The sequence below is a fragment of the Loxodonta africana genome, chromosome 7 (genome assembly GCF_030014295.1).
Source record: "Loxodonta africana isolate mLoxAfr1 chromosome 7, mLoxAfr1.hap2, whole genome shotgun sequence".
Lineage (NCBI taxonomy): Eukaryota > Metazoa > Chordata > Mammalia > Proboscidea > Elephantidae > Loxodonta > Loxodonta africana.
Window position 1 is genome coordinate 24,007,951 of NC_087348.1, and position 72,089 is coordinate 24,080,039.

General features: G+C 36.7%; 3 protein-coding genes and 2 pseudogenes across 3 annotated transcripts; all 5 read left to right on the forward strand.

The window, feature by feature from the left end:
• Positions 1–6,143: 6,143 nt before the first annotated feature.
• LOC100653904 (olfactory receptor 5T9-like) lies at positions 6,144–7,632 on the forward strand. The gene has a single exon (XM_010602207.3). It carries the CDS (start codon positions 6,356–6,358, stop codon positions 7,298–7,300), a length of 945 nt encoding a protein of 314 aa, XP_010600509.2. The 5' UTR covers positions 6,144–6,355; the 3' UTR covers positions 7,301–7,632.
• Positions 7,633–27,244: 19,612 nt separating this feature from the next.
• On the forward strand, positions 27,245–28,301 carry LOC100661970 (olfactory receptor 8J2-like). Its single transcript, XM_003422984.3, has one exon. It carries the CDS (start codon positions 27,245–27,247, stop codon positions 28,190–28,192), a length of 948 nt encoding a protein of 315 aa, XP_003423032.2. The 3' UTR covers positions 28,193–28,301.
• Positions 28,302–31,335: 3,034 nt separating this feature from the next.
• On the forward strand, positions 31,336–47,562 carry LOC100654188 (olfactory receptor 5T7-like; annotated as a pseudogene).
• A 14,938-nt stretch (positions 47,563–62,500) lies between these two features.
• LOC135231647 (olfactory receptor 8J2-like) lies at positions 62,501–64,237 on the forward strand. Its single transcript, XM_064288064.1, has one exon. It carries the CDS (start codon positions 62,913–62,915, stop codon positions 63,618–63,620), a length of 708 nt encoding a protein of 235 aa, XP_064144134.1. The 5' UTR covers positions 62,501–62,912; the 3' UTR covers positions 63,621–64,237.
• Positions 64,238–70,618: 6,381 nt separating this feature from the next.
• Positions 70,619–72,089, forward strand: part of LOC100661404 (olfactory receptor 8J2-like) — a 1,669-nt pseudogene continuing 198 nt past the window's right edge.

Sequence of the window (72,089 nt, forward strand, 5' to 3'; positions counted from 1 at the left end):
CAGCTAGTGCTATTCCTTCTGGATACCCTAGAGGAGAATGTTTTCTGGCATTTTCAGCCTCTAGAGGCTGAAAATCTTCCTTGGCTACTAGCCCTTACAGTCATCTATTATATCACTCTCTCCTCTCATTCTATCTCCTTCTCAGATTCTCCTACATGTCTTTTTGCCTTCTAATAACTCTTGTGATTACATTGGGCCACCTGGATAATCCTTGAATACATTATATCAGAAAATCCCTTTTGCCATGTACATAATACGTTCACAGTTTCTGGGAATTAGGATTTGGACATCTTTGAGTGTTCATGAAATTGTCTTTCACATCACATTGGAAAATTTTGTGAAGTTAGACAATGTAAAATCTTGCATCTGTCTCATTTAATAGAGATCAATACAATAGTCCCATTAAAATGTACACAATATATACCTGTTTTACATGATTAAGCTACAAAATTTGTTCTATACAAACTATACACAGTGACCTCTTTGAATTAAGGATGAATGATAAAATATTTGGCTCAAAGATTGCAGAGAGTGTGTGCCCATATACACATACACTCACATATCATTTCTTACACTTCACTGAGAAATTCGGAATCAAGTCGTATCTGTCAAACACACATTTTAAATGAAGTAAGGTATGCAAAGCAATTTATCTATCAACTCCGGCCTGCTTTTCTCTAAGTTCACCCCATTGGGCATTAACGCCTCCAAACATACGGGTAATTCCTCTCTGTGTGCTGACGTGGTGCCACGGCATCTTGTGCCTGAGCAGCCATAGGAAATGCATGGATGCGGTCAGGCAGGATAGGAGATACATGGCAGTCATGAAGCAAGTCCCCATCTGGGCAAACCTGTGAAGGTTGGGAAAGGCTTCAAACAGCTGCCACTGGAGGCCACATTTTGCACTGCAGGAGAGGCTAGAACTCTCCCCCAACTCTACCAAGGCAGGGCTATCCTGATGAGACAGCACCCCAAGTGAGTAAACGTTGGCTGGAGGGAGCGCACACTGAATTCCTCCAGAAGCCTGAGAATAAGAAAAGTCAATAAACTTCATTATACAACCTTACAACCTAAACCCATCTGATTGCAAGTCCTTGTTATTACGTTCGCTAGTGATTTCTTAAGAAATTTATTTGTTTTCAAGGCCTATGATCATGCATCTCATTATATTACATATATCCCAATTCTTTCTGGTTTTAAGGACTTTTCTGCTGCATCAATAACTAAAAAAGAGGAAGAGAGCAATGAACATTATTCAGCATTGTTTTAATTCAAAAAAAAAAAATCAAGGAATTGGAAGGTCTCATAATTTCTGTCTAACACATATTAGAGGTGTTCTTGTCCCTTAACGTCTAGATAAGCCTGAGGAGCCTCATCTCAGACATCTGCATATTCATAGGCAACAAAACCACTGCATTAACAACAATTTCTTAACAACCTATTCTAATCAAAAAAGCCGATTGAGCAATAATGGTCACATTCTTAAAGATTAAAAATAGCACACTTTCTAATACATATGTATTTCAAAGATCTGATAGAATTTTTTTACTGAATAATAACGGTTATTAATGTTTACCCAATCACAGGTATTATTGATTTAAGACCTGGACTCATGAGATTATGTATGTATGTATGTATGTATGTATGTATTGCTTCTTGGTCACCAATTAATCAACAGGGCTACAAAGAGACAAGTTCTTTCCTGCCGTGGTATTTTCTATCGTAAACATTTTTCTCATTGTTTGATCCTCTCTCATGATCATTCAATATTATATTATGTCTTCTCTATATAGCTAACATATTTTTGTATTTCTCATCAGCCGAATGATATGACTTTTAATGAACTCAAAATCTATGCCTTATTTACATCAAACACATCTTAATTTTAGCAACATAGAAATACCATGAATAGAGATAGATGCCTATAAACGCTTGTGGTATACTCTGGAATTGATATCACAGTTTCACTTCTTATATTTCACTAAACATATTATTTTTTGCAATATGAAATTGCCAGTATGAGGACACTGGGTCTCAGAGAAGTTAAGTGCTAACCCACTGTCAGAGCTATGATATAAGATTATGTCTAATATCTTAAAATTTATTATCCAATATTAAAGCATATTTTTCCCTAAGGCATCATTTTATATCAGACTCCAAAGAACTTTATTCAGTCAATAAATGTCAAGATTTGGTATATTATTCAAGAACAGTGTCCTTCTTTATCATTGAGTAAATCATTATGTTGCTATTTTGAACCAGAAGAGAATTGGGGAATATTCCCCTCTGGGCACCTCCTATGGGTTTCATTAACAGCCAAGCAAGTGGATATAAAAGATCTAAATAAAACATATTTCTGGTGTAGCTAAAGCTGCATTTGCTATTCTACAGGTAAGAGGAAATATCAGATCATTTGCAGAATATTTAGGAGATAGATCTTAGAGTATCAAGGTAGAATATGGTGTGAAGTCCCCAGTGTTTAAAACTTTATTTCTTCCCTATTGCATTGGTGATTATTATATATCTGTCAAAATCTGATTTATTCAAATTTCTACCCAGTAATTTAAAAGCCATACTTCCTAGAAAAGTACAGTGAAGGTATGAGCTATAAGCTTATAGAAGTAAATAAGAGACCCCAAATTGAATGTATGCTTTAATTTTCCTGATGGAAGAAAATAGTCCAGTTCAAATAAGAACAATCAGAAGAAAAGCCTAAATTTAATATGTCAATAGAAAGCTAGAATATTTGAATTATTCAAGTGTCTACAGGCTTATATTTGGGTATAAATAATGAGGGAGAAATAAATAATGGACTTTATTACGCTATATCTTAAATCTTGACGTCATGTCAGATTATTACTTCATTCATAATATTTCTCTGGTATTGATGACTTGAAAGATACCCAAACACTGCAAGAATGGTGTTTGGTTCTATTTATGATGGGGGGAAGTGGCAGTTGCAGAATTAAACCATAGTTTAACAGGAGGCAGTAGAAAACCAAAACCAAACCCATTGTCAATGAGTAGATTCGGACTCATAGTGACCCTATAGGACAGAGTTGAATTGCCCCATAGAGCTTCAAAAGAGTGACTGGTGGATTTGAACTGCTGACCTTTTGGTTAACAACCAAGGTCTTTAACCACTTCTCCAACAGGGTTCCAAGAGGTAATAGAGAAGGATGGAAAGTACACACACTTTGGGACCAGGGAGAGGTTGGATTGAATCTTGGTTCTGGTACTTGTAAGTTGTGCGGATTGCTATAAACACATTACAAAGTAACATGCAGAAAATTCCATTCTCACACCAAGTGCTCAACAAATGATAGCTGTTATTATTTCTCTCCTTTGCATTATAAGTCTTTCAACGTCGGGCCCAAGAGATATAGAGTTAACTCCTTTCTCTTAAAATGATGTATTTGGTAGTGACTTTACATTAATTTCTTAAAATTGAGTTTATTAAATTCTTTAGTAATCATAATCACTTTCTCTTTACAACTATGACCCCTGTCTAAATGTGCTAACATAGACTTAGTCATACTCAGTATAACTTTTCTTTTGACATATAGCAGAAAAGTGTTTCCAGAGAAGTTTAACTCAAGTGCTTAACATTTCTTTCTTTTTTTTTTTTTTTTTACCATTTTCTTTATAGAATGCCAAATTAAGCCCACTATAATGTAACAAATTTAGTTGCTGTAATCTGTGTGACTTTTATTCTTACCACTGGATCACACAATTCACAAAATTCCTACTCGCTAAAGAATAAGCTTACTTCACCTTTATGAAACTTTACTAATAAAAATTGTACCTCTTTTTTTTTATATATGAAAACGCAGAAGAACATGACTAATTCCACCTTTAGAGAACTTTTTAATCATAATATGATTCCTTTGATTTGATCCTGACAAAATGTTTGAGTGCATATTGATATTATTAGTACTTAAATCTCTGAGTACATACATATTTCAGTGTTTTCATTAAAATGTGAATTTTGTGGCCCAAATTTAATTTTTAAAATAAACACATATTATTACAAAATTTCAATTATATTTATCTGTTTCATTTATAACCCAAAATTGAAATATTTAAAGGAAATTGGTCTGCACGTGTGCATGTGTATGTGTGTTTGTGTATGTACACGTGTTCAAATTGTGTCTGAATAACTTGGTCATTAAACTTTTTTGTCAATTAAAAGAGGAGCAAACTTTAGAGAGAAAATCTAGCATCACACACTGCTTCTAATCATAGGCCTGGGTGACGAGCATGTATTTTCAGATTCTAAATCCTGTTATTTACCTTGTACCACTGTGAATTCAGGCACAGTGTTGAACTGATGTCAATAGTTGTATTAGAAATCACCTTTTTCCTTAGACTCCTAAAAATATTTTCTTTAAAATATGACACGTTGATTTCATTGGTTATTCATCAATGTTTGCATTTGATTTCTATTGAATGTTTTTATCTTATTTACATAAACACTTTTGTCTCAATATCCCGTTATTAATACCCTTGTTCACCTCTGGCCCACCCATGACATTTCTCAAACTAAGAAATCTGCTTAGGAATTTCTAGATCAGTGAAACAGCTTTTTTAATAAAACGATATATTTATAAACATTTTATGGTGCTATAGGCACTCAAAAATATTAAGATAATCATATAATAAATGACTTATGACTTCAAGTCTGTTTTGTCTTAAATTTTTATTTCCAGTACAAATAACTCAATCTAAAATAGATTGTCTACTCTGTCGAATTATTTGAGTATTTTTTACTGTAACTTTATCCTTTATAAAATTCTTAATGAAATTTTTTCTCTAAATACTGACAATTTTTTGAGCTAATTCTGATATCTTCCCAAGGATACTACAGATATTTGGATTTGTTCTCCTTTAGTCGCTCTAATCTAAATGGCTCTATCTCTTACTGAGGGACCCTTATCAAAGAGCTAAAACTGTAGCTTTATTTGGTTATTAATTTAAATAGTTCACAGATTATTATTTGTAGCAGATTATGTACCCACAAGACTGATTCAAAATTCCTAATCAATTATACAGTAACTTAAGATGAAGTGTGGAGAGAATCAGTAAAAATAAAAATTGTAATCAAATAGTTTTATAATATATGTCCTCCAACCAGGTAACTCTTTGATTTCTATTTGTTTAGCCATGGGACCATTCAGAAAATAATTTATTCTTTCTACAATTCATCATTTTCTTTCTTTTTAATCTTAAAACTTGTCTTCTATCTACATGAATGATTTTTTTAAATATTGTTTTATGAACTACTTTAATGGCTATTAATAGTTAAAAAAAAAACATACTTTGCTGTTATTTCACTAAGTCCACAATCAACACATAAACAAGCATAAAAACTTGAAAGGAATTTCCTCGTAAGAAAATACTTTGAAATCATGAATGTCGTGATTTCTTTTTTTTTTTTAAATCTTTCCAATAATTTCTTACATTTTCACCAGAAATACTTGAGGGGGTAGAAAAACACGTAGATTGCAAAAATACAAATAGTCAAGTATGTAGTCAAAAAAGGACAAGACAATATAGAATTTAAGAAAGATATTTGAATGAAACATAAGCTTTCATATACTTTTTTCTTTCAGTCATAGTGAATCTTTCCCCAAAAAGCACCTTGATGAAGTCTGTTCTGCAAAACCCAAGAACGACTAATGGAACTGGAGAATATCCAGAGAGTAGCTCATTAAATATTCCAATACCACTTACTGCTACTCCATTGTACCAACTCCACTCAAAACATTTTCTATTTTAAAAGGTTAAATTTCATTAAGTTATTTTTCTCTTTCAGTGTTTATCCCAATCATGAGAGATAAACATTAATATCCTCATTTTATGGGTGAGAAGATTGTAGCAAATAATTTCACACAATTGCTGAAGAGCTCTGATGTTCTACTCTAAGCCCTGTCTATTGATACACAATCTCAAGTATTTGCATGAAAGAAGAAAATTTCTTTGAGTAAATAATTGCCTTTAATAAATGACCTAGTCAACCCACTTGTTTAGGAAATGACATGATTTCAAAAATGTCTTTTAATAAATAACAGAATGTAATAAATAAACCAGTTATCCCAATTAATTTGAGAATGACATGATTTCAACCAAAGACTAAATGTCTTTATCTTCCTTTTGACTCTGCAGAGAGTGGTACTGACTATTCATTGTCTTGTCATTGTCTTAGGCGTCACTGCTGAGAAATCATGCATTTTTGAAAAATCAGTATGAGGATGGATTTAATATTCCTTTGAGTCACAATATTGTGCATCCCTGTCTTAGAAATACAAACTGTGATTACATAAATATTTTTAAGTCTGTTCCACGAAGTGTCAACATGAAAAATGAGACAGAAGTCAGCACATTTGTACTGAAGGGCTTCACAGACAATCATGAACTTCAGGTCATCTTATTTTTTCTATTTCTAACAATCTACCTCTTTACTGTGACAGGAAATTTAGGGTTGGTTGTATTGGTCATTGGGGATTCCCGGCTCCACAACCCCATGTACTATTTTCTGAGTGTGTTATCTTTCTTGGATGCCTGCTATTCCTCAGTGATAACCCCAAATATGTTAGTAGATTTTATGTCAAAGAATAAAGACATTTCATTCCTTGGATGTGCAACACAAATGTTTCTTGGTATTACTTTTGGGATCACAGAAAGTTTTCTATTGGCGGCAATGGCTTATGATCGCTATGTAGCAATCTACAACCCACTTCTCTATTCAGTTAACATGTCACACAGAGTCTATGTGTCACTCATCACTGCTTCATATGTTGGTGGTATTGCACATGCTACTTTACACACAGTGGCAACTTTTAGCCTCTCCTTCTGTGCAGCCAATGAAATCAGACATGTCTTTTGTGATATCCCTCCACTCCTTGCTATCTCCTGCTCTGACACTAAAATCAACCAGCTTCTACTCATCTACGATGTGGGTTCTGTTGAGATATTCACCATCCTGATTGTCCTGATCTCCTATGGTTTCATTTTATTGGCCATTCTGAGAATGCGATCTGCTGAAGGAAGGCGAAAAGTATTTTCCACCTGTGGCTCTCACCTAACTGGAGTGTCAATTTACCATGGAACAATCCTCTTCACGTATGTCAGGCCAAGTTCTAGCTTTTTTTTGGATCATGATGTGATAATGTCAATATTTTACACTGTTGTGATACCCATGCTAAATCCCATTATCTACAGTTTGAGGAACAAAGATGTAAAAGAAGCAATGAAAAAAGTGTTTGGAAGGAATCAGTTTATCAATAAAGTATACTTTTAGCACCAAAATGAAAAAAATTGAGTGATGGCTTATGCCTCCATATGAAGAAGATATGACAAAGATGAATTTTTTTTTTCAGTTTATTAATGTCTTTCTATTCTTCTTGAAAATTTTGAAGTAAAAATCATAGTCAAACCTCAACCTAGGCTATTTTGACTCCTACAGAAGAACTGGGCCATCAGTTTGCTTCTGATTATGTTCATACTGATACAGGTGTATACGTGCGGGTGCACATGAGTATATATACATACACATACACATACACATAATGGTTCTCATATATATACAGACACATATGTATATAATATTTTTATATTATTGTATATTTTGTTCTTTTGCTTATAAATATCAGTTGGGACATGGAAAAAACAAAACATACTTATTTAGTATGTTATCATTGTCATTATGTGCCATCGAGTCAGATCCCACTCATAGCGACCATATGTACAACAGAATGAAACACTGCCTGGTTGTGCACCATTCTCACAATCGATGTTATGTTTGAACCCATTGTTGCAGCCACTGTGTCAACCCATCTCTTTGAGGGTATTCCTCTTTTTCACTGACCTTCTACGAAGCATAACGTCCTTCCTCAGGGACTGATCCCTCTTGAGAGCATGTAGTACGTATGTCAGTTGAAGACCGTTCATGCTCGTCTTAATGGCCTACGATGGTTATGAGGATATCTGCAACCTCCTGCTTTACATGGTGGTAGTATCGCCACAGATCTGTCTTCTGCTTGTTGTTGTTGTTAGATGACATCAAGACATAGCAACCCAATGTGCAAGAAACGCTAACCCTCTACTTTACCTAGCATGGTGTCTTTCTCCAGGGACTGATCCCTCCTGATAATATGTCCAAAATTTTTGAGACTGAGCCTCACCATTCTTGCTTCTAAGGAGCATTCTGGTTGTACTTTTTCAAGACAAATTTGCTCATTCTTTTGGTAAGTCATGGTACATTCAGTATTCTTTGCTAACCACACATTTCAAAGATGTCAATTCTTCTATCTTCCTAATTCATCGTGCATCTTTTGCTCCCATAGGAGGCTATTGAAAACACAATGGCTTGCATCAGGTGCACCTTAGTCTTCAAGGCAACATCTTTGCTTTTTAACACTTTAAAGAGGTCTTTGGCAGCTGATTTGCCCAACTCAATGGATGTTTTGATTTCCTTATGAGTGTTGATTGTGAACCCAAGTAAAATGAAATCATTGGCAACTTCAGCCTTTTTTCCATTTATCATGATATTGCTTATTGGTCAGGTTGAGAGAATTTTGTTTTCTTTATGTTGAAGTGCAATCCATACCGAAGGCTGTGGTCTTTCATTTTCATCACTAAGTGCTTAAGGCTCTCTTCACTTTCAGCAAGTAAGGCTGTGCCATCTCCGTAATGAAAGTTGTTAATGAATCTTCCTAAATTTCTGATGATGCATTTTTCTTCTTATAGTCCAGGTTCTCAGATTATTTGCTCAGCACACAGACTGAATAAATATGGTGAAAGGATACAACCCTGAAGCACACCTTCCCGGACTTTAAACCATGCCCCTTGTTCTGTCCAAATGATTGCCTCTTTTTCTACGTACAGATTCCTCATGAGCACAATTAAGTCTTCCTATTTTTTGCAAAGTTATCCATAATTTCTTATGGATATGATCCACTAAGTAGAAGGCCTTTGCATACTCAATAAAACTTAGGTAAATATCATTCTGGTATTCTCTGATTTTAGCCAGGTTCCATCTGACATCAGCAATGATATCCCTGGTTCCATGTTCACATCTGAATACGGCTTGAATTTTTGGCGGTTCCCTGTCGATGTACTACTGCAGCTGCTTTTAATGATCTTTTGCAAGGTTTTACTTGAGTTTTACATTAATGGTAATGTTCGATAATCTCCACATTTGTTGGGATCACCTTTCTTTGAATAGGCATAAAATTGGGTCTCTTGTAGTCAATTGGCCAGGTAGCTGTCGTCCAAATTTCTTGTCATAAAAGAGTAAGCACATCCAGTGCTGCTTCTGTTAGTCGAAACATCAAAACTGGTATTCCGTCATGTCCTGATGACTTGTTTTTTGCCAATGACTTCAGTGCAGCTTGGACCTATTCCTTCAGTACCATCAGTTCTTGATCATATACTACCTCCTGAAGTGGTTGAACATTGACCAAGTGTATTTGGCATGTGGCTTTGCATATTCCTTCCATCTTCTTTTGATACTTACTGCATCGTTAATATTTTCTCCATACAATCCTTCAATATTGCAACTCGAGGCTTGAGTTTTTCAGTTATTTCAATTTGAGAAAAGCCAAGCATATTCTTCATTTTCGGTTTTCTAACTCCAGGTCTTTGCACATGTCATAATAATTCTTTACGTTTTTGGAGTCACCTTTTTAAATCTCCTGTTCAGCTCTTTCACGTCATCATTTCTTCCACTTGCTTTAGCTACTAAAAGTTCAAGGACAAGCTTCAGAGTCTCTTCTGACATCCATTTAGGTCTCTTCTTTCTCTCCTGTCTTTTTAATGATCTCTGTCTTTCTTCATGTATGATGCCCCTGATGTCATTCCATCAGTTGTCTAGCCTTAGGTCATTAGTGTTCAATGTATCAGATCTATCCTTGAGATGGTCTTTAACTCACATGGGATATACTCAAGATCATATTTCAGCTTTCATGGGCTTGTTGTAATTTTCTTCTGATTTAACTTGAACTTGCATAGGAACAATTGATGGTCTGTTCTGAAGTCTGTCCCTGGCCTTGTTCTGATTGATCACATTGAGCATTCCCATTGTCATTTTCCACACATGTACTTGATTTGATTCTTGTGTATTTCACTTTGGAAGGTCCGTGTGTATAGTCACTGTTTTTGTTGTTGGAAAAAGGTATTTGCAATGAAGAGATTGCTGGTCATGCAATATTCTGTCATGTGATATCCGGCATAATGTCTATACCCAGGGTCATATTTGCCAACTACAAATCCTTCTTCTTTGTTTCCAACTTTGGAATTCCAATCACCAATAATGTTCATTGCATCCTGATTGTATGTTCCATCAATTTCAAACTGCAGAAGCTGGTAAAAATCTTCCATTTCTTCATCTTTGGCCTTAGTGGTTATTGTGTAATTTGAATAATAGTCATATTAACTTGTCTTCCTTGTAGCCATATGGATATTATCCTATCACTGACAGCGGTGTACTTCAGGCTAGATCTTGAAATGTTCTTTTTGATGATGAATGCGATGTCATTCTTCTTTAAGTTGTCATACCCAGCATGGTAGGCCATATGATTGTCTGGTTCATAATGGCCAATACCAGTACATATCAGCTCACTAATGCCTAGGATATCAATCTTTATGGGTTCCACTTCACTTTTGATGATTTCCAATTTCCCTAGATTAATACTTCCTACATTCTAGGTTCCGATTATTAATGGATGTTTGCAGTAGTTTCATCTCCTTTTGGGTATTGCTGCATCCACAGATGAGGGTCCCAAAAGCTTGACTACATCCATGTCACTAAGGTCAACTTTACTTTGAGGAGGCAGCTCTTCCCCAGTTGTATTTTGAGTGCCTTCTGACCTGGGGGGTTCATCCTCCTGAACTATATCAGACAATGTTCCGCTATTATTCAGAAGGTTTTACTGGCTAATTCTTTTGAGAAGTAGTTTACTGGGCCCTTCCTCTTAGTCTGCCTTAGCCTGGAAGCTCAGCTGAAAACTGTCCACTATGAATGTCCCTGTTGGTATTTAAATACCTGTGGCATAGCTTCTAGTATCACAGTAACACTCAAGCCCCCACAGTTTGACAAAGAGACATACACATGGGGGAATATCTCAGTAGAACCCACAGCATAGAAGAATAGAAGCTGTTTGATGTGAGTGTCAGAACAGGAGATAGCAAGGAGTGGAGGGATACCACAAAAGACATGTCTAACTTCATTGGACACACAGATTTAGAGGCTAAAAGTCGCTACTGTGTTTAACGTAGCATGCAAAGTGCCACCACCATGTGAAACAGTCATGAGTGACACATAGACTGTTAAGTGGCACATTAATTGAATACAGAAATATGTTGTAGATTGCTATGTATTGATCATATGCCATTGCCACCAAGAAAACAATTTTGTGGTTCTAAAATTGACAACAAGCAGCATATTTGCAGCACATCCAAGGAATGAAATGGCTTTATCCTCTGACAGAAAATTAACCTACATTTTGGGGGGCAAAAGCTGAAAAACAGCAGGCAACCAAGAATGATATCACACTCAGAAATAGTGCACGTGGTTGTGGAGTCAGGAACCTATCATGACTAATAAAACCAGTCCCATATCTTCCACCAGAATAAAAATACAGACTACAAGAAATGATAAAAAGAGATAAAATTATAGCTCAAGGTCATCTGTGAAGACCAGCAATGTAAACACAGTGAATTTAGTGTTGCTCTCCAAAAGAATCTTGTATGGATCCTGTCATGATGACAGCACTGGCATTTCATTTGATATTTATAGAGTCTAAATAAAATTGGGTTCTTTTGTTGGTGTAAAGAATTAACACATTTGCTGCTAATTGAAAGGCCAGTGCATCAATTCTACTCAGAGAAATCTCAGAAGAAAGAACTGATAATCTACTATAGAAAATCAGCCTTTGAAAACCCTATGGAGCACAGTACTACTCTGACACACTTGGGATCTCCTTGAGCTGGAATCTACTAGGCAACTAGATAGCAACTGGTACTTACAATACTCTGTGAAACAGAGTGCACCCAATTACATCTTCAAGTTTGTTTCTGAGAGGGGCATAATAATATCCTAGGCAACGATGGGGCTAAAAACCAAAAATCAAATCCATTGCTGTCTGTTGAATCTAACCCTTAGTGACCCCGTATGACAGATAGAACTGCCCCATAGGGTTTCCATCTCTGTCACTACATTCTGCCTTTGGGCATGTCAGAAAAATAATAGTGTCTTTTGCTTAAATTCTCTGGATATTCTTGGTGATGTAATTTTCAGGCAACCCTTGATGACCTGCTCTTGTCTGTAGAGCAAGAATGTGATTTAATGAATGAAAGTATATTTTATACCAAATCTGGTCCTGTGAGAGCAATGATCTTCTTCACTATAGGGAAATGGAGAATTTATAGAGGAGGAAATCTTCTTCAAACAGGCATTCCTGTTAGCTAATCTTTAAGGAAATCAGAGCTGTTAGTGTTTATGACAGAGTTCATGATTGACGCAAATGTTTAAAACACTTGGCTGCTAATCGAAAGTTTAGAGAATGAAGTCCACCCAAGGTTCCTCAGAAGAAAGGCCTGGTGATCTACTTCTGAAAAATCAGCCACTGAAACTTTATGGAACACAGTTCTGCTCTGACACACATGGCGTTGCCATGAGACAGAGTCGACTAGACGATAAATGGTTGGCTGTGTTTATGACTAGTTGATTTCACTTCAAGAGGCTGTAGAGACTAAGCCAAAAAAAAAATAAATAAATAAAAACATTGGCTTCTAGTCAATTTCGAGTCATAGTGACCACAAAGGATCGAGTAGAACTGTCCCACAGGGTTTCCAAGGAGATGTTGGTGGATTTGAACTGCTGAATTTTAGCAGCCAAGCTCTTAACCACTGTGCCATCAGGGCTCCCTATAGAGGCTAAAACCAAAATATCAAATCTATTGCCATCCAGTCGATTTTGACTTGTAGAGACTCTGCAGGAGAGAGTAGAACTGTCCCATAGGGTTTCTAAGAAAGGCTGGTAGATTTGAACTGCCAATCTTTCAGTTAACAGCTGAGCTCTTAACCACTGTGCCACCAGGGCCCCCTATAGAGGCTATGAACAAGAAAACATAGATTCTATTTTTTTTTTTTAACAAAACATGTTCCATCAGTATGACTAAAAATATATCAGTTCATCAACTCTGATACAGTCACAAAGTCAGGAAACAAAAAGGACCAGGTATCCATCAGAACAATACTACAAACGCTAGGCTTCAGAAGAAAGAATTCCATGATAGCAGCTACCACATATTATTAAGTGGATTTAAGGGGTTAGGAATTTTGTCTGCATTGCTCTACTGTCTTAGTTATCTAGTGCTGCTGTAACAGAAATACTACAAGTGGATGAACTTAACAAAGAAACTTTTTTCTCACAGCCTAGTAGGATAAAAGGGCATCAGCTCCCGGGGAAAGCTTTCTCTCTCTGTCTGCTCTGGAGGAGGGTCCCTCTTGTCAGTCTTCCCCTGGACTAGAAGCTTCTCTACACAGGAACCCCTAGTCCAAAGAATGTGCTCTGCACCTGGTGTTTCTTTCTTGGTGGTATGAGCAGCTCAGCTCCCTGTGCCCTTTGTTTCTCAGCCATCAGGCCGCACACCCACATCTGACATACTGGAGCAAGTGTTCCAAAGCTCAGTAATTTCACCAATAAATACTCGGAGGCACCCCACTCCACCAAGAAGCCTCCTGAGCACAGGCACTCAGCTCTGTCAATCTGTGGGTCAGCTCCAACACCGTGTGGCACTGGACTTCTGGTTCTGTTGCTGCCAGTTCACTGTTGCTGCCAGTCCTCTGTTGCTGCTTTTCACCATCTGCACCTTCTCTGTTGTTAATAGTTCTCCTCACTTCCTTCTGAGTCTTCTATTCATTCACAATTTCAAAACCAGTTCCACATTTTAGGTATCTGTTAGAGCATCACCCCACTCTCTCGGTCACAAATTCTGTCTTAGTTATCTAGTGCTGGTATTACAGAAATACCACAAGTGAATGGCTTTAATACAGAGAAATTTATTTTCTCAAGTCTAGTAGGCTACGGTTCAAATTCAGAACATTAGCTCCAGGGGAATTCTTCCTCTCCCTGTTGGCTCTGTAAGAAGGTCCTCCTTGTCAATCTTTCCCTGGGCTAGGAATATCTCTGCACAGAAATCCCCATTCTGTGTCTGAAAGGACATGCCCTGCTCCTGATCCTTCTTTCTTGGTGGTGTAAGGTCCCCTCGCTCTGCTTGCTTCCCTTTCCATTTATCTCTTATAAAAGGTGGTGCAGGCCACCCTCCAGGGAAACTCTCTTTACACTGAATCAGGCATGTGACCTTAGTAAGGGTATTACAATCCCACCCTAATCCTCTTTACATAAAATTGCAATCACAAAATGCTGAACAACCACACAATACTGGGAATCATGGCCAAACTAATTTGACACATATTTTGGGGGGACACAATTCAATCCATGACATGTATGTACATAGCACTCTGAAAACTAAATAATTTAGTGTTGTTTTATAGATGAGAGAAAGAACTGAAGCCTAGCTAGACATAAACTTGACCAAGGTCACACAGATAGTTACTAGTCAAGCGAAGATTCACATCAGATTGGACCATATTAGAATCCTGTGGTGCCATGTCATTACTCTGGAATCATCGGCCCCAAAAGTAATACAAAAATAACATTCTCATATAAATGAATTAATTTTAAGATCATCTATCTTTAAGAGACATGAAATTGGAAAATGTATATATACCGAAAATGACTTCAAGAGAAAAATAAGTTTTAAAACAGTTTATATCTCTCCATAAGAAAAAAAAATTAATCACAAATTAAGCATATAAACAAATGCTGGTTGAAATTTCAATTTCTTTGTTTTAATAATTTCTAGGACTTTTAAATTTGTTCCTGTGTTTAGGTGCATGGAGTCAATTTTAACTCATAGTGACTCTGAGTACAATAGAAGGAAACACTGACCACTCCTGGTCCATCCTCACAATCATTGTTTTTTGTTTTTTGTTCTTTTGCTTGTTTTAATAATTTTTATTGTGCCTTAAGTGAAAGTTTACAAATCAAGTCAGTCTCTCACACAAAAACTTATGTACATTTTGCTACATACTCCTAATTACTCTCCCCCTAATGAAACAGCCCGCTCCCTCCCTCCACTCTCTCTTTTTGTGTCCATTTTGCCAGCTTCTAAGCCCCTCTACCCTCTCATCTCCCCTCTAGGCAGGAGATGCCAACATAGTCTCAATTGTCCACCTGACCCAAGAAGCTCACTCCTCACCAACATCCCTCCTCAACCCATCGTCCAGTCCAATCCATGTCTGAAGAGTTGGCTCCGGGAATGGTTCCTGTCGGGGACCAACAGAAGATCTGGGGGCCGTGACCATCAGCATACTTCTAGTCTCAGTCAGACCATTAAGTCTGGTCTTTTTATGAGAATTTGCAGTCTGCAACCCACTGCTCTTCTGCTCCCTCAGGGGTTCTTTGTTGTGTTCCCTGTAAGGGCCGTCATCAGTTGTAGCCGGGCACCATCTAGTTCTTCTGGTCTCAGACTAATGTAATCTCTGGTTTATGTGGCCCTTTCTGTCTCTTGGGCTCGTTATTACCTTGTGTCCTTGGTGTTCTTCGTTCTCCTTTGATCCAGGTGGGTTGAGACTCGTTGATGCATCTTAGATGTTCGATGGCTAGCAGTTAAGACTCCAGAAGCTACTTTTCAAAGTGGGATGCATGATGTTTTCTTAATAGATTTTATTATGCCAGTTGGCTTAGATGTCCCCTGAAACCATGGTCCCCAAACCCCTGCCCTTGCTACACTGGCCTTCAAAGCATTCCGTTTATTCAGGAAACTTCGTTGCTTTTGGTTTAGTCCAATTGTGCTCACTTCCCCTGATTGTGTATTGTATTTCCCTTCACCTAATGTAGTTCTTATCTACTATCTAATTAGTGAATTTCCCTCTCCCACCTTCCTCCCTCCCCCGTCTCGTAACCATAAAAGAATGTTTTCTTCTCAGTTTAAACTATTTCTCAAGTTCTTATAATAGTGGTCTTATACAATATTTGTCCTTTTGCAACTGACTCATTTCACTCGGCATAGTGCCTTCCAGGTTTCTCCATGTTATGAAGTGTTTCACAAAATTCTCACTGTTCTTTATCGATGCGTAGTATTCCATTATGTGAATATACCATAATTTATTTATCCATTCATTCACTGATGGGCACCTTGGTTGGTGCTAACATTTTTCTATTGTAAACAGTGCAGCGATAAACATAGGTGTGTATATATCTGTTTGTGTAAAGACTCTTATTTCTCTAGGATATATTCCAAAGAGTGGGATTGCTGAATCGTGTGGTAGTTCTATTTCTAGCTTTTTAAGGAAGTGCCAAATCGATTTCCAAAGTGGTTGTACCATTCTACATTCCCACCAGCAGTGTAGAAGTGTTCCAATCTCTCCACACCCTCTCCAACATTTATTCTTTGTGCTTTTTGTATTAATGCTGGCCTTATTGGAGTCAGATGAAATCTCATTGTAGTTTTGTTTTGCATTTCTTTAATGGCTAATGATCATCAGCATTTCCTCATGTATCTGTTAGCTACCTGAATGACTTCTTTAGTGAAGTGTCATTCATATCTTTTGCCCATTTTTTAATTGGGTTATTTGTCTTTCTGTAGTTGAGTTTTTGCAGTATCATGTAGATTTTAGAGATCAGGCACTGATCAGAAAGGTCATAGCTAAAAAGTTTCCCAGTCTGTAAGTAGTCTTTTTATTCTTTCGGTGAAGTATTTGGATGAGCATAGGTGTTTGATTTTTAGGAGCTCCCAGTTATCTAGTTTTTCTTCTGCATTCTGAATCATGTTTTATAGTGTTTATGCCATGTGTAAGGGCTACTAACATCATCTCTATTTTTTCTTCCATGATCTTTATCTTTTTAGATTTTGTATTTAGGTCTTTGATCCATTTTGAGTTTGTTTTTGTGCATGGTGTGAGGTATGGGTCTTGTTTCATTGTTTTACAGATGGATATCCAATTATGCCAGCACCATTTGTTAAAAAGACTGTCTTTTCCCCCATTTAACTGCTTTGGGGCCTTTGTCAAATATCAGCTGCTCATACGTGGATGGATTTATGTCTGGATTCTCAATTCTGTTCCATTGGTCTCTGTATCTATAGTTGTACTAGTACAAGGCTATTTTGAGTGCTGTGGCGGTATAATAGGTTCTAAAATCAGGTAAAGTAAGGCTCCTACTTTGTTCTTTTTCAGTAATCCCTTACTTATCCGGGGCCGCTTTCCCTTCCATAAGAAGTTGGTGATTTGTTTGTCCATCTCATTAAAGAATGTCTTTGTAATTTGGATTGAAATTGCATTAAATGTATAGATTGGTTTTGGTAGAATAGACATTTTTATAATGTTAAGACTCCCTATCCACAAGCAAGGTATGTTTTTCCACTTATGTAAGTCTCTTTTGGTTTCTTGCAGAAGTGTATTGTACTTTTCTTTGTATAGGTCTTTTACATCTCTGGTAAGATTTATTCCTAAGTATTTTATCTTCTTGGGGGCTACTGTAAATGGTATTGATTTGGTGATTTCCTCTTCAATGTTCTTTTTGTTGATGTAGAGGAATCCAACTGATTTTTGTATGTTTATCTTGTATCCCGATACTCTGCTGAACTCTACTCTTAGTTTCAGTAGTTTTCTGGAGAATTCCTTTGGTTTTTCTGTGTATAAGATCATGTCATCTGAAAATAGAGATACTTTTACTTCTTCCTTGCCAATCTGGATGGTCTTTATTCCTCTATCTAGCCAAATTGCTCTGGCTAGGACCTCCAACACAATGTTGAATAAGAATGGCCATGAAGGGCAGCCTTGTCTGGTTCCCGATCTCAGTTGGAATGCTTTCAGGCTCTCTCCATTTAGGGTGATGTTGGCTGTGAGCTTTGTATAAATGTCCTTTATTATGTTGAGGAATTTTCCTTTTATTCCTATTTTGCTGAGAGTTTTATCATGAATGGGCGTTGAACTTTGTCAAAGGCTTTTTCTATGTCAATTGACAAAATCGTGTGTTTCTTTTCTTTTGTTTTCTTTATGTCATGGATTACATTAATTGTTTTTCTGATGTTGAACCATCCCTGCATACTTGCTATGAATCCCACTTGGTCATGGTGAATTCTTTTTTTGATATGTTGTTGAATTGTATTGGCTAGAATTTTTTGAAGATTTTTGCATCTAACTTCATGAGGTATATAGGTCTATAATTTTCTTTTTTTGTGGTGTCTTTACCGAGTTTTGGAATCAGTGATATGGTTGCGTCATAGAATGAGTTTGGGATTATTCCGTCCTTTTCAATGCTCTGAAATACCTTTAGTAGTGGTGGTGTTAACTCTTCTGTGAAAGTTTGGTAGAACTCTGCAATGAAGCTGTCTGGGCCAGGGCTTTTTTTTTTGTTGGGAGTTTTTTTATTACAATTTCAATCTCTTTTGTTATGGGTTTATTTAGTTGTTCTACCTCTGTTTCTGTTAGCTTATGTAGGTGGTTTGTTTCTAGGAATTCATGCATTTCTTCTAGGTTTTCAAATTGTTTGAGTACAATTTTTCATAGTCATCTGATATGATTCTTCTAATTTCAGTTGGGTCTGTTGTAATATCGCTCATCTCATTTCTTATTTGGGTTATTTGCTTCCTCTCCTATTTTTCTTTTCTAAGTTTGGTCAATGTTTTTTCAATTTTGTTGATTTTTTTCAAAGAACCAGTTTTTGGTCTTGTTAATTCTTTCAATTGTTTTTGTTTTGTATTTCATTTAGTTCTGTTCTAATTTTTATTATTTGTTTTCTTCTGGTGCCTGAGGGTTTCTTTTGTTGCTCTCTTTCTATTTGTTCAAATTATAGGGATAATTCTTTTATTTTGGCCCTTTCTTCTTTTTGGATGTGTGCATTTATTGATGTAAATTTGCCTCTGAGCACTGCTTTTGCTGTGTCCCAAAGGTTCTGATAGGAAGTGTTTCCATTCTCGTTAGATTCTATGAATTTCTTAATTCCATCCATAATGCCTTCTATAATCCACACTTTTTTGAGCACGGTAGTGTTCAGTTTCCAAGTGCTCGATTTCTTTTCTCTGCTTTTTCTGTTATTGATTTGCACTTTTATGGCCTTATAGTCAGAGAAGATGCTTTGTAATATTTCAGTGTTTTGTATTCTGTTAAGGCTTGCTTTATGACCTAATATGTGGTCTATTCTAGAGAATGTTCCACGTGCACTAGAAAAGAAGTATATTCGCCTGCTGTTCGGTGGAGTGTTCTGTATATATCTATGAGATCAAGTTGGTTGATTGTGGCATTTAGATCTTCTGTGTCTTTACTGACCTTCTTCTGGATGTCCTATCCTTCACCAAAAGTGGTGTGTTGAAACCTCCTGCTATCATCGTGGAGCTGTCTATGTCACTTTTTGATGCTGATAGAGTTTGTTTTATGTATCTTGCAGCCCTGTCATTGGGTGCATAAATATTTAAGATGTTTATATATCCTTGGTGTATTGTCCCTTTAATCATTATATCGTGTCCTTCCTTATCCTTTATGATGGATTTAACTTTAAAGCCTGTTTTTTCAGAAATTAATATTGCCAGTCCTGCTCTTTCTTGATTGTTGTTTGCTTGATATGTTTTTTTCCGTCCTTTGAGTTTTAGTTTGTTTGTGTCCCTAAATCTAAGGTGTGTCTCTTGTAGGCTGCATATAGTCAGATAGTGTTTTTTTTTAATCCATTCTGCCACTCTCTGTCTCTTTATTGGTGCATTTAATACATTTACATTCAGCATAATTATGGATAGGTATAAATTTAGTGCTATCATTTTGATGTCTTTTTTTGTGTGTTGATGGCAGTTTCTTTTTCCCACTTAATTTTATGTACAGAGTAGATTATCTTCATATATTGTCCTTTCCTCATATTTGTTGTTGTTGATTTTGTTTCTGCTGAGTTTCTATTTTTTTCTTGTATTTTATTTTGATGAGTAGGATAGTTTGTCTCCTTTGTGGTTACCTTATTATTTACCTCTATTTTTTCTAAATTTAAACCTAACTTTTATTTCTTTGTATCATTGTATCTTCCTCTCCATATGGAAGATCTATGATTACATTCCTTAAAAAATTAATGTTGTCTTCTTTTATATAATAACACCACTGTATTCTGTTTTGAGTTTTTTGTTGTTGTTGTTGTTTGTTTGTTTTTAGCCTTACTTTGTTTTTTTGATTCCTTTTTAGTCTGGGTTAACATCTGATTGCTTGCCCAGTGTTCTAGTCTTGGTTCAATACATGATATTTTTTATTTTCTAACCAAAGAACTCCCTTTAGGATTTCTTGTAGTTTTGGTTTCATTTTTATGAATTCCCTAAACTTCTGTTTATCTGGAAATGTCCTAATTTCACCTTCATATTTAGGAGACAGTTTTGATGGATATGTGATTCTTGGGAGGCAATTTTTTTCCTTCAATTTTTTAAATATGTCATCCCATTGCCTTCTTGCCTGCATGGTTTCTGCCGAGTAGTCTAAGCTTATTCTTATTGGCTGTCCTTCATAGGTGACTTTTTGTTTATCCCTAGCTGGTCTTAAAATTCTCTCTTCATCTTTGGTCTTAGCAAGTTTGATTATGTCTTGGTAACTTTCTTTTAACATCTACCTTATGTGGAGTTTGATGATCATCTTGGATAGATATCTTCTCATCTTTCAGAATATCAGGGAATTTTCTGCCAACAAATCTTCTACAATTCTTTTTGTATTTTCTGTTACCCCTCCCTGCTCTGGTACTCCAGTCACTCATAGGTCATTTCTCTTGATAGAGTCCCACATGCTTCTTAAGGTTTCTTCATTTTTTTTAATTCTTTTATCTGACTTTTCTTCAAATATATTAGTGCCAATTGATTTATCTTCAAACTCAGAAATTCTAACTTCTACTTGCTCATTTCAGCTCCTCTGACTTTTTATTGAGTTGTCTACTTCTGCAATTTTATTGTTAATCTCCTGAATTTCTGCTTGCTGTCTGTCTATGGATTTTTCCGGCTTATTACCTTTTTCATTATGTTCCTGAATAATCTTTCTAATTTCTTCAATTGCTTTATCTGTGTGTTCCTTGGTCCGTTCTGCGTGTTGCCTCATTTCCTTCCTGATGTTTTGAAGGGTTTTGTATATTAACCTTTTGTATTCTGGCTCTGGTAATTCCAGGAATGCACTTTCACCTAGAAGATCCCTGGATTCTGGGTTTTTTTTTTTTTTTTTTAAAGTGACTTGATATTGACTTTTGTCTCTGAGCCATTTTTAAGTTATTGTATTTGTCTAAGCTTGCTTATTGTGTTGTAGCTTCTTGGTTTGTTTTGTTTTGGTATACCAGAATGGGTTGCTTCAGTGAGCTAGCTTGATTATTTTCACTTTTGGAGTGCTGGCATCCTGACCCCAGATGGCTAGAGCTCTTATCAGGTATATCAGTCTAGGAGTCCATTCACTTTTTCTTGTATGAATTCAACTCAGGTGTCTGTATTTACCAGATAGTCTTAATCTAGGTAGAGTTACCGCTAAAAAAAAATATCAGCTGTAATGATTTGTGATAGTGTTCTGTAGCATCTGGAACAAAAAAATTGAAAGACACTAAATGCCATCTACCAATGAGAGTAATGATAACTTGAGAAATTCAAATTGTATCCATGCTGATATCAATGCTGAAATATTTCTTAAGTGTTTTGAGATCTTGGTCTAATTATAACCTACCTTTGGCACATTCTTATATTCTTAGCAGTTTGGTGTACAAAGAATGGATGTAATTATGGGCCCTAATTTCTTCCATTGTGATCTAAACCCATGGAGATGGAATGATATCAGACAGAAAAAGTATAAATTGTTCCCTTTTCACAATCTAAAGAAGTGAATATGATGATATTTGATAACACAGCAATAACTTCTTGAAATTAAATATACATACACATGTGTATATATATATGCACACACGCATGTATGTGTGTATGTGTACATAAATGTTGAAGCATACACACATCTACGTCTTACACAGTAGCAAGTAGGAACTTTATATAAGTAAAAAATGAAATATTGCCTGTTAAAACGTGTTTTTCATATAAAAGTAGTTCAAATTAAATAAATTTAAGAACAAATAAGTAAATAATAGTACTATAAGTATAAAAATATGGCAAAAACTTTAAAGACATTTTCTAAATATTGTAGTTTGGGAATCTAATCTCCTGAACTATATAGAATAAAGAACCCTCATTCCAGGGAGTACATGTTGCCTTAGTATGAAGAGAAATGCTTTCTGCTTTAAAACTGGCAGAATTTCATGGATGTTTTAGAAGGCACTCTATACCAGATAAGTGACACGGTGGTTAAAGGCTTGGCTGCTAACCGAAAAGTCAGCAGTGTGGAACCCACAAACCACTCTGCAGGAGAAAGATGTGGCAATCTCCTTCCATAAAGATCATAGCCTTGGAAACCCTGTGGGACAGTTCTACTCTGTCCTACAGGGTCACTATGTGTCAAAATCGACTCAACAGCAAAGATTTGGTTTAATTTTTGGTGTATGCTAGATATGAAACTTCTTAAGTGTTCCTGAAACATAAGATTCTACATTTCTGAGAAAGAGCTACAAAACTACTCAGAGTTGATAAAACTGAAATTTTGTCCCCTTTCTTGATTTTTGTATTGCCCAGGGTCATAAATTTTAGGATGAAAAGAGTCTTTGATGCCAACAGTTAGTCTCTATGTCCTGGTGGCCACTGAGAGCTCATACTTAGAAGTAATTTTTGTACTTAGTGCAAAATACCTCCAAATAAAACTTTCCATCGAGTCAATTCTGACTCAAAGCTACCCGATAGGACAGAGTAGAAGAACTACCACATATAGTTTCCAAGAAGCGCCTGGTGGATTTAAACTGCTGATCTTTTGGTTAGCAGCACTAGCTCTTAACCACACCACCAGGGTTTCCACCTCCAAATAAGTTAAATGGAAGTATACTCTTGAAATCAACTCAAAAACTCTTTAATAATTAGCTGGCAGTATCATTTCTTTCTTTCTTTTCTTTTAATATTATGCTTTAGCTGCAAGTTTACAGAGCAAATTAGTTTCTCATTAAAAAATTAATACACATATTGTTTCGTGACATTGGTTGCCAAAACCACAACAGGGCCCATTTTGTCTCATTTTGTTTTATGGGCCTGTCTAAATTTTGACTGAAGCGTGAATCTCAAGATGACTTCAGCACTGAATTAAAAGCATATACAGAAGCCGTACTCCTGGGGTTTCGCTAGTCTCTATCAGTATGCCTGGTCATTTTTTTTGTGAGTTAGAATTTTGTTCTACATTTTCTCCTGCTCTGTCTGGGACCCTCTGTTGTGATCCCTGTCAGAGCAGCTGGTGGTGGTAGCTGAGCATCAGCTAGTTGTGCCACACTCAGTCTGGTGGAGGCTGTGCTAGTCGTAGGCCCATAAGTCCTTTGGCCTAATCTTTTCCTTGCGTCATTTCTTATGCAAACTATGACACTTTGGAAAATGAAATGGGACATTAAAATAATATTAGGTATATATTTTTCAAAAATTTATATACTGATGTATTATTATGTGAGTAGATCTATAAAATTTATGTATTCACAAAATGATTTAGAATCAAAATTATTGGTAAAAAAACTAAAATCTTTTCAGGGATGAGCGTTCAGTCAGACAAGGTGCGGGGGAGAAAAAACAAGCGGGAGAAAATTGGGGGTAGTTCTACAGAAACTTCATTTTTCTGACATGTACACTTTGAAAAAAAGAACTCTGACTTTTCCATCAGTTGTATTTAGTAGAGGAGGGAATTAATAATAAGAATATGAAATATATACACTCTCCCTCCTCAAAACTAATTGTCCTAATGCACATTAGACAATAAGTAATTGATGTTCTTGTTGTTGATGTTCTTGCTCTTGTTAAATGAAGAATATGTTTATAAAATCTATTATATTTTGGAGTGACCGATGCACTGAATAGCATTATGTACAGCAAACTGACAGGAAATATGCTGATCAAAGTGGGTGTTGCTATAAGATTTTACATGCTAAATTTACCCTGTTATAAAAGTTAACATTCTTTTTTGTTTCATGGTAGGAGATAAGAGATATGGGATAGATGGTATAACACAAATTGGATCAGCTTATCAGATACATATTTGATGTACCTATAAATGGAAAAAAAAATGAGAGAGTCATGTGTGTGGAAGAGCCTGTTTTGTTTTGTGAAAGATATAGCTGAATACCAGGTGGTCCAGAGTTTTACATACACCAAAACCAAAAAACCAAACCCATCACAGTTGAGCCGATCCCCACCGCTAGCACGCTAAAGGACACAGTAGATCTGCGTCATAGGGTTCCCAAGATTGTAAATCTTTAGGGAAGCAGACTGCCACATCTATCTCCCGTGGAGCAGCTGGTGGCTTTGAACTGCCAACCTTTCAGTTAGCAGTGAAGCACTTAACCACTGCGCAACCAGGACTACCCATTTTGCATATACAAAATTATAATTTAATTGCTATTTCTTTTTCAACTTTAAGACTCTCTACACAGGTAGAATGTGACACTGATGTTAAAAAAAAAAAAAAAGAGCGAGATAAAAAATATTAACATCATTCAAAATAAGCTACTACTACTACTAATAAGTACAGGTGACATCTATTTTGAAATCATTAAGTGCCAAGCTTTGTGCTTACTTACCTATATATGTGCAGTATGCCAGTTAATTTGCACTACACAAAATATAAATATTTGAGCAAAAGCAAAGAGCTAGTGTTTGGTGGAATAAAGCAACAATATCAACAAGGGCAAGAGCAAAACAAACAAACCAAATTAAAAAGAAAAGAATAAGCCCTATGTTTAGCCCATGCCTTTGAAACAGGATGCTCAGCCCTATCTTAAACAGTACCTGAGTCAATATTTTTTTTCCTTCTTCTTTCTTCTTTCTCTTCTTTCCCTCTCCTAGCCCATCCCTGCCTTCAAGAAAGATCCTGATGTTAGCTCCCCAAATGGTTAAGTGTTAACCAATGTTTCCTCCAAGACTGTGGAAAACAATTGATATGAACTAAGCCTGTCAAATAAGACAAAGAATGGCACCAGTCACCCCCTGGCCCTATGGGATAATGGCAGGAAAAGATCAAATGTGTGAGTTAAGACCACCAAAAACAAACAGAAGGAAGAGGATGCACATTCCACAATTTCCTAAAACCCATGTCCCCATTTCCCTATGGAACTCCAGCTGGACAATATTTCCTGGAGACAAGCAAATTTAGGAGGAGATCATTCCCCTCTGTGTCCATATACCAGCATAGCTAATAAAGCTCTTACTACCCACCTCACCATTGTCTCTAGAATTGGTTGTTTGTGGCAGGTGGCTCTAACTCGCCAAAGTGCGGTAACACCTTTATCCAGTCAACGTCTATGCACGCTCTAAGAAACTTAACTTCATGGAGCCTCAGTCATCTCATCAGACATGGAAATATTTACATGCATCTCCAAAGCTCCAACACAGAATAAGAGATAATTATTTCAAAACATTTAGCTTAGTTCTAGACACACAATGAGAGGCCCTGGGTGGCACAAAAGGTTAAGCACTTGGATACTAGCAGAAAAGATGGTGGTTCAAACTCACCCAAGGGAGACAGGCTTGGTGACTGGCTTCAGAAAGGTCACGGTCTTGATAACTCTGTGAAACAGGTCTGCTCTGCACATGTGGGTTCACCATGAGTTGGAATCTGCTAGATGGCAACTAACAACAGCAACGAGAAGCATGAAATGACACTAAATAAAAGCTAGCATCCGATCCTACTCATTTCTCTATAGAAGTAGAGTAAAATCATTGAACTTTAACAAATCCAAACTGTAAGTAATAAAACTTAACTATAAAAACAATGACAAACAGGCTTCAAAGTTTAAGGAAAAGGAAGATAAATTGGAAAAGGGAGAGAAGTCTGCTAAAAAGTAATAATAGAAAGTTATCTGGAAAACAAATCCAGTGACCGTTCTGGTGTATGAGGCAGAAGAAAGAAAATGTGATTAAGAAAGAAGGATGCAGCCTTGTGGCACCTACAGAAGGAACAGTATTGAGACGCAGGTCTATCTGTGCGTAGCAGAAGCAGAGTGATGTGGTAAAAACTGTTAAGGAAAAAGCCACAGTTCTGGATGTGTTTCCCACAGAGATACTGAAATACAGAAAATACCCAAGGAGATGAAGCTGGGAGGGCTGAAGAGGAGGCCTGTGTGAGTTAAGCAGAAAGATAGCTGGAGGTCATTCTGGCTCATCAACTCCAACTCTGTTAAGGCGGTTTTTTTTTTTTTTTTAATCACTTGAAAAACTGTGGTAAAGAAAATATATATATCTCATCCAATATCACTGGACAAATATTCATGTATATATATTATGATATATATACTTATTTTCTGTTGTGTTTGGAATCATAGCAACCCCATGTACAACATACATATGTATATGGTGGACATATATATAATTCAATATTTATACTTCTATTACAATATGGAAACCCTGGTGGCGTAGTGGTTAAGTGCTACGGCTGGTAACCAAAGGGTCAGCAGTTCAAATCTTCCAGGCACTCCTTGGAAAGTCTATGGGGCAGTTCTACCCTGTCCTGTAGGGTCGCTATGAGTCGGAATCGACTTGACGGCACTGGGTTTTTGTTTTTTTTTTTTTTTAATGTAGAATATAGAAAACCCTGGTGGTATAGTGGTTAAGAGCTATGGCTGCTAACCAAAAGTTTGGCAGTTCAAATTCACCAGGCACTCCTTGGAAACTTTATGGGTCAGATCCACTCTGTCCAATAGGGTCCTATGAGTTGGAATCAACTGATGGCCACCAGTTTGGTTTCTTTTTTTGTTTGTTTCATTTGACGTACAATACATATATAATTCAATATTTAAACTATATGCAATGGTGAATATATAAATCATTTACAGAAACAATTTTAAGAATCAGCCTCAGTTGTATTCTGATGAAGTTATATTTTGGAAATTTCTGAAAATGTGGGAGAGAAGCAATTAAGATATGACATTCCTAAGTGTGAGCAAAACTAAACAGATTTTAAATGAAACTGTAACAAGGAATAACCCCAGAACAGCAAAATTAATTTTACCTTTTATTAATTTATTTCCAATTCCCTGCTTAAAGAAGAAACCACACAATAAATGGCTCCAGGGAATCTCACACAGGTGACTGAGTTCATTTTCATGGGAATCACAGATCTTCCTGAGCTCCAGGTCCCCCTTTTCTTTGTCTTCCTGGTGATCTATGGGCTGACTGTGGTAGGGAACCTGGGCACCATCACCCTTACCAGTGTTGACCCCAGACTTCAAACCCCCATGTACTTTTTCCTTAGACATTTGGCTATCATTAACCTTGGCAATTCTACCATCATTGCACCTAAAATGTTGGTCAACTTCTTGGCTAAGAAGAAAACCATCTCATACTACTGTTGTGTGGCTCAACTAGGTGGATTCTTAGTTTTCATGGTGGCTGAAATTTTCATACTGGCCTCAATGGCCTATGACCGCTATGTGGCCATTTGCAATCCCCTGCTCTACATGGTGGTGGTATCTCGGCAGATCTGCCTTCTGCTAGTATCCCTCACATACCTCTTCAGTCTGACCACAGCACTGACTGTCTCTTCCTGTGTGTTCTCTATGCGGTACTGTTCTTCCAATGTAATCAACCATTTTTACTGCGATAACGTCTCTTTGCTAGCATTGTCCTGTTCTGATACTTACATTCCAGAAACAGCATCATTTACATTTTCAGGTGCCAATCTGTTTTTCTCCATGATCATTGTTATAGTATCCTACTTCAACGTTGTCCTCACCATTTTGAGGATACAGTCCTCAGAAGGGAGACAAAAAGCTTTTTCCACCTGTGCTTCTCACATGATGGCAGTCACTGTGTTCTATGGGACCCTCCTTTTCATGTATTTGCAACCAAGGACCAACCACTCATTAGATACTGATAAAATGGCCTCAGTCTTTTACACCCTAGTGATACCAATGCTGAATCTTCTCATATACAGCCTAAGGAATAAGGATGTGAAGGATGCACTGAAGAGATTCCTTAGTAACCCAAGGAAATTGCTCAATCTAATATAAATATATAACTACAGCTATCTTCTTTTAAGAGTCTTAATTTTCTCCTGACAAAACTACTGTTAAGTGAAGAGTCATTTTAAATGGTTTAAAAAAATATATTAATTTCAGTAGGAAAAATATTGATGCATTCTTTCCCAATTCAAAATACCAATCTTCCTAGATGGATAAAGGTTCCAATTATACAATGAAAACAAACTTACATATGTAATAAATAACAATTTGAAAATAAATACATACTTTAAATAAATTATAACTTATTAAAAGGTTTTGTCTGATACCCTCTAAATATGGTATCTGTTGTTGTTATGTGCCATAAAGTTGATTCGTACTCATAGTGACATTATGTACAACAGAAGGAACCACTGCCTGGCCCTGAGCCATCCTCATAATCATTGTTATGCTCTAGCCCATTGTTGCAGCCACTGTGTCAATCCATCTCCTTGAGGGTCTTCAAACTAGCTAGTGTATTTGTTTGCAAATGAGAAGAAACAGTTGCAAACCAATGGTATCTAGGTGGTGCAAATTGTTTTGCTAACCTAAAGTTTGGAGAACCAGACTCAACCAGCAGCACCAGGAAAGAAAAGGCCTTGAGATTCTCTTCCTTTAAGATTATAGCCAAGAAAATTCTACTCTGTAACACATGGGATGGCCCAGAATTGGAATGGACTTGCTGGTGTCTAACAGCAACAACATATTCTCTAAACAAGGAAAAGAAAACCTGCTAATGGGTGGTGGAGCTATATGAGAATCATTGCTTGAAAGATGATGGAAAGTCAGATCATTCTCCTTGACACACTCACCAGTTACCCAAGGACTAAGCATTTTATTATAATTTTACATTTTCTGTATTTTTATACCATATTCTCCACTAATAAACTATTGCACCATTTTCTCCATCACATGTTTTGTTAACCCATTTTTGTCTTACACTTAAAATAAATTCATAACACATGAAAGTAACATGTAGGGGAAATAACAGCTAAGCCCAAGAGTGCTTTGAAATACATGTGCCACAGCAGACTGAAATAAACATAAAATCATTCTACATTTTTCCTCCTCTCTCAAAGACATGTGGAAAAAGCAAAAAAAGTTATATTGAGCTAATCATGGTGGATAGTAAATGTTTTCCACACTATATTCTCATACTGAAATTTATCATGTAGAGTTTATTATCTTTAATATGAAACCATCAACATTAAACATCACTTTTTTCACATTTTTATTTAGTGTAATGAAAGTGTTAATAGACAAAAATGTCATCTCTTAAAAGTGGTAACAATTCTCAAGAAACCTACTGCAAAAAAAGAAAAAAAAAGCTAATAGTCATGTGAGTTTTTGGTTTTTGGTTTATGTACAATGCTACTACCCCGCAATGGCAGGAGGGAGGGTGGGTGTAGCAGGTGATGTAAGCACAGTGTCTGGAAATAAAATGAATATATGATCTTTTCAGGAAGGTCAGACATGAGGCACAACCAGGAACTCTGAGACTCACATAAATGAGCCCACTGCTAACTTTGGTCATAAACAAACAGAATAGCTGAGGGCCTGCAAGATAAAATATATGCTGGACATTTCTGATCTCAAAAGCCAAAAAGAGCTATAATTTAATCCTGTTAATCTTTAAGCTTTTCATGTTAATTGTTAATGTATTTCTTTGTTTTTACTTTATTCAGGGCTTGTTTGGCTTTGCAGCTTATAATTACAGATGTATATTTCTCATTAGAAAACTATTTTCTTTGGGCATGGCTCCTTGTGTAGCATTGAAGCAAAAGGCTAAACTCACATTACAACATTTGCAATGCTATTTAAAATAAATGAATGAATAAATAAACAGTTGTCTTAGAGTGGTTCCCACACATTGCAACCCCATGTGTGACAGGTAAGAACTTTCCTAGAAGGCTTTCAATGATCTTTCAGAAGTAGATTGCCAAGTCTTTCTTCTAAGGCACCTCTGGATAGACTCCAACCACCAAACTTTCAGTTAGCAGTCAAGTACTTAACAATATACAACATCTAAGGACTCTACCCAATGCAATATATTGGAATATAATATACAATTTATTTCATTGCTAAACATTTTTTTAAATGAATAAATGTTAAAAATGAGTTTAGTGTTTTTTACCTTTTTTATTTGGTTCACATGTATTTCCTAAAAATAATTATGCTGTTTTTTATATTACTTTCCTATTGCTCTAACAAATTACCTCAAATTTAATGTCTAAGAACAACACAAATGTATTATCCCACAGTTTTAACAGTAAGAAGACCATAGTTAGTCTAATTGCACTGAAAGCAAGGTATTAGCTAAGTGTATTCCTTCTGGATGCCCTAGAGGAGAATGTTTCCTGCCTTTTTCACCTTCCAGTGGCTATAAATATTCCTTGGATAGTGACCCCTTCCAGTTATCAATCCTACCACTCTCACTTTGGCTTCCATCTCTGTTTGGATTCTCCTGCATACATTTTGTCTTCTAAGAACTCCTGAGATTACATTGGGCCCACCTGGACAATCCTTGAACACCTTGTATCAGTAAAGTCCTTTTTGTCATGTAAGTAATATATTAACCCAAAAAATATATTCACAGTTTCTGGGAATTAGGATTTGGACATCTTTGAGAGTTCATGAAACAGTCTTCCACATCACGTTGGAAAGTTTTGTGAAATTAATTGCACCTATCTCATTTACTAAAGCTCAATAAAATAATCCCACTAAAATGTACACAATACATACCTGTTTTACATTACTTAGCTATAAATTTGTTCTATACAAACTATAAAGAGAGACCTCCTTGAATTAAGAATGAACAACAACAACAAAAAAATCTGGCTCAAAGATTGCAGACAGTGTTTACCCAGATAAACACACACTCACATATCATTTGTTACACTTTAGTTGAGAAATTTTGCATTAAGTCAATTAACCAACCAGGCATATTGGTCAAGCACACATTTTTAGTGAAGTAAGATATAAAAAACAATTTGTCTCTCAACTCCAGTCTCTATGGTCGAAGTTCACCCCATGGGGCATTAACACCTCCAAACTTCCATGATATGCCTATCTGGGCACTAAGGCATTTTCATGGCATCCTGTGCCTGAGCAGCCGCAGTAAACCCATGCAGGGGGTCAGGCACAGCAGGGGATACATGGCGATCGTGAAGCAAGTCACCATCTGGGCAAAGGTGTGAAAGTTAGGAAAGGCTTCAAACAGCTGCCCCAGGAGCCCACAGTCTGTACTTCAGGAGAGGCTAGACTCTCAGCCAACTCCATAAGGTAGGGATGTCTGGTCCGACAGCATGGTGAGTTTATAAATCTTGGGTGGAGCACATAATGAATCCCTCCAAGAGCCTGAGAATAAGAAATAAGATATTGATATCTATGCTCTTTAAAGTTTAAATATTTTGTTTTGACATGAAGTGCTTGATCAAATAATGATTTTTATATGATATGGAATAAATATCTATTTTGACTTCATCTATATTCCCAATTATACTATCAGTTAACATGTCACCCAGACTCTATATTCCACTCCTCATTTCTTTTTTTATGTTGGTGGTATTTTGCTCTGCTGCTTTACACGTGGTAGGAACTTTTGACCTCTACATGGTAGGAACTTTTAACCTCTCCTGTTCGATCAATGAAATTAGACGTACCTTGTGTAATATCCCCCTACCGCCTTCTACTCTTCTACTTTGTGGGGTCTGTAGAGATATTCACCATCTTGATTGTGCTGATGTATGGTTTCATTTAGTTGGCCATTCTGAAGATTCATTCTGCTGATGGGAGGTGAAAAGTGTTTTCCATTTGTGGCCCTCACTTAACTGGAGTGTGAGTTTACCATGAACAACCCTCTTCATGTACGTGAGACCAAGTTCCAGCTATACTTTGGATCACGGCATGATAGTGCCTATATTTGGCACTGTTGTGACAGCCATGCTGAAAACCATTATCTGCATTGAGGAACAAAGATGTAAAAGAAACAATAAAAAATGTGTTAGGGTGAAATATACAATAAAGCATATTTTTAGCAATAACAATTAAAAAAAAATCAAGAATCAAGACCTATGTCTCAATATGAAGAAGATATAACGAGAATGAAATTTTTGTTTTAGTTTATTAGTGTCTTTGTATTCTCCTTGAACATTTGAAATAAAGATGTCAACTCTCAAAGTATGCTATTTTAAAATGTGCAAAAAACTATGGCATGAATTTGCTTCTTACTATGTTCATACTGAGATATGTAAGTGTGTGTGTGTATATATGCTTATACAAAGGTTATATATGTGCATACATACTTATACATGCACATATATAATGGCTCTAATATACATATATATACGCAAAGACATATAGGTATATGATCTTTACTTAGAATATTGTATATTTTTGTTCTCTTCCTTATAAATATATACTTGGAAGTGGAAAAATTAGTAACACATTTATTTAGTGTGTAATTTTGGGGCAGTTCTACTCCATCCTATAGGGTCGCTATGAGTTGGAATCGACTCGAGGGCACTGGGGTAATTTAAAAAATAAAAATTTAGAAGTAAAGTTTTAATACATTTTAAAAAATGATTCGGGAGTTGTTTGAGCAGAACTTGTTTTCTTTTTCTAGTGAATTTTATATGTGCAGCAAAATCAGTGGACAATATATAGCTAATAAATTAATGAGGATAAATCCACAAGCATACATCTGAGTGAATTAAAAAATTTGCAGAATAAGACACTATTATGAAAAATAATTAAAGATATCTGCAAAATTATGTTTTGATGGGTGCATGAATATATAATTAACTAAGAACAATGAGAATATCAATAAAAGTTGTGGATAAGGGTTACCTCTGGATAAGGAGACTGGGTAGATAATGATAAAAGCTGGTGATTTAAATTCAACCAGAGACACCTCGAAAGACCTGCTGAAACTTTACAGCCGTTGAAAGGCGTATGGAGCATAGTTCTACTCTGACACATATGGGGCCACCCTGAGTCAAAATTGGCTGGATAGAAACTGGTATTAGGTATTAAAAAAAAAAAAAATTTTTTTTTTTTTTTTTAGGAATACCAAAATTCAGAAGGAAGAGGTGTATCCTGCACTAGAGTAAAGAATATCTTAGACAATGAGATACAATTTGTCATGGTTTCTTCGTCAAAGTTAAAATAATATTAAAGACTGATTACAGCATGGGAAACAAAACCCTGACGTTTAATTTCACATATTAGGATGGACATTTCATTCATTCATTTGTTCATTCATTCATTCCATCAGTCAGTGTGTTGGTTAACAAATATCTTTTGGACATCTACTTCGTCCTGGCTATTACTTTAGAAGCTGGTAATAAAAAGGTAAAATAATCAGACATATCCTTTCCTCTTATAAAAGTTATAGGCAAGAAAATGCCCCTGAGAAAGTAAGAAAGAATTGGTGATGACTTTTCATTGCAATATTTATTCATTATTTGAAGGAAGATTTCAGGCTGATGTGAAAAAATACATTTTTTACCCAAAATAATCAAATATGAAAACTGGAAATGATACCAGATATGATATATACTTTAATGATTTTAATAAAAAGTTGATATTTATCTTCTTTACAAACTTCACATTTTGAATTTGGTGAATATCATCTTGTTTTTACATAAGTACACCAGAGCTTGACATTGGAAGGGAGGTGCTTCGTCTTACATACTTTGCACATGCTGTCAGGAGGGATCAGTCCTTGGAGAAGGACATCATGCTTGGCAGAGTACAGGGGCAGCGGAAAAGAGGAAGACCCTCAACGAGGTGGACTGACACAGGGGCTGCAACAATGAGCTCAAGCATAACAATGATTGTAAGGATGGCGCAGGACTGGGCAGTGTTTCATTCTGTTGTGCATAGGGTCGCTATGAGTCGGAACCAACTCGACGGCACCTAACAACAACAATTTGGTATAGTGACCGCATATTCCTTCCATCTTCTTTTGATAGTTACTGTGTCATTTAATATTTTCTCCTTAGAATCCTTCAATATTGCAACTCGAAGACTAAATTTTTATTCTTCAGTTCTTTAAACTTGAAAAATGCCAAGTATACTCTTCTTTTTCTTGGTTTTCTAACTCCAGGTCTTTGTACATGTCATCGTAATACTTTACTCTTCTGTGGACACCCTTTGAAATCTTTTGCTCGGCTCTTATACTTCACCTTTTCTTCCATTTGCTTTAGCTACTGAAAGTTCAAAACCAAGTTTCAGAGTCTCTTCTGACATCCATTTAGGTCTTTTTTTTCTCTTCTTTCTTTTTAATGACCTCTTGCTTTCTTCATGTATGATGTCCCTGATGTCATTCCGTAAGTCGTCCTGTCTTAGGTCATTAGTATTTAATGCATCAAATCTATCCTTGAGATGGTCTCTAAACTCAGATAGGATGTACTCAAGGTCGTACTTCAGCTCTCAGGGACTTGTAATTTTCTTCAGCTTTAACTTGAACTTGCATAGGAACAATTGATGGTCTGTTCTGAAGTCTGTCCTGGCCTTGTTCTGGCTGATGATACTGAGCTTTCCCATCATCCATTTCCAAAGATGTAGTTAATTTGATTCCTGTGTATTTCATCTTGGGAGGTACGTGGGCAAAGTCACTGTTTTTGTTGTTGGAAAAAGGTATTTGCAATGAAGAGGTCTCTGGCCTTGCAAAATTCTATCATGTGACCTCCGGCATCATTTCTATCCCCAAGGCTATATTTGCCAACTACCCATCCTTCTTCTTTCTTTCCAACTTTCAAATTCCAATTACCAAAAATTTTCTTGCATCCTGATTGTATGTTGCATCAATTTCAAACTACAGCAAAAAAAAAAAAAAAAATTTTTTTCTTTTTGTAAAAATCTTCAATTTCTTCATTTTTGGCCTTAGTGTTTGCTGTGGAAATTTGAATAATAGTCATATTAACTTGTCTTCCTTTTTTCCTTGTAGCCGTATGGATATTATCCTATCACTGATAGCGTTGTACTTCAGGATGGATCTCGAAATGTTCTTTTTGACGATGAATGCAATGCCATTCCTCTTCAAGTTGTCATTCTGGGCATAGTAGACCATATGATTGTCTGGTTCAAAATGACCAATACCAGTAACTTTCAGCTCATTAATGCCTAGGATATTGATCTTATGGGTTTCATTTCATTTTTGTTGATTTCCAATTTTCCTAGATTCATCCTTCATACATTCGACGTTCTGATTATTAATGGATATTTGCAGCTGTTTCTTCTCCTTTTGAGCAAATGAAGGTCCCAAAAGTGTGACTCCGTTTATGTCATTAAGGTTGACTCTACTTTGAGGAGGCAGCTCTTCCCCACTCATATTTTGAGTGCCTTCCAACCTGAGAGGCTCATCGAGCACAGTTATTCAGAAACTTTTTACTGGCTAATTCTTTTCAGAAGTAGTTGGCTGAGTCCTTTTTCCTCGTCTGTCTTATCCTGATATGTTAGCTGAAACCCATCCACCATGAGTGACCCTGTTGGTATTTGAATACCAGTGGCATAGCTTCTAGCATCACAGCAACACACAAGCCCCCACAGTTCAACAAAGTGACATGCATGGGGGGGAATATCTCAATATAACCCAGGGCATAGAAGAGTATAAGGTGGTTGATGTGAGTGTCAGAATAGAAGATAGCAAGGAGTGGAGGGATACCACAAAAGACATGTCTGATTTCATTGGATGCACAGAATGAAAGGCTACAAGTCACTACTATGTGTAAAGTAGCATGCAAAATGTCACCAACATATGAAGCAGTCATGAGTGACACATGGACCGTGGGTGACATATTAACTGGATACAGAAGTAGGTTGTAGATTGCTACAGATTGATCATATGCCATCGCCACCAAGAAAACCATCTTGTGGTTCCAAAAGTAACAACCAGGAACGTCTTTGTTACATATCCAAGGAATGAAATGGCTTTATCCTCTGACAGACAATTAACCAACATTTTGGGGGCAAAAACTGAAAAATAGCAAAAAAAAAAAAAAATAGCAGGCATCAAAAAATGATATCGCGCTCAGAAATAGTGCATGGGGTTGTGGAGTCAGGAACCCATCATGACTAATAACACCAGTCCCACATTTCCCACCAGAATAAAAATACAGATTGCAAGAAATAGTAAAAAGAGATAAAGTTATAGCTCAAAATCACCTGTGAAGAGCAGCAATGTAAACACAGTGAATTCAGTGATGTTCTCCAAATGAATCTTGTGTGGATCCCGTCATGATGACAGCACTGACATTTCAGTGGATATTTATAGGTTCCAAATACAACTGGAATCTCTTGGTGCAAAGAATCAACATATTTGCTGCTAACTGCAAGCCTAGTGGTTCATTTCTAACCAGAGGCAACTCAGAAGAAAGAACTGACAATCTACTCTAAAAAACCAGCCTTTGAAAATCTTATGAATCACAGTTCTACCTTGACACACACAAATGGTTAAAACACTTGGCTGCTAATCGAAAGTTTAGAGTATGACATTCACTCAGAGGTGCCTCAGAAGAAAGGCCTGGTGATCTACCGCTGAAAGATCAGCCATTGAAGCCTTATGGAACACAGTGCTGCTCTGACACACATGGCATTGCCGTGAGTCAGAGTCAACTAGAGGACAAATTGTTGGTTGTGTTTATGACTTGTTGATTTCCATTTGAGAGGCTATAGACATTAACCCAAAAAACGAATCAATAATAAATGTTGCCTTCTATCAATTCCGACTCATAGCAACCCTACAGGGTAGAGTAGAACTGCTCTACAGGGTTTCCAAGGAGCTTGGTGGATTTGAACTGCTGACTTTTAGCAGCCAAGCTCTTAACCACTGTGCCATCAGGGCTCCCTATAGAGGCTAAAACCAAAATATCAAAGCCATTGCCATCGACTCGATCCTGATTCATAGAGACTGTACAGGACAGAGTGGAACTATCCCACAGGATTTCTAAGAAAGGCTGGTGGATTTGAAATGCCAACCTTTTGGTTAACAGCTGAGCTCTTAACCTCTGTGCCACCAGGGCTCCCTATAGAGGCTGGAAACACAAAAACATAGATTCTAATTTTTTTCTTTTTTTTTTAAGAAAACATATTCCATCAGTTCCTCAACTCTCATATAGTCACAAAGTCCGAAAACATAAAGTACCACGTGTCCATCAGAACAATACTACAAACACTAGGCTTCAGAAGAAAGAAAGCCATGATAGTGGCTACCAGGGATTATTAAGTGGATTCAAGGGGTTAGGAATTTTGTATGCATTACTGTACTGTCTTATTTATCTAGTACTGCTGTAACAAGTGGATGTCTTTAACAGAGAGAAACTTATTTTCTCACAGTCTAGTAGGCTAGAAGCCCATATTTAGGGTGTCAGATCCAGGAGAAAGCTTTCTGTCTCTGTTGGCTTTGGAGGAACATCCTTCTTGTCAGTCTTCCCCTGGACTAGAAGATTCTCCACACAGGAATCCCCAGTCTAAAAAATGTGATCTGGTCCAGGTGCTTCTTTCTTGGTGGTATGAGCAGCTCAGCTTCCTGTGTTCCTTGGCCTCTCAGCCCCCAGGTCTCACACGCGCAAAGCTCAGTAACTTCACCCATGAATACTTGGAGGCATCTCACTCCACCAAGAAGCCTCGTGGGCACAGGCATTCAGCTTTCTCGCCTGTGGGTCAGCTCCAACTCTGTCTGGTACTGGTCTCCTTGTTCTGTTGCTGCCAGTTCACTGTTGCTGCATGTCCTCTGTTGCTATTTATCACCATCTGAGCCTTCTCCTCTGTTAACAGGTCTCTGCACTTCCTTCTAAACCTTCCATTCATTCACAGTTTCAAATCGGTTCCACGTTTTACGTATCTGTTAGAGCATCACCCCACTCTCACAGTCCCAGATTCTGTCTTAGTTACCTAGTGTTGGTATTACAGAAATACCACAAATGAATGGCTTTAACATAGAGAAAATTATTTTTTCACAGTCTAGTAGGCTAGAAGCTCAAATTCAGGACATCAGCTCCAGGGGAAGTCTTTCTCTCTCTGTTGGCTGCAGAGGAAGGTCCTTCTTGTCAATCTTCCCCTGGGCTAGGGATTTCACTGCACAGAAATCCCCATCCAAAGGACGCCCTCTGCTCCTGTTGCTTCTTTCTTGGTGGTGTAAGGTCCCCCCAGTCACCTAATTCAGGTTTAAATATCAAGGCATATACTTTGTAGGAGATTAAAGTTTCAAACTTCTTAAAATATTTTGTATGTGATGAAAATTTTTTCCTCCTACCTGTGGAATTGAACTGCTCACTCAATTAAAGTACGTTATGATTGTGTTTGGATTCTTAAACCTGTCTCTTGAGCTCTTCTTTTAGTTCACAGGGGATGCACCAAGGAGAAAAAAAGCTAATTGTCTTTTGAGACAGAAAAGTAACAACAACAAAAAATAAAGACAGACAGACGGATGGACGCACACTTCCCACAATAGCAAGAGAATGGTTCTGGAATAATGAACTACTTGATAAAAATGATTAAAAGAATCACTTTGACTTCCGGAAAATTGATCCCTCAGTGGAAAAGATTATGGCTTAGTATTGGAAAATAAACCTAACAATAGAGAACATATTCCTAGCCCTGATGCTAATTAGCTATGTGTCTTTGGTTAATAAATTAAATCCCCTGATATTCAGTTTCCTCCTTCTGGAAATATGATCTGCTTAATTCTCTCCAAATCCCGTGAACATGTACATTATTGAATAATGTGAAAGCAAAACATCTGTCAGAATTTGTAATGGTTTAATAAAAATAACTCTGTCTCTCATCTTAATTATAAGTGCTAGATATCTAAGTTCTATGTGTTTTAATGTTCGGGTCCTGAAAGTTTAATATAAGAGATAAGATATTAATACACATTAACTTTACTATAAACAGGTAGATAAGAAGTTAGAAAAGGGGAAACAATGTTTCATAGAGATAACTATTAATATTCTATGTGATAGAACATTAGAGATCTGGCAGAGTAAAAGATCAAAGGTTTTGAACCCTAGAGGGTCTTTCTTGTCTTCGTAATCTCATGTAATAACTTATAGATTAGAAGCAATGCTGCGTGGAGCCTAATCATACTAGATTTAGGCATTCCGTAATTCTGTGGATAGTAGTTTTTGCAGAAGCACTGTGTATAGGAAAAACAAATCTATAATATCCAAAGGAAATATCTAGCCCAATAACAACAACATTGTCTTTTCCACGACAGAAGCTGTCCAATGTAATCAATCTGCCATCAGGTAGCTAGGTGGTTGATCGCTCAGGGGGATGGCATCATACTGGGTACTCAGGTTTGATCTCTGCTGCTTGCAGATTATGCAATCAGCAGTAGCCATAGTCAGGTTGTCTTTGGAGAGTAGAAATTCATGTTGCTGAACTCATGCATAACCTCCATGACTTCAAACATGAATGAACCCATTGGGCAATGACAGGATCTGCCGGGCAAAGAAGCTAACTGGTATACATAGAACAGGTCATCCTATTAACTTGACAATTAAAACCTTCCTTTGCTAAGGTCACTCATTGGTGAGTATTCACATGGGACACAAGCATCTTCATATTTTTTGCCCATTCAGAAAGGTCTATTCACATACCTCTTCCCCAGACATCCCTTTTACAAATTTTCCAATTACATCCCTTCCAAGTCCCTGACCATTCGACAAAACTATTGACCACTATCACAACTTTGTCCATTTTCTTTATAAGCAAACAACCTGGTCCGTGTCTGGTTGGTTTTCCGCCTTTATATTAAAAATCTATAGCCTTGACTTTAAAAACTAGCTGTTCAATAAATTAATCTTTTCTTCAGAGCAGGTGTTACTTTCACAGAGTAAAGAGTGACAAGAAGAAAGCATGAGAGATGATTCTGGGTTACTGAGTTCCATCGATCTACAACAAGATGGATAGACACAGTGACTGCAATATTGGGCACTAGCATAGTAACATTTGTGAGGATGGCATGGGAGTGGGCAGTGTTTCCTTCTGCTCTGCATAGGGCATCCATGAGTCGGAGCCAACTCAATACTACCTAGCAACAACAACAATAGATCTACAGGTCTTGGCTGCCAAAGTGATATTTTGCACTTGGAAAGTGTATTTTGGTGTAGCTGTCTTTTCTGAGACCTACATCTTCGAGAGCACATCTTCTCTTTTTTGAAAAGTTCCTTTCCAGTCTTTCCTCCCTAAAGCAAAAAAAACCCAGTTTCCTCCCTATTCCATTTAAATTCTCCTCTTGGTAAAGCCTTGTCCTTTTTTGAAGGAATTGTGTGGTGCTTACTTCTGAGATCCACAATGACCCAGAGCTCCATCTGAGTCTCCCGCAATCCTTTTGTGATTCTGTCTTGTGGGTTCGGGTGAGGATGGAAGAGCAGTCACACATCTGCAGTTGGGAGCCTGAACGCTTTTCCCATTTTCCCAGTAAATTGCTCTCTACTTTCAGAGTCCGGTTATGAAGTTTCCAGGGTTAATAATAACTAAAAACCAAACCAAACCATTTGTTGTCAAATCAGTTCCAACTGGTCCTATTAATACTTCCCTCTTTGTTTACCCTGTGCCTGCTGCTGTGGGCACCTTAATACCTTAAAATTCTTAAGCTGGCATTAATGGAGGTCTTTTGTGGTTTAGTTTTATCAAAGTTACTTTTTTTTTTTTCTTTTTATTTTCTCTTTGTGCTTGTTGTTTGTAAGCGATTTTTAAGAAAGTGCTCTAGGGGAGATTCTGAGTTTATTAGTGAGAAATTTCTTTAATTACTTTCTGCTTACTAAAAATTTCCTTTTAGCACTTTGGTTGTTGTTGTTGCTGACTGATTTTATAGCAAAGGTTTTCCTCAGATGTCATAATCTCTGTTGTCTATGCATTCTAAAAGTGAAAAGTGAAAGGAATTCTCAATGTCAGGCTGCATCATTTTATTCAGCTTTTGGTTCCTGTGTCACCTCATCATAGAGGCTCACACTACATCCTCTTAAAAACACATCTGATCCCCACGACGCCTTCCTTATCCCTTGTCGTGGCTTTGCTTCCCTTCATAGTGCTTATAGTCTGTCCTTGTTTATTGGTTGTGTTTCTCTGCCACACAGTAATCTATCAAAAAAACTGTTCAATAAACACATGGATGGTTATGCAAGTTATTTCTCTGCTCCACACTTCAGTTTTCACTAGATTTGCTGATTCCAACTTGGTTGTCCATCAGAAGCATCTGGAGAATTGTAGAAAATTTTAGTTTCTGTTAGTCCTGCTTGTCTACCAGGGTTAGACTTCTCTTTGTGTTGCCACGTGGGTGCATGTGAGTGTGTGTGTGCGCATATGCACTTAGTGTTGTGTATTAGTGTTTAGTGTGTGTGTATGAATGTATGTGGGTGACAGTAATGGAAGAAATTTTTTTGGTGAGCTATTAAGGTTTTTCTTCTTGCTTTGTCTCAGATTCATCTAAATCTTTTTTAGTATTTATTTTGTTTGCTGTTTCATAACAGAGCATTTACTCAAATGTCATAATTTGTATTGTCTGTGTTGTTATTATTTCATCTGAGCAAACTATACATTAGTATTTTGTATTCTGGAATCACAAAATATACGCCTTATGAAGTATTCCAGATTCTTAAATATTGGATATCTCCTTCTCTATGTAACTATTACATTTTTGTACTTTTTATCACTTGAATTGTTTTCCTTACAATAAATTCAAAATCAATGCCTTATTTACTTCAAACACTTTATAATTAGAATAGTTTAGAAGTATAATGAATATGGATGATTATTCAACAATTGATATATTACTGTTTTACCTCATTACATTTTAGTATATTTATTGATTTGTTGCAATATAAAGTGGGTATGAGGACACTGGGTCTCACAGAAGCTAAGTGCTAACCCATAAAATTTTATCTAATATTCCCCAATCTATTATATAATGTTAAAGTGTATTTTTCCCTAAGGCATTATTTTAAATCAGAATTCAAAGAACTTTATTCATTCAACAAATGTCAAGATTTTTTTCATATTATTCAAAAACTATTTACTTCTTTATGATTGAGCAAATCATTATGTTGCTATTTTGAACCCAAAGTTAATTGGGGAGTATTCCCCTCTGGGCATCTCCTATGGGCTTCTTTAGCAGCAGGGTAAGTAGATATAAAAGATCTAAATAAAATCAATCATAGTGTACCTAACCTGCGTTTGCTATTGTGTAGGTAAGAGAAAATATCAGATCATTTGCAGAATATTTAGGAGAAAGTGTCTAAAATATCACGGTAGAATATGCGGTGATATCTGCAGTATTACAAAACAACCTTTGGTTCTTCCATATTGCATTGGCATTTTTATATATCCATCAAAATCTGATATGTGCAGAATTCTACCCACAACCTTAAAACCCATACTTCTCAGAAAAGAGCAGAAAAAATAGAAATATTAAATATTAATTATATGCTTGTAGACACAAGCAAGAGTCTCCAAAGTAGATGTGTGCTTTTATTTTCCTGATGGAAGAAGATAGTATAGCTCAAAGTAAGAACAATGAGAAGAAAGGTCTGAACTTAATATAGCAAAGAAAGCAAGAATATTTGAACTGTTTAACTTCACGGAGGCTTATATTTGGATATAAATAATGAGGGGTAGATAAATAATTTAGATTTATTTTGTTAGCTGCTAAATCTAGAAGTCAATTCAGGTTATCATCTCATAATATTTCTCTGACATTGATGACTTGAAAGATACCCAAACACTGCAAGAATGGTGTTTTGTTTTATTTATCATGTGGGAAGGGACAGTTGCAGAACGAAGCCATAGTGTAATAGGAGGCGGTATAGAAGGATGGAAAGAACGTACACTTTGAGATCAGGGAGAGCTGGGATTGAACCTTGGCTCTGGTACTTATTGTTTTGAGGAGTGCTATTTTTTTTTTTTTTATAAAGATATGATAAAGTAATGTGTAGGAAGTTCTATTCTTGCAGCAAGAGCTCAAAAAATGATAGCTGTTATTATTTCTCTCCTTTGTATTGTTACTGTTTCAGTGTTGGGCCTAAGATATCTAGAGTTATCCTCTTTCTCACGACATTATATTTATGGAAAAGACTTTATGTTAATTTCTTAAGATTGATCCTTCTAAATTATTTAATAATCATAAACAGTTTCTCTTTACAACTTTGATGCTTTTCCAGATGTACTAATACTGACTTAATCGTAGTCAGTATAACTTTTCATCTGACTCATAGCAGAAAAGCTGGTTTCGAGAGAAGTTTAATTCTAGTGCTTAACATTTTTTTTTTTTTACATTTTCTTTATAGAAAGCCAAATTAACCTCACTGTAATTGAAGAAACGGCAATGTTGTAATCTGTGTGATTTTATTGTTATCAGTGGATTACACAACTCATGAAATTCCTTTACTCTCTAAAGAATAAACTTATTTCACACTGATGAAACTTTGCTGATAAAAATTATACTATTTCTGTGATATGAAAAGGCAGAAGAAAATGACTAAATCCACTTTTATAGCCCCCTTTAATCATAATACAATTTATTTGGTTTGATACTGACAAAATAATGTTTGAGTGCATATTGATTATCGCAAAACAGATATTAAATATGCTTAAGTTTCTGGGTACACACGTTTCAATGTTTTGGCTAAAATATTGTTACCCAAATTTGATTTACAAGAAGAAACACATCTGATAAAAAAATTTCTATCATATTTATGTTTCATTGATGACCCAAATTTGAAATATTTAAAAGAAATTGCTCTGCATGTTTAATTACTGTTCCTGGTTCTATGTGTGCATGTATGTGTTTGTTTGTGTGTATGTGTGCACACGTCTGAATTGTGCATGAATGGCTGCTTCATTGAACCCTTTTGCCAGTGTAAAGAGGAGTAAACTTCAGAGGGAAAATCTAACACCACACACACCTTCTAATCACAGAACTGAACAATGAACATGTATTTGCAGATTCTAAATCCTGGGTCAAGTATTCTGCACCATCGTAAATTTAGGCACATCATTGAACTGAGGTCAAAGTTTGCATTAAAAAAAAACATCTTTTTCTTTAGACTTGTAATCATATTTTTAAAAATATAATGAATTGATTTCATTCTTCAGTCACCAAAGTTTCTATTTCATTTCTGTTGAATCTATATTTGTCTTATCAACATAATCACTTTTTCTCAATATCCCTTCAGTCATTATCCATGTTCTCCTCTCCCCCGCCAGTGGCATTTTTTCAAAATAAGAAATATATTAAAGAATTCCCGAATTAAGCCAGTAAAACATTTTTAAAAAAATTAAAACGATATATTTAAAAGCATTTTATAGTGCTGTAGTCACTCAAAAATATAAGATTAATTAAAGTAGATGGTTTTGGACTTCCAATCTGTTTTGTCTTAAATTATTTTGTCCAATAAAGAAAATTCAGTCTAAAATATATTGTCTTCTCTAACAAATCTTTCAAGTATTTTTTTCCTCTAACTTTATTCATTACAAAATTCCTACAGAAATATTTTCTCTAAATATTTAAAATTCTTCTAGGTAATTCTGATCTTATCTTTCCCAAGATTCTACAGGCATTTGGGTTTGTTCTCTGTTATATCACTCTAATCTAAACGATTCTCTTACTGAGAGATCCATATATATATTCAAACTGGAGCTTGACTTGGGTCACTAATTAAAGTAGTTTACAGATTGTAATTTCTAGCAGATTATGTACCCATAAGACTGACTCAAATTTCCTAATCAGTAAATTAGAGTAATTTAAGATAAAGTGGGGGGAGAACATGTAAAAATATATATATACATATATATAATTAAAATAGCATTATATATTCTCCAAAAATTGCTATTTCATGAGCTAATAATTTGAATTCCAGAGTAGGTAACTCTTTAGCTTCTGATTTGTTTATCCATGGGACCATTCAGAAGATAGTTAATCTATTGATTCCACAATTCATCTCTTTCATTGTTTTTAATCTTAAATCTTATATCTACATTCAAAGGTACTTTTTAAAAATATTTTTTGTATATTACTTTAATAATAAAAGTTACTTAACTGTTATTTCAGTAAGTCCACAATCAACAACACATAAACAAGTGTAAAATTTTTAACGAAAATACCTTGGAAGAAAATACTTTGAAATCATGAAAGCCATAATTTTTTTAACATCTTCAATAATTTCCTACATTTTCACCAGTAATATTTGAGGGAGTAGAAAAACATATCGATTGTCAAAAACAACAGTGGCTAAATATATAGTCAAAAAAGGACAACACAATACCATGAATTTGGGAAACATGTTTGAATGAAACATAGGATGTCATGTAATTTTGAATTCAGTCATGGTGAATCTTTCCCCCAAAAGACAAGTTGATAATTTCCATTCAGTGAAATTCAAAAATTAGTAATGGAACTAGAAAATATTCAGAGATTGGCTTATTAGATGTCACAATACCGGAGGGTGATACTTTATAAGACCAACTCCAATCAGCATATTCTATATTTTAAATTGTTTTAAAGATTAAATTTCATTAATTTATTTTTCTCTTTTAATATTCATCCCAATATTGTAAAATAAAATTAATATTCTCATTCTGCAGGTGAGAAGATTCTAGCAAATAATTTTACACAACTACTGAAAGAGCTACAACTCTGGTATTAGATTCTAATGCTCGGTCCATTGATATATTATCTCAAGAGTTTGGATGAGAGAAAGAAATTTCTTTGAATAAACGGCTAGTGTAAATGGCTAGTTTTAATGAATAAACCAGTTAACTCAATTATTTTGGTAATGACTGATATTAACCAATGAGGAAATGTCTTTATTTTCTATTTAATTCTGCAGAGAGTGGTCTGACCCTTTTATTCACTATCTGGTCATTGTCTTATGAGTTGCTACTGGGAAATCATGCATTTCTGAAAAATTAGTATGAGGACATAGCTAACATTCCTTTAAGTCATGATATTATGCATCCAAGCCACAAAAATAAAAATTGTGATTTCATGTATATTTTCAAGTTTGTTCCATGAAGTGACAACATGAAAAATGACACAGAAGTCACCACATTTGTATTGAAGGGCTTCACAGACAATCTTGAACTGCAAGTAGTCTTATTTTTTTCTATTTCTAGCAATCTACCTCTTTACTCTGATAGGAAATTTAGGACTGGTTGCATTGGACATTGAGGATTCCCGGCTCCACATTCCCATGTACTATTTTCTGAGTGTGTTATCTTTCTTGGATGTCTTTAGTTCCTCATCTATTTCTCCAAATATGTTAGTAGATTTTATGTCAAAGACTAAAGCCATTTCATTCCTTGGATGTGCAACACAAATGTTTCTTGTTATTACTTTTGGGACCACAGAATGCTTTCTCTTGGCAGCCATGGCTTATGATCTCTATGTAGCCATCTACAACCCACTTCTCTATTCAGTTAACATGTCACCCAGAATCTATGTGACACTCATCATTGCTTCTTATGTTGGTGGTATTGCACATGCTACTTTACAAACAATAGCAACTTTCAGCCTCTCCTTCTGTGCATCCAATGAAATCAGACAAGTCTTTTGTGATATCCCTCCACTCCTTGCTATTTCCTGTTCCGACACTCACATTAACCAGCTTCTAAACTTACTCTTCTACGTTGTGGGTTCTATGGAGATATTCAGTGTCCTGATTGTCCTGATCTGCTATGGTTTAATTTCGTTGGCCATTCTGAAGATGCATTCTGCTAAAGGGAGGAGAAAAGTGTTTTCCACCTGTGGCTCCCACCTAACTGGAGTGTCAATTTACCATGGAACAATCCTCTTCATGTATGTGAGGCCAAGTTCCAGCTATGCTTTGGACCATGACATGATAGTGTCTATATTCTACAACATTGTGATTCCCATGCTGAATCCCCTCATCTACAGTTTGAGGAACAAAGATGTAAAAAAAGCAATTAAAAAAGCATTTGGGAGAATAAAGCATATCTTTAGCACTAAAAATTAAACTAAAAAAATAAAGAATCATGGACTGTGTCTCAATAGGAAGATATGAAAAAAATGAAATTTCAGTTTTAGTTTATTAGTGTATTTCTACTCTTCTTGAATATTTTGAAATAAAGATTGTAGTCAACCCATAACCTATGCTATTTTAACACATACTGAAAAACTGTGCCATCAATTTGTTTCTTACTACTTTCATGCTGATATATGTATGTATGTGTAGGGGTGTATGGGTATATACACACATACATACAATGATACTGACATGTACATATGCACATATATGTGTATATGATCTGTACTTAGAATATTGTATCTCGTTTATCTCTTGCTTATATTTTAGGAAATGAAAAAATAATAAAACAATTATTTAGTAGAGTTTATTTTCAGACATTAGAAAATTTGAGAAATAGAGTTTTAATTATTTTTAAAATATGAATCTGGAGTATTTTGACTAGCACTTTCTCCATTTTCTAATGAATTCTATAAAAAAGGATCCAGCAAAATCAGTGAACGCTATATAGCTAAATAAATCAACATGGATAAGTCCACCAATATACACCTGAATAAAAAAAAAAAAAATTGCAGAATAAAACATTATGTGTTATATAAAGTAACTAAAGACACCTTCAAAATTATGATATATTTTGATAATGAGTGCATAAATATATAGTAACTAATAACACAAAGCTTATCAATGAAGAATAGTGTATTAGAGTAACCTCTGGTTTAGAAGACACTCTTTGCATAATGGTAAAAGTTTGAATGTTTGAATCCACCCAGATGGCCTTCAGAAGAGGTACTGAAATATCACAGCAGTTGAAAACCATAAGGAGGGCGTTTTTACTCACACACACGTAGGGCCACCATTAGTCAGAAGTGGCTGGCTGGAGACTTGTGTTAGATATTATGAAGACCAAAATTAAGAAGGAATAGTTGTGTCATGCACTAAAGGAGTAAACATTTTAGAGAATGAGTTCAAAGTTGTTGTGATTTCTTTGCCAAAGTTCAAATTACATTACAGATTGATTGCAACACTGGAAACAAAATTCTGATGTTTGATTTCAGATTGTAGGATGGCTATTGCATTCATTTGTTCATCCCATCAGTCAATGAGTTAGTTCAAAAATATCTTTTGGGCACATACTCTATCCTGTGTATTATTTTAGAAGTATGTAATAAAAGGTAAAATATTTGGACATACCCCATTCCCTTATAAAGGTTGCAGGCTAGAAAATGTCACAGAGAAAGAAAAAATTATTATTTATATTTAATTGCAAGATTTGTACATTATTTGAAAGACTATTGCAGGCTGATGTGAAAAAATACATTTTCCACTCAAATCAGTTGAATAAAAAAGCTAGAAATGATACCAGCTATGATTCATAATCTGATAATAATAATAAGAAGTTGATATTCAGACTCTACAAAGTCCACATTTTCAATTTGGTATATATCATCTTTTTTTTTTATATATATATAATTTTTATTGTTCTTTAAGTGAAAGTTTACAAATCAAGTCAGTCTCTCACACAAAAACCCGTATACACCTTGCTACACACTCCCAATTACTCTCCCCCTAATGAAACAGCCCTCTCTCTCCCTCCACTCTCTCCTTTCCTGTCCATTTCGCCAGCTTCTAACCACCTCCACCCTCTCATCTCCCCTCTAGGCAGGAGATGCCAACATAGTCTCACATGTCCACCTCATCTAAGAAGCTCACTCCTCACCAACATCCCTGTCCAACCCATTATCCAGTCCAAGCCATATCTTAAGAGTTGGCTTCGGGAATGATTCCTGTCTTGGGCTAACAAAAGGTCTGGGGGCCACGACCCCTGGGGTCCTTCCTGTCTCAGCCAGACCATTAAGTCTGGTCTTTTTATGACAATTTGGGATCTTCATCCCACTGTTCTCCTGCTCCCTCAGGGGTTCTCTGTTGTGCTCCCTGTCAGGGCAGTCATTGGTTGTAGCCAGGCACCATCTAGTTCTTCTGTTCTCAGGATGATGTAGTCTCTGGTTCATGTGGCCCTTTGTGTCTCTTGGGCTCATAATCGCCTTGTGTCCTTGGTTTTCTTCTCTCTCCTTTGATCCAGATGAGTTGAGACCAATTGACGCATCTTAGGTGGCTGCACACTACCATTTAAGACTCCAGACCCCACTCTTCAAAGTGGGATGCATAATGTTTTCTTAATAGATTTTATTATGCCAATTGACTTAGATGTCCCCTGAAACCATGGCCCCAGACCTCTGCCCCTAATACGCTGACCTTTGAAACATTCAGTTTATTCAAGAAACTTCTTTGCTTTTGGTTTGTTCCAATTGTGCTGACCTCCCCTGTATTGTCTGCTGTCTTTCCCTTCTCGTAAAGTAGTTCTTACCTACTATCTAATTAGTGAATACCCCCTCCTACCCTCCCTCCCTCCCCCTCTCTTAACCAGAAAAGAATGTTTTCTTCTCAGTTTAAGCTATTTCTCAAGGTCTTATAATAGTGGTCTTATACAATATATGTCCTTTTGCAACTGACTAATTTCACTCAGCATAATGCCTTCCAGGTTCCTCCTCATCTGTTTTTTTTTTTTTTTTTTGAAGTAAATGCACCAGTGCTTATTCTTGATTCTACAAGGGAAGCTTTATGTTAAGTTCTATCCCCAATTTCGTATTAAAATTTTCCATTGGGCCAGAAACCTGTGCTTTCCAAGTCTATGATTTTCTTAATCCAAGGGCCAGGGCACTACCCAGATCATATAAAGGTGTATTAAAAGAAAAAAATATGATGGAATCATTTCATGTGTTTGTAATTTGGTATGATCACTTAAGCAAGTCCCTAGGCTGTCTCCACACTTTCACTGCTTGGGTAAAATTTTGAGTGGAGACTTGCCTAATGAGCCTTCAATTTGTCTTTCTTTCCCTGGGGAATCAGACTTTTATCTGGGAATCCTAGCCCTCATGTTCAGGGATTGAGGCCTAGAAACAAACATATTTTAGTGAGGTCTTCAGGGACTTCAGACCTTTGTAAAACTGTCTAGCATGCTTCATGGAGTAAACTTAGGAGTGAATCTCAGCCAATCTCCCTGCACAGGTAGGTTAAACCGAATGTTTTCCCTCTTACTAGGTCTAGATGTGACAACTAAGTATCTTGAAAGCTCTATCGATTCGAATCAAACTCAGAACTGTAATGATTCCTTCTCTGTCCTCTTTCCCAAGTGACTACAATCTTTGCTCACTGATTGCTAAGTGGTAGTGACAGCCGTGTAACGCTTTAAGTAACAGTCAAGCATTCCTACTGACAAATGAGACCGAGCATGGTTAAGTTTAAAATAAAGAGGTAAAAACCAGTGAGCAGCTTTGATTATCTGAAAGAATGGAGAAGATTTAGCATATTGCTTCTTACACATGATGAATTTGATGTTTTTGTGGAAGCGAGTATTTTCCAGATGGTCTTAATCCAGCCAGAGTTACTGCTAAAAAATATCAGCTGAAAGCATTTGTGGTAGTTTCCTGTAGCATTTGGAATAAAAACATTGAAAGATACTAATCCTGATCTTCTACCAACGAGATCAATGATAACTTGAGAATTTCATATTGTCTCCATGCACATGTCAATGTCGAAAAATTTCTTGAGCATTTTGAAACTGTAGTTTAAGTATACCCTACCTTTGGCACGTTCTTATATTATCAGTCTGGTGCACAAAGAATGAAAGTAATTATGTGCCCTTAATTTCTTCCATTGTGATAGAAAACCGTGGAGATGCAATAATATGCAAAAGAAAAAGCATACACTTGATTCTTATTCCCAATCTAAAGACGTGAATATGATATTTGATAACACAGCAAAAACTTTTTGAAAATAAATATGTATAGGTATATATATCTATATGTATGTACGTGGACACACACATATATGTGTGTATGTATATATAAATATTTAAGCTACATATCTTACACAATAGCAAGTAGGAATTTTATATAAGCAGTAATGAAATATTGCCTATTAAAACCTACTGCTCGTATAAATTAGTTCATATTAAAGGAATTTAAGAAAAAAATAAGTAAATGATAGTACTATGAGTATAAAGATATGGCAAAATTTTTGAAGGCACTATCCATTTTAATTTTGGGGATCCAATCTCCCGAACAATACAGAATAACAAATGGTCATTCCACAGGGTCAGTATGGGTGAAAATTTCCTCAAGAGCAATGGTTTTGGTTTATACCAGATAGGAATTTCTTAAGTGTTCCTGAAATATAAGATTCTACATTTCTAAAAAAAGAGCTACAAAATTACTTGAAGTCAATAAAATTGAAATATTGTCCCCTTCTTGATTTTTGCATTGCCCAGGGTGACAAACCTTAGGATGAAAAGATTCCTTGGTCCCAAGAGACTCTATGTCCTGGTGGCCACTGAGAGCTCATACTAAGAAGTAATTTTCGTACTTAATGCAACACACCTCCAAATAAAAATTGTTGTTGAGTTGATTCCAACTCATAGTGACCCTATAGGACATAGTAGAACTGCCATATAGGGTTTCTAAGAAGCACCTGGTGTTTTCGAACTGCTGACCTTTTAGTTAGAAGCTGTAGGTTTTACCTACTACGTCACCAGGGTTTCCACCTCCAAATAAGTAAATGGAAATATACTCTTGAAATCAACTCAAAAACTCTTTAATAATTAGCTGGCAGTATCATTTCTTTCTTTCTTTTTTTGTGCTTTAGATGCATGTGTACAGAACAAATTAGTTTCTTACTAAACATTAACACACATATTGTTTCGTGACATTGTTTGCCAACACCATGACGGGAAAATACTCTCCTTTTCTCGACCTTGGGTCCCATTGCCAGCTTTCCTGCCCCTTCCTGCTTTTTCGTCCTTGTCCCTGGGCTGGTGTGCTCATTTAGTCTCAGTTTGTTATATGGGCTTGTCTAAATTTTGGCTGAAGCGTGAACCTCAGCAGTGACTTAAACAATGAGTCTCTGTCAGACCAGTAAGTCTGGCCATTTTTTATGAGTTAGAATTTTGTCCTACATTTTCTCCAGCTCTGTCTGGATCCTCTATTGAGATCCCTGTCAGAGCAGCTGGTGATGATAGCTGGACATCAACTGGTGCTGGACATAGTCTGCTGTAAGCTGTGGTGGTTGTAGGTCCATTAGTCATTTGGACTAATCTTCTCCTTGTGTCATTTCTTATCCAAACTATGACACTTTTGAAAGTGAAAGGAGACGTTAAAATAATATTAGATACAGTCTTTCAGAAGCTTGTCTACTGACATATTATGTAAGTAGGTCTATAAAATAAATGTATTCAAAAATGATTTAAAATAAAAAGTATTGGTAGAGAACTGAAATAACTCTTTTCACAGATGAGTGTTAAATCAGACAAGGTGCAGGAGAAAAAAATCAGGAGAAAATGTGATTGTTCTATAGAAACTTTATTTTTCTGACATGTACTCATTGAAAAAAGAACCCTGACTTTTCCATCAATTGTATTTCAGTAGAGGAGGGAATGAACAATATGAACAATAAGAATATTAAATATATACAAACACTCTCCCTCCTCAAAGCTAATTGCACTAATGTACAGCAATCAGTAAATGATATTCTTGTTGTTGATAGCTCTTGTTATATTAAGGATATGTTTATAAAATATATTATATTTGGGAGTAAACAATGCAGTAAGTAACATTGTGTATAGAAATCTCACAGGAAATATTTTGATCAAAGTGAGTGTTGCTCTGAGGTCTTACAGGCTAAACTCACCTTGTTATGAAATTTGACATTCTTTTTGGTTTCATGGTAGTAGGCAAGAGATATGGAATAGTTGGTGCAACAAAATCAGATCAGCTTATTAGAAACATACTTTATGTATCTTTAAATGGAAAAAGAAAGAAACTTGGGAGAAGCAGGTGTGTGGAAGAGCGTGTTTTGTTTTGTGAAAGCTACAGCTGAATATCAGGTGGCCCAGTGTTTTGCAAATACCGAAAAAAAAAAAAATTGCAGTTGAGCTGAATCCCGACTCCCAGTGGCCCTACAGGACACAGGAGAACGGCCTCCTAGGGTTCCCAAGGTTGAAAATCTTTCCGGAAGCAGACTGCCACATCTATCTCCCACAGAGCAGCTGGTGGCTTTGAGCTGCCAACCTTTCAGTTAGCAGTGGAGCACTTAATCACTGTGCCACGAGGACCACCCATTTTGCATACACAAAATTAGAATTTAATTGCTATTTCTTTTTCAACTACAAGTCCCTCCAATCAGGTAGAATGTGACACTGATGCCAAAATTACAAAAACAAAAGGAGAGAAAAATACGAAACTCATTCATAGCATGCTAGTAATGACAATGATAGTTTTTTTACACGTAACAACTATTTTGAAATCATTATGTGCCAAGCTTTGTGTTTACTAACCTCTGCATGCACATTATGCCAGTTAATTCGTACTATACAAGAATAGAAATATTTGATCAAAAGCAAAGAGCTAGTGCTTAGAGGAATAAAATGAGAACAATATCAAAAAGAGCAAACCAAATTAATAAAAAAGAACAAACCATAAGTTTAACCCATGCCTTTACCCAGCCAATATCTATGCAGACTCTGAGGGACTTCACTGATCCTCTGTTGTCTCATCAGACATGGAAATATTTATATTCATCTCCTAAAACTCTAATGCAGAATAAGAGATAATTATTTCAAAACATTTGGCGTAGTTCCAGGCACATAGTGAGAGCCCCTGGGTGGCACGAAAAGTTAAGCACTTGGATACTGGCTGAAATGATGGCGATTCAAGCCCACTCAGAGGAGACAGGCTTCTCATGTGGCTTCAAAAAGGTCACAGTTGATAACCCAGTGGGGTAGTTCTGCTCTCACACGTGGGGTCACCATAACTAGGAATCTGCTAGATGTCAACTCACGACAGCAATGAGAAGCACACAGTGAACATTAAATAAATGGTAGCTTTCTATCCTCCCTGGTAAAATGATTGAACTTTATCAAATCTAAACTGTAAGTAATAAACCTTAACTGTAATGACCACCACAAAACAGGCGTCAAAGAACTTAAGGAAAAGGAGGATAAACTAGAAAAGGAAGGAAAGTCTGCTAAAAAGAAATAATAGTCATCAGGAAAACAAATCTAGTGATAGTTCTGAGGTATGTGGCAGAAGAAAGAAAATGTGATTAAGAAAGAAGGATGCAGTCTTCCTGCAACTACAGAAGGAACAGAAATGAGATGCAGGTCTACCTGTGCGTAGCAGAAACAGAGAGATCTGGTAAAAATTGTTAAGGAGAGGGGGCGGAGCCAAGATGGCGGACTAGGCAGACGTTACCTCGGATCCCTCTTACAACAAAGACACGGAAAAACAAGTGAATTGATCACATACATAACAATCTACGAACCCTGAACAACAAACACAGATTTAGAGACGGAGAACGAACTATTACAGGGAAGCAGCGATAGTTTCCAGAGCCTGGAGCCAGCGTACCAGTCAGGTACGGCACAAGCACAGAGACCTGCTCCACCCCCCTGAACTAACCCCGGGAGGGGGACCAGCCAGTTCCACGGGCGGCGTGGGACGCAGCCGGTAGGAGAAGTCCCCGGGAGGCAGTGACTGATCTTGGAGCAGAAAGAGCAGCATCCGAGCCGGGGAACCGTCCCGCAGGGATTTGGACTGCTCGCAGGTACGCCATAAACACGGAGAGTTGCTCCACCCCCTGAACTAACCCCGGGAAGGGGACCAGCCGGGTCGCGCGGGCGGCGTGGGACGCAGCCGGTAGGAGAATTCCCCGGGAGGCAGCGACTGGTATTGGAGTGGGGAGAACAGCGTTCCAGCCGGGACACTTGGTCGCGGCACAAGCATGGAGAGCTACTCCACCCATCTGAACTAACCCCGGGAGGGGGCCCACCTGGTTCACGGAGGCGGCACGGCCACGCGGCTGGAGGGACGAGAAGTCCCCGGGAGGCAGCGACTGATTTTGGAGTTGAGAGTGCACCGTCCCAGTAGGGGAGCCTTGACGCTGGGCGTGGGGCTGGAAGCGGAGGATCTGACCGTGACTCCAGCGGGCCAGACCCCCTGGGGGCAATCTCCACACAGCCAGCACACATAGGCGACGCGCCCGCGGGAATCTCAGATATAACAGTCATTCCAAGCAAGACAAGCAACTCTGGCTATATTCTGAGGTGCTACTCTCCTATCTCTCTGTTCCCTCCCCCACCCTCCCCAGGCGGCTTCATTAACATCTGAATAGCCTGAGCCAGAGGGAGAACTCTGATAGGGATCTGACTGCAGTTTTTTTTTAGCGGATTTTCTGGAAAAACTAGTTTCCCAGTGATGGCTCGGAGACAACAATCCATATCAAACCACTTAAAGAAGCAGACCGTGACAGCTTCTCCAACCCCCCAAACAAAAGAATCAAAATCTTTCCCAAATGAAGATACAATTTTGGAATTATCAGATACAGAATATAAAAAACTAATTTACAGAATGCTTAATGATATCACAAATGAAATTAGGATATCTGCAGAAAAAGCCAAGGAACACACTGATAAAACTGTTGAAGAACTCAAAAAGATTATTCAAGAACATAGTGGAAAAATTAATAAGTTGCAAGAATCCATAGAGAGACAACATGTAGAAATCCAAAAGATTAACAATAAAATAACAGAATTAGACAACACACTAGGAAGTCAGAGGAGCAGACTCGAGCAATTAGAATGCAGACTGGGACATCTGGAGGACCAGGGAATCAACACCAACATAGCTGAAAAAAAATCAGATAAAAGAATTAAAAAAAATGAAGAAACCCTAAGAATTATGTGGGACTCTATCAAGAAGGATAACCTGCGGATGATTGGAGTCCCAGAACAGGGAGGGGGGACAGAAAACACAGAGAAAATAGTTGAAGAACTCCTGACAGAAAACTTCCCTGACATCATGAAAGACGAAAGGATATCTATCCAAGATGCTCATCGAACCCCATTTAAGATTGATCCAAAAAGAAAAACACCAAGACATATTATCATCAAACTCACCAAAACCAAAGATAAACAGAAAATTTTAAAAGCAGCCAGGGAGAAAAGAAAGGTTTCCTTCAAGGGAGAATCAATAAGAATAAGTTCTGACTACTCAGCAGAAACCATGCAGGCAAGAAGGGAATGGGACGACATATACAGAACACTGAAGGAGAAAAACTGCCAACCAAGGATCATATATCCAGCAAAACTCTCTCTGAAATATGAAGGCGAAATTAAGATATTTACAGACAAACACAAGTTTAGAGAATTTGCAAAAACCAAACCAAAGCTACAAGAAATACTAAAGGATATTGTTTGGTCAGAGAACCAATAATATCAGATATCAGCACAACACAAGGTCACAAAACAGAACGTCCTGATATCTACTCAAACAGGGAAATCACAAAAACAAAGAAATTAAGATTAATTAAAAAAAAAAAAATACACATAACAGGGAATCATGGAAGTCAATAGGTAAAAGATCACAATAATCAAAAAGAGGGACTTAATACAGGAGGCATTGAACTGCCATATGGAGAGTGATACAAGGCGATATAGAACAATACAAGTTAGGTTTTTACTTAGAAAAATAGGGGTATATAATGAGGTAACCACAAAAAGGCATAACAACTCTATAACTCAAGATAAAAACCAAGAAAAACGTAACGACTCAACTAACATAAAGTCAAACACTATGAAAACGAGGATCTCACAATTTACTAAGAAAAACGCCTCAGCACAAAAAAGTGTGTGGAAAAATGAAATTGTCAACAACACACATAAAAAGGCATCAAAATGACAGCACTAAAAACTTATTTATCTATAATTACCCTGAATGTAAATGGACTAAATGCACCAATAAAGAGACAGAGAGTCACAGACTGGATAAAGAAACACGATCCATCTATATGCTGCCTACAAGAGACACACCTTAGACTTAGAGACACAAACAAACTAAAACTCAAAGGATGGAAAAAAGTATATCAAGCAAACAATAAGCAAAAAAGAAGAGGAGTAGCAATATTAATTTCTGACAAAATAGACTTTAGACTTAAATCCACCACAAAGGATAAAGAAGGACACTATATAATGATAAAAGGGACAATTGATCAGGAAGACATAACCATATTAAATATTTACGCACCCAATGACAGGGCTGCAAGATACATAAATCAAATTTTAACAGAACTGAAAAGCGAGATAGATACCTCCACAATTATAGTAGGAGACTTCAACACACCACTTTCGGAGAAGGACAGGACATCCAGTAAGAAGCTCAACAGAGACACGGAAGATCTAATTACAACATCAACCAACTTGACCTCATTGACTTATACAGAACTCTCCACCCAACTGCTGCAAAATATACTTTTTTTTCTAGCACACATGGAACATTCTCTAGAATAGACCACATATTAGGTCATAAAACAAACCTTTGCAGAGTCCAAAACATCGAAATATTACAAAGCATCTTCTCAGACCACAAGGCAATAAAACTAGAGATCAATAACAGAAAAACTAGGGAAAAGAAATCAAATACTTGGAAAATGAACAATACCCTCCTGAAAAAAGACTGGGTTATAGAAGACATCAAGGAGGGAATAAGGAAATTCATAGAAAGCAACGAGAATGAAAATACTTCCTATCAAAACCTCTGGGACACAGCAAAAGCAGTGCTCAGAGGCCAATTTATATCAATAAATGCACACATACAAAAAGAAGAAAGAGCCAAAATCAGAGAACTGTCCCGACAACTTGAACAAATAGAAAGTGAGCAACAAAAGAATCCATCAGGCACCAGAAGAAAACAAATAATAAAAATTAGAGCTGAACTAAATGAATTAGAGAATAGAAAAACAATTGAAAGAATTAACAAAGCCAAAAGCTGGTTCTTTGAAAAAATTAACAAAATTGATAAACCATTGGCTAGACTGACTAAAGAAATACAGGAAAGGAAACAAATAACCCGAATAAGAAATGAGAAGGACCACATCACAACAGAACCAAATGAAATTAAAAGAATCATTTCAGATTATTATGAAAAATTGTACTCTAACAAATTTGAAAACCTAGAAGAAATGGATGAATTCCTGGAAAAACACTACCTACCTAAACTAACACATTCAGAAGTAGAACAACTAAATAGACCCATAACAAAAAAAGAGATTGAAACGGTAATCAAAAAACTTCCAACAAAAAAAAAGTCCTGGCCCGGACGGCTTCACTGCAGAGTTCTACCAAATTTTCAGAGAAGAGTTAACACCACTACTACTAAAGGTATTCCAAAGCATAGAAAATGACGGAATACTACCCAACTCATTCTATGAAGCCACCATCTCCCTGATACCAAAACCAGGTAAAGACATTACAAAAAAAGAAAATTATAGACCTATATCCCTCATGAACATTGATGCAAAAATCCTCAACAAAATTCTAGCCAATAGAATCCAACGAAACATCAAAAAAATAATTCACCCTGATCAAGTGGGATTTATACCAGGTATGCAAGGCTGGTTTAATATCAGAAAAACCATTAATGTAATCCATCACATAAATACAACAAAAGACAAAAACCACATGATCTTATCAATTGATGCAGAAAAGGCATTTGACAAAGTCCAACACCCATTCATGATAAAAACTCTTACCAAAATAGGAATTGAAGGAAAATTCCTCAACATAATAAAGGGCATCTATGCAAAGCCAACAGCCAATATCACTCTAAATGGAGAGAACCTGAAAGCATTTCCCTTGAGAACGGGAACCAGACAAGGATGCCCTTTATCACCACTCTTATTCAACATCGTGTTGGAAGTCTTAGCCAGGGCAATCAGGCTAGACAAAGAAATAAAAGGTATCCGGATTGGCAAGGAAGAAGTAAAGTTATCACTATTTGCAGATGACGTGATTATATACACAGAAAACCCTAAGGAATCCTCCAGAAAACTACTGAAACTAATAGAAGAGTTTGGCAGAGTCTCAGGTTATAAAATAAACATACAAAAATCACTTGGATTCCTCTACATCAACAAAAAGAACACCGAAGAGGAAATAACCAAATCAATACCATTCACAGTAGCCCCCAAGAAGATAAGATACTTAGGAATAAATCTTACCAAGGATGTAAAAGACCTATACAAAGAAAACTACAAAGCTCTACTACAAGAAATTCAAAAGGACATACTTAAGTGGAAAAACATACCTTGCTCATGGATAGGAAGACTTAACATAGTAAAAATGTCTATTCTACCAAAAGCCATCTATACATTTAACGCACTTCCGATCCAAATTCCAATGTCATATTTTAAGGGGATAGAGAAACAAATCACCAATTTCATATGGAAGGGAAAGAAGCCCCGGATAAGCAAAGCACTACTGAAAAAGAAGAAGAAAGTGGGAGGCCTCACCTTACCTGACTTCAGAACCTATTTTACAGCCACAGTAGTCAAAACAGCCTGGTATTGGTACAACAACAGACACATAGACCAATGGAACAGAATTGAGAACCCAGACATAGATCCATCCGTATATGAGCAGCTGATATTTGACAAAGGACCAGTGTCAATTAATTGGGGAAAAGATAGCCTTTTTAACAAATGGTGCTGGCATAACTGGATATCCATTTGCAAAAAAATGAAACAGGACCCATACCTCACACCATGCACAAAAACTAACTCCAAGTGGATCAAAGACCTAAACATAAAGACTAAAACGATAAAGATCATGGAAGAAAAAATTGGGACAACCCTAGGAGCCCTAATACAAGGTATAAACAGAATACAAAACATTACCAAAAATGATGAAGAGAAACCCGATAACTGGGAGCTCCTAAAAATCAAACACCTATGCTCATCTAAAGACTTCACCAAAAGAGTAAAAAGACCACCTACAGATTGGGAAAGAATTTTCAGCTATGACATCTCCGACCAGCGCCTGATCTCTAAAATCTACATGATTCTGTCAAAACTCAACCACAAAAAGACAAACAACCCAATCAAGAAGTGGGCAAAGGATATGAACACACATTTCTCTAAAGAAGATATTCAGGCAGCCAACAGATACATGAGAAAATGCTCTCGATCATTAGCCATTAGAGAAATGCAAATTAAAACTACGATGAGATTCCATCTCACACCAGCAAGGCTGGCATTAATCCAAAAAACACAAAATAATAAATGTTGGAGAGGCTGCGGAGAGATTGGAACTCTCATACACTGCTGGTGGGAATGTAAAATGGTACAACCACTTTGGAAATCTATCTGGTGTTAACTCAAACAGTTAGAAATAGAACTACCATACAAGCCAGAAATCCCACTCCTAGGAATATACCCTAGAGATACAAGAGCCTTCATACAAACAGATATATGCACACCCATGTTTATTGCAGCTCTGTTTACAATAGCAAAAAGTTGGAAGCAACCAAGGTGTCCATCAACGGATGAATGGTTAAATAAATTGTGGTATATTCACACAATGGAATACTACGCATCGATAAAGAACAGTGACGAATCTCTGAAACATTTCATAACATGGAGGAACCTGGAAGGCATTATGCTGAGCGAAATTAGTCAGAGGCAAAAGGACAAATATTGTATAAGACCACTATTATAAGATCTTGAGAAATAGTAAACCTGAGAAGAACACATACTTTTGTGGTTACGAGGGGGGGAGGGAGGGAGGGTGGGAGAGGGTTTTTTTATTGATTAATCAGTAGATAAGAACTGCTTTAGGTGAAGGGAAAGACAACACTCAATACATGGAAGGTCAGCTCAATTGGACTGGACCAAAAGCAAAGAAGTTTCCGGGATAAAATGAATGCTTCAAAGGTCAGCGGAGCAAGGGCGGGGGTCTGGGGAGCATGGTTTGCGGGGACTTCTAAGTCAATTGGCAAAATAATTCTATTATGAAATCATTCTGCATCCCACTTTGAAATGTGGCGTCTGGGGTCTTAAATGCTAACAAGCAGCCATCTAAGATGCAGCAATTGGTCTCAACCCACCTGGAGCAAAGGAAAATGAAGAACACCAAGCCCACATGACAACTAAGAGCCCAAGAGACAGAAAGGGCCACATGAACCAGAGACCTACATCATCCTGAGACCAGAAGAACTAGTTGGTGCCCGGCCACAATCGATGACTGCCCTGACAGGGAGCACAGCAGAGGACCCCTGAGGGAGCAGGAGATCAGTGGGATGCAGACCCCAAATTCTCATAAGAAGACCAAACTTAATGGTCTGACTGAGACTGGAGGAATCCCGGCGGCCATGCTCCCCAGACCTTCAGTTGACACAGGACAGGAACCATCCCCGAAGACAACTCATCAGAAATGAAAGGGACTGGTCAGCGGGTGGGAGAGAGATGCTGATGAAGAGTGAGCTAATTATATCAGGTGGACACTTGAGATTGTGTTGGCAACTCTTGTCTGGAGGGGGGATGGGAGGATAGAGAGAGAGGGAAGCCGGCAAAATTGTCAAGAAAGGAGAGACTGAAAGGGCTGACTCAAGACGGGGAGAGCAAGTGGGAGTAGGGAGTGAGATGTATGTAAACTTATATGTGACAGACTGATTGGATTTGTAAACGTTCACTTGAAGCTTAATAAAAGTTATTATAAAAAAAAAAAAAAAATTGTTAAGGAAAAAGCCACAGTTCTGGATGAGTTTCCCACAGAGACACTGAAATATATAAAATACATAAGGATGATGAAGCAGCCTGGGCTGGAGAGGAGGCCTGTGGCAGTTAAGCAGAAGGATAGCTGGAGGCCACTCTGGCTAATCAACTCCAACTCGGTAAAGGCAGTTCTCTTATTCTCACTTGAAAACAGTGGGAAAGAAAATATATACATCTCACTCAATATCACTGGAAAAATATTCATGCATGTATATTATGATATATATATCATATATATACTTATATATGATATTTTGTTGTTATTAAGTGTCATTGATTTGGTTCAGAATCATAGAAACCCTACGTACAACATATATATGTATATGCATATATATATATAATTCAAAAATTTTACTTCTATGTACAATATAGAAAACCCTGGTTGTGTAGTGGTTAAGAGCTACCGCTGCTAACCAAAAGGTCGACACTTTGAATTCACCTGGCGCTCCTTGGAAACCATATGAGTCGGTTCTACTCTGCCCTATAGGGGTCCTATGAGTTGGAATCGAAATGAAGGCAACGAGTTTTTTTTTTTTTTTCATTTTATGCACGTTGTATATATATATATAAAAAATTCAATATTTAAACTATATCTAACAGTAAATAAACAGTTTACAAAATAATTTTAAAAACCAACCTTAGTTGTTTTCTGATGAGTTTTTTTTTTTTGAAATTTCTGAAAATGTAGGAGAGAAAAAATTAAGATCTGAAACTCGTAAGTGCGAACAAAACTAAACAGATTTTAAATGAAAATTTAACAAGGAATAATCCTCTAAAAGCAAAATTAATTTTACATTTTATTAATCTCTTTTCATTTTCTCTATTTAAGGAAACAAACAGTGCAATAAATGGCTCCAGGAAATCTCACAAAGGTGAATGAGTTCATTCTCATGGGAATCACAGGCCTTCCTGAGCTCCAGATCCCCCTTTTCTTTGTCTTCCTGGTGATCTATGGGCTGACTGTGGTAGGGAACCTGGGCACCATCATCCTCACCAGTGTGGACTCAAGACTTCAAACCCCCATGTAGTTTTTCCTTCAACACTTGGCTATCACTAACCTTGGCAATTCTACCACCATTGCCCCTAAAATGTTGCTCAACTTCTTGGCTAAGGAGAAAACCATTTCATACCACTTTTGTGCAGCTCAACTAGGAGGATTCTTAGTTTTCATGGTGGCTGAAGTTTTCATACTGGCGGCAATGGCCTATGACCGCTATGTGGCCATTTGCAACCTCCTGCTCTACATGGTGGTCGTATCTTGGCAGGTCTGCCTTCTGCTAATATCCCTCATATACCTCTACAGTCTGACCATAGCACTGACTGTCTCTGCCTGTGTGTTCTCTGTATCATATTGTTCTTCTAATGTAATCAACCATTTTTACTGTGATAACGTCCCTTTGCTAGCATTGTCCTGTTCTGATACTTACATTCCAGAAACAGCTGTGTTTACATTTTCGGGTACCAATCTGTTTTTCTCCATGATCGTTGTTCTAATATCCTACTTCTACATTGTCCTCACCATTTTGAGGATACAATCCTCAGAAGGGAGACAAAAAGCTTTTTCCACCTGTGCTTCTCACATGATGGCGGTCACTGTGTTCTATGGGACCCTCCTTTTCATGTATTTGCAACCAAGGACCAATCACTCACTAGATACTGATAAAATGGCCTCAGTCTTTTACACCCTCGTGATACCAATGCTGAATCCCCTCATATACAGCCTAAGGAACAAGGATGTGAAGGATGCACTGAAGAGATTCCTGAATAACCCATGCCAATCACTCAAACTAATATAAATTATAACTACAACTATCTTCTTTTAAGAACCTTAATTTGCTCCTGACAAAACTGCTAAGTGAAGAGGCATTTTAAGTAGTTAAAAAACAAACAATAAAAAAAACTATTAATTACGATGGGAAAAATACTAATGCATTTTTTTTCCAATTCAAAGTACCAATCTTCCTAGTTGGAAAAATGCTTCAATTATACAATGAAAACAAACTTACATAAGTAATAAACAACAAATTGAAAATAAATAAATACATATTATAAATAAATTACAACTTGTTAAAAGGTTTGTGTCTTATTCTCTGGAAATATGGTATCTGCTGTTGTTAGATGCCATCAAGTCCATTCCTACTCATAGTGACATTATGTACAACAGAAGGAAACACTGCCTGGTCCTGAGCCATCCTCATGATCATTGTTTTGCTTTAGCCCATTGTTGCAGCCACTGTGTCAATCCATCTCCTTGAGGGTCTTTGACATAGGCACTGTATTTGTTTGCAAATGAGAAGAAAAAGCTACAAACAAAAGGTGTCTAAGTACCGCAAATTGTTTTCAATAACCTACAATTTGGAGAATGGGACCCACCCAGTGGTACCAGGAAAGAAAAGACCTTGCACTTTTCTTCCTTTAAAATTGGAGCCAAGAAAGCGCTGTGGAGAATCTCTACCCTGGAACACCTGGGATCCTGATGAACCGAAATTGACTTGCCGGCAACTGACAACAACATAGTCTCTAAACAAGGAAGAGAAAGCCTGCTAATCGGTGGTGGAGGCATATGAGAATCATTGCTTGAAAGGTGATAGAAAGTCGGATTATTCTCCTTGATACACTTACCTTTTGTCCAAGGACTAAACATTTTATTACAATTTTACTTTTTCTTTTCTTTTTTATACCATATTCTCCACTAATAACCTTTTGCACCATATTCTCCATCTATGACATGTTTTGTGAACTCATTGTTGTCTTACGCTTAAGATAAATTCATAACACATGAAAGTACATGTAGGGGAAAATAAAACTAAGCCGAAGAGCACTTTGAAATGGGACACGTGACATAGCAGACTGAAATAAACATAAAAGCATTTTATGTTTTTCCTCCTCTCTTGTAGACATGTGCACAAAGGAATGAAAATTATGTTGAGCTAATCATGATATGGAAACCCTGGTGGTGTAATGGTTAAGTGCTATGGCTGCTAACCAAAGGTCAACAGTTATAATCCGCGAGGCGCTCCTTGGAAACTCTATGGGGCAGTTCTACTCTGTCCTATAGGGTTGCTATGAGTCGGAATCGACTTGACGGCACTGGGTTTGGTAATCATGATATATAATTAAATGCTTCCACGTGTTATTCTCATACTAAAATCTGTTGTGTAGAGTGTATTACCTTTAATGTGAAACCATCAACGTTAAACATTACTTGTTTTACATTTTTATTTAGTGTAGTGAAATTGTTATTAGACCAAAAATGTCATTTCTTAAAAGTTGTAATTCACAAGAAACATACCACTAAAAAGAAAAAAAGAATATAAATAGTTATGTGAGTTATTGCTGTGTATGTACAATGCTACTAACATGCAATGGCGTGAGGGAGAGTGGGTGTGGCATGTGATGTAAGGACAGTGTCTGGAAATAAAGTCACGACATTTTTAGGAAGTTCAGACATGAGCCACAACCAGGAACTCTGAGACTCACATAAATGAATCAATTTCTAACTTTGGTCATAAATGATCACAAGAGCCGAAGGCAGGGAAGATAAAATATGTGATGGGCATTTCTGATCTCAAAAGAAAAAATCATCTATAATTTAATCCCATTAGTCTTTAAACTCTTCATGTTAACGGCTAATGTGTTCCTTTGTTTTTACTTTATTCAGGGTGTATTTGGCTTCAGCAGCTTACAATTACAGAAGCATGTTTCCCATTAGAAAACTATTTTCTTTGGGTATGGCTAGATGTAGAGAATTGGAACAAAAGACTAAACTCACATTACAACATTTCCAATGCTATTTAAATGAATGAATAAATGAAAAACCAGTTGTCTTAGAGTGGTTTCCATTCATTGCACCCCTATGTACTTCAGGGTAGAACTTCCCCAGAAGGTTTTCAGTGATCTTTCATAAGTAGATCACCAAGCCTTTTTTTCTAAGTCACCTCTGGGTGGATTCAAACCACCAAACTTTCAGTTAGCAGTCAAGGACTTAACAATATACAGCACCCGGGGACACTATCCAATGCAATACGTTGGAATATATGTACAGTTTGGTTCATTGCTAAATGAATAAAGGTCAAAAATGAGAAGTTTAGTGTTTTTTACCTTTTAATTTGGTTCACATCTATGTATTTCCTAAAATGAATCATGCTGTTTTTTATATTCCTTTCATATTGCTGTAACAAATTACCTCAAATTTAATGTCTAAAAATAACACGAATGTATTATCTCAGTTTTGACAGTAAGAATACCATAATGAGTCTAATTGCACTAAAAGCAAGGTGTTAGCTAATTGTATGCCTTCTGGGTGTCCTCGAGGAGAATGATTTCTTTTTCACTTTTAATTTTTTTTTTTTTTTTTTAGAGGCTGCAAATATTCCTTGGACAGTGGCCCCTTCCAGTTATCAATTCTATCACTCTCACTTCTGCTTCCATCACCTTCTCGGGTTTTTCTACATTCCTTTTGTCTTCTGAGAACTCTTGTGATTACTTATGGCCCATCTAAACAGTCCTTGAACATGTTATATTAGTAAAGTCCATTTTGTCGTGTAAGTAATACATTCACAGTTTCTGAGAAATAGGATTTGGATATCTTTGAGCATTCATGAACTGTCTTCTAGATCACATTGGAGTATTTTGTGAAATTAGACAATGTAAAATCTCACAACTGTCTCATTTACCTGAGCTCAATAAAATATTCCAACCAAAATATACACAGTATATACCTGTTTTACGTTACTTAGCTTTGGTTTGTCCTATACAAACTATACACAGAAACCTCTTTGAATTAATGATGAACAGAAAAATATTTGGCTCAAAGATTGCAGAAAGTGTGTACCCAGATAAACACACACTCACATATCATTTGTTACACTTCTATTGAGAAATTCTGAATCAAGTCAGTTAACCAGCTAGACATATCTGTCAAGCACATATTTTAAATGAAGTAAGATATGAAAAACAGTTTATCTCTCAACTTCGGTCTTCTATGCTAGAAGTTCACCCGATTGGGCATTAACACCTCCAAACGTCCAGGTTATGCTTATCTGTGCACTGAGGTACTGCCATGGCATCTTGTACCTGAGCAGCCATAGCAAATGCAGGGAGGGGTCAGGTGAGACAGGAGATACATGGAAGTCAAGAAGCAAGTCACCATCTGGGCAAAGGTGTGAAACTTAGGAAAAGCTTTGAACAGCTGCTACAGAAACCTGTCTTGGTTATCTAGTACTGCTATAACAGAAATACCACAAGTGGATACCTCTAACAAAGAAAAATTTATTCTCTCACTGTCTAGTAGGTTACAAGTCCAAATTCAGGGCATCGGCTCCAGAGGAAGGAAGGATTTCTCTCTCTGTTGGCTCTGGACGAAGATTCTTGTCCTCAGTCTTCCCCTGGTTGAGTAGTTTTTCTTCATATGAACCCAGGGTCTAAAAGACATGCACTACTCTTGGTACTTCTTTCTTGGTGGTATGAGGTCCCCAACTCTGCTTGCTTCCCTTTCCTTATAGTGGCTTCTGTTCCTAGTTAAAAGGGTTTCTTAAGAGTGACGCTTTTGAGAGTTACTCGACTCAATGGCACTGGGGCTACTCTCTATTGGTCCAGCAAGATGGACTTTTTAAAGGAATATGAATATTGTTCTACATTTTTCTTCCATTCTACAAGGAATCTTCTGCTGTGTCCTTCGTCAGAACAATTGGTTGCTAGTTGGGCACCATTTAGTTCTTCTGGTCTCGGGCTAGAAGAGGCCATGTTTCCTCTGTGCTATTCGTCCTGTGGACTAGTTTATTATTTGAATCTTTGGTTTCCATCATTCTCTTTCACTCCAGACAGTAGAGAGCAATAGTTGTATCTTAGATGGCAACTCTCAAGCTTTTAAGACCCCAGGAGTGCATGCCTTTTAAATGACATATTTATTAACCTTTTTAGAAAAGCTACTTATGTAGGGAAGGGGATTAAAATGGAAATGGGCATGAGGTCTGTTGATGGTTATGGGATATAGAATTAGAGTAGAAATAAATCTGAAAAGTACTGTGGAAAGCCATTCAGACAAACACACAATGACGGCATGCTGTGAATCTGATGCTGTGATCCCACACACAAATTAGCCTAGAATTCTCTCACTTCACCACACTAACTTCAAGGGAGGCTGAGAAATAGTCTAGCCAAGTGGCCAGGAAGAAAAGAAAAACAGATTTGGTAATCACCCAGCCAGTCTCTTTTATAGGGTATGTTTCAGTTTTGTCTGATTTCAATGACTATTATATCAACATTATCCAAAAATTATCACTATTGTAAACACTGAAATATTAAAACTACATAGGTTATTACAATCTCTGAAGCCCTGGTGGCACAGTGGTTAAGAACTTCTCTGCTAATCAAAAGGTCAGCAGTTGAAATATGACAACTATTCCTTGGAATCCCTGTAGGGTGGTTCTACCCTGTCCTGTGGGGTTGCTCTGATCAGAATCCACACCTTGGCAATGGGAGTTGGTTTTATATAGATATGTATATATACATATCAAACTATATATATATATATATACATACATATGTATATATGTATATGGGAGCCCTGGTGGTAAAATGGTTAAGAGTTCAGGCTGCTAACCAGGCATGTTGAAACACATTTTGTTCGGAATAAACCCATGAATGCATCAACTGGAACCCTAGTAGGAATACTTTTTGACTTACCCTTGTATACACATTTCACTGGTTTTGCCTCTCTAGAGAACACAGTCTAAGACAACAGGATTCCGACTCTCCTAGTTTTAAACCAGCCTTTTCTTGATAATGTTTAGTAAAACTGTCCCTAAAATCATCAACATTTTCATCTTAATAAGCTAAAATTAGCTGGATGGAAACTGGTATTAGATTTTAGGAATGCCAAAACTAAGAAGGAAGAGTTGTATCCTACACTAAAGTAGTGACTATCTTAGAGAATGAGATACAACTTATCAAGGTTGCTTTGTCAAAGTTAAAACAACATTAAAGATTGATTACAGCATGGGAACAAAATTCTCATGTTTAATTTCACATTTTAGGATGTGCATTTCATTTATTCATTCATTCCATCAGTCAGTAAGTTGGTTAACAAATACCTTTTGGGCATATACTTTTTCCTGCATATTATTCTAGAATCTGGTAATAAAAAGACAAAATAATTTTTATATTCCTCTGTTCTAAAGGTTATAGTCTAGAAAATGCCCCAGGAAAAGTAAGAAATAATTGTAACAGCGTTCAATTGCAGTATTTATTCATTATTTGAAAGAAGATTGTAGGTTAGTGTGAAAAAATACATTTTTTACTCAAATTAGTTGGATATAAAAATTGGAAATGATACCAGATATGATTTACACTTTAATGATTTGAATAAAAAGTTGATATTCAGCCTTTTTACAAACTTCATGTTTTGAATTTGGTGTATATCATCTGGTTCTTACAACGAATACACCAGTGCTTGACATTGGAAAAGAGGTTTTGTGTTACGTTCTACCCTCAATACTCACATTAAAATTGTCCATTGGGTTGAATTCGTGTTTGCCAACTCTTGGATTTTCTTCATCCATAACCCAGGAGCACTGGCCAGAGAATCGAAGGATATATATACATATATATATGTGTGTGTCTGTGTGTGTGTGTGAGTGTGCGTGTGTCTGTGTGTGCACGCATGCGTGTGACAGAATTACTGCATGTGTTTCTTTTTCAATGTAATAATTTAAACAAGTCCCTAGGCTATCTCCCCAGGCTGAAATCTTGAGTGGTGCTTTGCTTAATGAGCATTCAATTTGTCTTTCTTTCCCTGGGGAAACAGACCTTTATCTGGGAATTCTAGTCCTCATGTTCAGGGACTGGGGCCTAGAAACAAACATATATTATTGTGAAGGTCTTCAGGAACTTCAGACCTTTGTAAAACTTTCTAGCATGCTTTAGGGGGTAAACTTGGGAGAGGATCTCAGCAGATCTTTATGCACAGGTAGGCTAAACCAAATGTTTTACCTACTACTAAAGCTAGATGGGAAACCCTGATGGTGTAGAGGTTAAGTGCTACAGCTGCTAACCGAATGGTCTGCAGTTTGAATTGGCCAGGCCTGCCTTGGGAACTCTATGGGCAGGTCCACTCTGTCCTATAGGGTAGATATGAGTCAAAATTGATGTCAACAGGTTTGATTTTGGTTTTTTTATCTCTAGATGTGAGGGCCAAGTATATCGAAAGCTCTATCAATTCAAATCAAACTCAGATCTGCAATGGTTTCTTCTCTGTCTGTTTTCCAAGTGACTGCAATCCTTGCCCAGTAATTGCTAAGTGGAAGTGACAGTCCTGTAATGACTTAAGTAAACATCTTAATAAATTAATAACTGTCTTAATGGCTACTGATAAATGAGACTGAGCATTGTTAAAGGAGATGTGAAAAAATATATAAAAAAATCTGTGATCAGTGTTGATTATCTAAGAGAATGGAGATTTAGCATATTGCTTTTTTACATATGATGAAATTGATATTTTTAGGGAAGGAAATATTTACCAGATAATCTTAATCCAGGTAGAGTTACTAGAAAAACATCAGCTGTAATGAGTTATGACAATGTCATGTAGCATTTGGAGCACAAAAATAGAAAGATACTTACACCTTATCTTCTACCAATGAGATTAACGATAAACTGAGAATTTCACATTTTCTCTGTGCAGGTGTTAATGTTCAGGAATTTCTTGAGCATTTTTGAAATCCTAATTATTTATACCCTATGTTAGCCACATTTTTATACTTCTATTATTAGCTGTTAGGTGTATAAAGAATGAAAGTAATTATGTGCCCTAATTTCTTCCATTGTGGATGAAAGCCAGGACGATATGAAGATATGGTAAAGGAAAAAATAATAAACTTGATTCTATTCACAATCTAAAGCATTGAATATGATGCTAATTGACAACACAGTGATAATTTTTGAAATTAAATACATGTATATGCATATATATACGTCAAAGCCAATATTTAAACTATGTTTAACAGTGAAAAGATACTTCAGGCAAACAGTTCAAAGAACCAACCTCAGTCCTCAGTTGTTCTCTGGTGACTTTGTATTTCTGAAATTTGTGAAAAAGCAGGGAGAAAAACTACTAAGATCTGACACTCCTAAGTGTTTATGAACAAAAGTAAAGTGATTTTAAATAAAACTTTGACAAGGAATAACCTTCTAAGAGCAAAATTTATTTTACCTTCTATTAATCTCTTTCCAGTCTTCACATTTACAGACAAAAGCAACACAATAAATGGCTCCAGGAAATCTCACATGGGTTACTGAGTTCATTCTCATGACAGTCACAGACTGTCTGGAGCTCCAGGTCCCCCTTTTCTTTGTCTTCCTAGTGATCTATGGGTTGACCGTGGCAGGGAACCTGTGCATCATCACCCTCACCAGTGTTGACTCCCGACTTCATAACCCCATGTACTTTTTCCTCCGTCACTTGGCTATTATGAATCTCGATAATTCTACTGTCATTGTCCTTAAAATGCCAGTCAACTTCTTCTTTAAGAAGAAAACTATCTCTTACTACTGTTGAGCAGCTCAACTTGGTGGATTTTTGGTTTTTATTGTGGCAGAGGTTTTCACACTGGCCACAATGGCCTATGACCGCTATGTGGCCATTTGTAACCCCCTTCTCTACATGGTGGTGGTATCTCGGCAAATCAGGCTCCTGCTAGTATCTCTCGTATACCTCTACAGCCTGACCAAAGCACTGACTGTCTCTGCCTGTGTGTTCTCTGTATCATACTGTTCTTCCAATGTAATCAACAATTTTTACTGTGATAGTGTCCCTTTGTTAGCCTTGTCCTGTTCTGATACTTACATTCCAGAAATAGCAGTGTTTACCTTTTCAGGGATCAATTTGTTTTTCTCCATGATCATTGTTCTAATATCCTGCATTAACATTATCCTTGCCATTTTGAGGATACAGTCCTCAAAGGGGAGACAAAAAACTTTTTCCACCTGTTCTTCTCACGTGATGGTGGTCACTGTATTCTGTGGGACTCTACTTTTCATGTATTTGCAACCAAGGTCCAGATACTGATAAAACGGACTCAGTCTTTTACACCTTAGTGATACCAATGGTGAATCCCCTCATTAACCGTCTAAGGAACAAAGATGTGAAGGATGCACTGAAGACATCCCTGAATAACCCATGCCAATCGCTCAAACTAATGTAAATCTATAACTATAACTATCTTCTATTAAGAATCTCATTTTGCTCCTGAAAAATCTGCTGTTAA

What these genes read in the sequence shown, in the direction of transcription:
- LOC135231647 (XM_064288064.1), top strand. Translation starts at nt 62,913, where the DNA reads ATGTTGCTCAACTTCTTGGCTAAGGAGAAAACCATTTCATACCACTTT.
- LOC100661970 (XM_003422984.3), top strand. Translation starts at nt 27,245, where the DNA reads ATGGCTCCAGGGAATCTCACACAGGTGACTGAGTTCATTTTCATGGGA.
- LOC100653904 (XM_010602207.3), top strand. Translation starts at nt 6,356, where the DNA reads ATGAAAAATGAGACAGAAGTCAGCACATTTGTACTGAAGGGCTTCACA.